Genomic DNA, 72,089 nt, shown 5'->3' on the forward strand with positions numbered 1-72,089 from the left:
CAATCACAAATCCATTTCCCAAGCTAATGCAATGTCTCATTACTGTTTAGTGAAGGATTTTTGGTACTAATCATATTAGTTCTATTATTTCATATTTGAAATGTTTGCTTAAAAGACCATGACAACTGGATCTCTGGGTTTAATTACAATACTTGTTTGTTCCCTGCAGAGTTCGAAGATAATCCTCACCTTTATGTATTGAAGCCAATGAAATATGTAGGCATTGAAGTTTGGAAAGTAAGACTCTTGACTCTCTATTATTAAAGTATTGTTATTTCTTCTAATTGGGTCTATGATCTTGCACTTTCTGATTCAAGCTGAGTCTGTGAACCTCTGTTCTTATGAAGTAAAAAGGTTGCAATGCTTCATTGTCAGTTTCAGGACTTTGGTCAATTTTATTGATTTTTTAATTTTTTTTGAAAAAGTTTATCTTGTCATCGGTCTGAAACCCCATTTTTCTTTTCTTTTTTTCCAAAATGGAAGAAGAAAATGCTGACCCTATTTGTTTTGAACTTTTCTAATCTCGAGTGTGTTAATCTTTACCCATTATGTTGTTGTGAAATGTATCAAAGAAACATTTTTGCATAATTTAGCAAAGCAACATTTTTCCATTTTTGCATGATTGGAAGGAAGTTAAAAAAGAACAGTGTAGCCCTTGATATTGTTAATTTTGGTGAAGAAGATAAGGGGAAAGCAGAAAAGCTAGAAGCCCTTCTTGCTGCTGTAAACAATAATGACAGCAGTCACATTGTTCATGTTCCTACTGGTCCAAATGCTCTCTCTAATGTTCTGATAAGGTTGCTTGTCACTCTTTCATCTATGTTTGCTTTGCATTGATATCAAACTTAATTCACATTAGAGCTCCCTGCTACAACGAAGTCTTCGATTGTCGTCATTGTCACAATGAATCCACGGTATTATGATCAAATTACTCTATCCCCTGCTACCCTTTGTCAGGTAACTCTCTCTTCCTTCAAATTTTTCCTTCTGATCTTTGCTTTATACATAAACAACACATACAAATAATGGTAAAAACTCACAGTATGTATCAGTTGGCAAAACCACTGGGCTTTGAATGAAGCAATTATATAGATGTTTCCATTCCTTATCACTACTTTCATAATGCGCAGAATTTCTTCCTCGTGGAGAGCATTTTCATAATTTATTTGAGCAGTGGGATAGCAAAATTGTTATTTAAAAAAAAAAGAAGAGAAATATACAATTGGAGGTGTGCAATTACAACATGAAGCATTTACTTTATTTTTAATCTATTAACCTTAGGACGCTACATTGTTATTTTTATGAATTATTATGCAGGTTGTAAGAGGTGGTAGGAGAGAAAATATTTCAATATATGACATTGTTGTTGGTGATGTTATACCTCTTAAGATTGGTGATCAGGAGAGTGTAGCATATTTAAGTGGGTTTGATTTGTCGGACATACAAATTTGTTTTTATGAATCCACTATTGCAACTGTAGCTATTACTGCTTATGAACACGAGAAAAAATAGGTTGTTACCTTTCCATTTTTCCCAGGTCCCAGCAGATGGAATCATAATTTCTGGTCATTCTCTTGCCATCGATGAATCTAGCATGACTGGGGAAAGCAAGATTGTAAGTTATTTAGATCTTGTTATGAAATATATGTAAGACTATGTTGGTAAAGTACCATTTTTGCTGAAACTATGCTGGTAAAGTACCTACGCATGTAATTTTCCTGATGTGTGCAATATTGGACCTCTGTTGTTATTTATTTTGTCTTATTAATTTCCAGTTGGTCATGTCTTATTGTTGAATGAACATCCTATTCATGCATTTGCAGAATCTGGAAATTAACTCTCTATTTCCCTCTCTTGCTCTCTCTATATATACTTTTATGTCAAAAGAACGTATTTTATACCCTAATTTTCGGTCTTGGAATAATTTCCTATGCTTTTTCATAATATAATCAATTTTGGTTATGCTTTCATCATGAATATAATAAACTCTTTTGCTGTCTGAAGGTAACTGGTGTTGGAATCAACAAAGAATGGGGATTGTTGATGGCAAGTATCTCGGAAGTATTTGAGCATTTAGTTTTTTATGTGATTTATTTAAATTAATTCACCATCAAAAAAATATATAAATGTGTATGTATCATATTTATAATCACCTAATTTCAAATTCAACCCAGTGGGATTCATTTTATGTCTTTACTCATTTTAGCTGTGCTCTAGCAACAATGAATTGTACTCTCCTTCACAAGCTCTGGTCAGGACCCATATGGTGTGGAAGAAGGACAAGAAGAGAATCAGGAGAGTGAGGTGCACCTGCTATTTCCCTTCCCACTGCAGGCATGTTGGTTCTTTCTGCTTCCTTCTTTGTCTCCACATGGGTATGTTTTTGTTCTTTCTCATACTGCTCTGATTAGAACAGAGTAAAAGACATGAAATTGCTACAGCATGAATTAATACAGCATCTCACTTTCTCATTATATGTAAGAGAAATGTTAAAACCCACAATTTAGATTGCTAAATTCACCCATAATGATGTGGGAAGGGAGTGGAGCCTTACATAGTTGAATTTGTTACAAATAAAAAATTGACACCTAGCATGCCATGTCATTGTAGGTCAAATTAGCAGAGAAATCAAGGGGTTGAATCCAGGAATACATAACTGCCAGAATAGATACAAGGAATGTACAATCAAAGCCCATGTTTGTTGAATAAAATTGCTAATTAGGGGCTGTCTTCAAGCATATGCAGCTGTATCTCTAACACGCTCCTTCAAGTTTGGACCGTGAATTTTATCCCAGACAACATGACAATCAATTTTAATGTGTTTGGTATGTTGAGGGAAGAGATGTCCAAATAGGCCCTAAGTTGTTGATATTTCATACTGCTTGCAATCTATAATACTCTTCCTCCTAAAGTTCAGTTTTTTAGGTGGCTTGCTTGGAAGAATAAGGTCAAAACTGTAGTGTTCTTGCAGAGAATTGGAGTCCTTAATGGCAATGCATCTACACTTTGTGGTTTGTCCAAGAATGAGGAGGAATCATCACTTCACGTGCTACAGCATTGTCCCTTTGTTTGGAGGGTGTGTCTGCCATTTTGAGTTGGTGAGGTTCACAATGGGCTATCCGTAGTGTGTGTGTGTTGGGTGGGGGGAGCCATCCTAACAATAACTCTTTGGTCCTTGTGGAACCTCAGAAACGAATGTATATTTAAGAATGTAGCACCAGAATTGTATATTTTACACTCCAATTTTATTTACTAATTTTAGGATTGATTATCAGGTTGATATTTTGTATTACATATGTCGAATGGAGGGAATATATTTTGTATTACATATTTTGTATTACTAAATTATTAAGGTTGGAATAGACTTGGGTCGTATGGAATTTGTATTACATATGTGGAATGGAATGGAATTGGATGTCGAATGGAATTTTTGGCATGCACATTGTTGATGGTTGATAATATATATTTAGTATTGATGGATTTTATTGTTTATACATTGTATAGGTTGTACTAATAATGGATACAGGTGGTTCAGAAATTAAAAAAAAAAAAAAAAATTTCTAATATAGCATTTGGCTACTAACTATTTTGGTAGCCAAAAATTATTTTCAAATGTTTTGGCCACTAATAATGTAGTAGCAAAATGAATAAAAGTTGGCAACCTTTGGTGACTAAATGCCATGGTCGGCAAATAGTTCAATTAGCGACTAAAACTTTAGTCTCTAAATAGTTCAAATTAGTTTTGTTATAACTTTCGGTGACTAATATTTTGGTCGCCAAAAATATCACTTTTGCCGACTAACCCAACTTTAGTAGCCAAACGTTGACGTTTGGCGACCAATGATTTAGTAGCTAAAAATTACCTTTTCAGCGACTATTTTTTTAGTCGCCAAAGGGTAACATTTGCCGACTACACAGATTAGTAGCCAAATGTTGCATTTTCAGCGACCAAACTCGTGTTTAGTCGCTAAAACATTCGCCGACAGGGTTTAGGCGACTAAGTTGGCGACAAAAAAATTTAGTCGCTAATTGGTTTTGGCGACTAAAAAGGTGACCTTTGGCGACTAAGATTTTGGTCGGCGAAAGTCTAATTTCTTGTAGTGATTGAAGCCGGCTTCTCAGTTTCGAAACCGTTTATTATTTGACTTTTGGCACCGAAATCTGGTTTCGAAGCCAAATACTATACTTCGAAGCTGGCCTCAACATCGGGGTGTGTTTTTCCCTCCAAAAGTATCAATATTAAAGGAAGCTCTTCGTATTTGTACTTTTAATACTTAACGAATTACGCGATACATTTTTCAGACACAATGGTTTTGTTAAAACCCTTTTATTTCGTGTTTGAAATCACTCACTCGTCAAACACACAAACCCTTTATCTCTACTAACTCTCTACTCCTTTTCCCAACTTCATCCTCTGAGAAAGCTTTCAATCAATGACTTCTTCTTCATTGAAAGTACCAGTTGTAGAGCGCGCGAGCTCGTCCGTAACCCTAAAAAAGATCATTGAGGCAGAATGTGAAAAGTACAAGGCCGGTGAGAAAAGCGCCATCGATGGACGTATCTTCATCCCTCAACGTCATGAGTAACAAGGCTATGTGCTTCGGCCCATCTTCAAGGAGATTCTTACTGAGCTTCCAGCATTATATCCACGTCTAGAAGACCACTGCCTTTTTTACAAAGGTGGTCTTGACTAGGGTACCTGGAGGATGAACTGTCCCTACCGATGCTGGCCCACGGTGAGACCGGAGTGGCAAGAATGGTACAATCGGATTGTCCCCGCTAGGACTTTGGACCTTTAAGAGCTCTGCCTTCTCGATGCCCTTCGACTATCCAGGTTTACCATCTCAGAGGACCCTTTCCTAATTCCTGTTGCCCTTTGCTTCTGGAATTCTGTTTTTAATTTTTTTCAATTCAGATGTGGGATGATGGCTCCTACTGTTCTTGATATTTGCCATCTACTAGGACTATCTCCCATTGGTACCCCCATTGGACCAGATTATCCTGACTCACCAGTCCTCTTTTCCCTCCTCTCCTGTAACTCATCTTACAGTGACTTTGTCAAGGCCGAGAATAGAAGAGAGGGCCCTATAACATATAGGGAATTCTTTTCTTTCATATTATATTGGCTTTGCAAATTTCTTTTTTGCACTTCTTCTCAAAGAATTATACCTGAATTTGCCCCTCTTGCCAAAGCTCTTGTCCTACAAAAAAAAGGTGGCCTTAGCCCCATATGTTCTAGGTCATATATATAGAGCTTGTTCTCTTTTTTGTGAGAAACCCTTAGATACCAATCAAGGAGATCTATTTTGGATACTTCAGCTTTGGCTTTTTGCTTATTTTGTTGAGCTACAGTCTAAATGCCTTAAATTTTTTGAGCCAAACCCTCCTACTCATGGCATGAGGCTAGCCAATGCTTCACTTTATCCTTCTACCTTTGCTTTTTACTTCTCTTTCTTCCACCAACTTCAAGCTTCCCTTCATTCTTACAGCTTTCGTCCCTTCGAACCCATTACTATTGGCCCATCTTGGTTGAAGAATTTTCTAAGTGATAGGCTCTGTGCTTCGCCTCCTCATAAAGATATGTGGGCTTCTATTCTGATCCCCAGAGAGCTATTTATTGGGACTATGAACCCCAGAGCCTACAAATGCATTGTTGAGCCTTATTGTCCTGCTCAATTTGCTAGACAATTTGGCTTCTCACAAGGGGTCCCAATATCTCTCTGCAGTAACACCAATCTGAGTCTTACTAGCAGGGATTAAAAGGTTCGAAGGTCCAGACTAGAAGAGGCAACTTCTAAGTTTATATAGGATTTGATCGATTTTGAATACATCCCTTTCATCCCTCAAGGTAACCCATTGAAGAGGTACCAAAACTGGTGAGTGACCAACATGGAAGTATACTTGGCCATTGCTCCTCAAGACTTATTAATGGTGCTAGATGTGCCCCAATCCAAACCCAAAGGAGCTGGAGTTGCCACTTCTTCCACTGCCCTTACCACTTCAATTCCTATGCCTGCCACCACACAGTCTACTCCTGCTGCTTCCACTCCTCCTAGAATTACTCGGGCTGCTTCTAAGAAAGGTAGATACCCTTGTTTCTTCTCCTTTTGTCTTTTTTTTGTAATGCTTCTTAGCCTTATCCTTTGTTCTTCTTTTGTGAAGGTGGTGCGAGTGCTTCACAAGGAGATTCTCCTCAGAAGACCCAGGCTTTACATCTCCTCAGGAGCAAACAGCAAAGGAAGAAAAGGAAACTCTTGCCTGATCCTGTCAAGGAAGCACCTGAAGTTCAATTGGCAGAAGAAAAATAAGAAGAAACTCAAGAGCAAGAGACATTCTTACAAAGAAGAAAGAGAGTAACTGTCTCTTTTTCTGATTTGGCTCAAGATTCTACTTATGAGACAACTGCTAGAGTAGTAGCAGAGAAACTCACTTCTGAGGAATCTGAATCCCAGATTGAAGAAAGAGAAATTGAAAAGGAACAGGCAGCACCAATACAGAGTAAAAAGAGAAGAAAGATGACTGTCTCCCCTTTTGATTTGGTCGAAGAGCTTATTCATGAGGCAGCTGCCAAGGCAGTGGAGCAGGAACATTCTAAGGCCATAATTGTTTTTGAGAGAGCTGAGAAGAGACAGCAGCAGCAATTCTTAAGAGATGAAGCTGCTGCTGCTGATGCAATCCAAAAGAAAACTGCAAGAAGGCAATATATTGCTGAGCACTATTCCCTTCGTAGCTCTCCTATTGTTGTTATCACTTCTGAAACAAGTAACTTCTTTCAAGCCTCTACTATTTTTCCCTTGTCAGATTTTAGGTACTAAGGCTTAACATTACTTTGTACTTATTCTTTTGCAGCAACAACTACTGAGCATGTTCTTCCAATAAGAACTACCTCAGTTTCAGTTGAAGTGGAACAAACTCAAGATGTAGAGAACATTCAAATAATTCTGCCACTTCCAGGCCCTATATTTTATATACCCTTCCTAAGGCCAAGTATTCCTGCATCACTTTCTTTTGGCTTAACTCCATATCTTTCTTACTTATCTTTTGACCTATCTCAATTTAATTCTCTTTCGAGCCTTGTTTTTCCTTCTCCTCCTAAGGAAGCTCCAGCTATTACTTTCTCTTCGATAGTAGCTGATTCTCCTAAAGAGGGTGCTGACAGCTCTCCAACTCGTAGTTTATTACTTTTGCCTAGGTCCAGCCCTTCTTTCCTTGATTTATTGGTGGCTAGAACCATAGAGACTACTGAAAATGCTCCACTCATTTCTCCTATCTCTATGCAGTCCTTTGGGCCTTCCACCAAAGCCGTTTCTGCCCCCTTCATGTCCACAGATAAGGTAGACATTTTTTAAGCAAGATTAGCTAGTCTCTTCGACCTGCCTTCTGTCTCTCCAATGGCTAGTGATGAGATTGAGCCGTTAGTTTTGGCTGATTCTTTACTAGAAATTTTTTAGAGCTCTTCCTCCAGTAGTAAGCCTTCTTTACCTTTGATAGACTTGGATAACTGCTTGGAGCTATTGACATCTTTTTCGAAGATTCCCTTCAAGGCCTTAGAGAGATCTATAATAAGAAATGGCTTCCTTTAGTGCTGCAAGATTGTTGAGCAATCTGGCATGACCGTCTTAAGTCATTTATCTCAGGCAGCAGCCACTATTGACTTTTATATCAACATTTGCCATGCTGCCAAAGCTGCAGAGGAGAAATTGGTTGAAGATCAGAGTTTTGTTTCCATAGTGCATACTGAGGTATCAGAATTAAAGGAACAACATTCTTTTGTCTCCCACTTTCGAACTCAACTACTAGTAGGGGTGTGCGCGGTGCGGGTCGGTGCGGTTTGAGAGAAAAATAGAAACCGTATGGCGGGTGGCGGATTGATAAAAGTGTCACTAGAATTTGTCATTTTCCTTATCAAAAACCGGCGGTTCGGTTGGCAAATAATGACAGATTTGCCTTGGCGGTTCGGGCGGATTGGCGGTTTATAAAAAATATAATTCAAATTACAAAACTTAAATCAAAGAGTAAAAAAAAGACGAGAGATACCGTGATGTTAAGCATCTTGCGAAGCTTTTTTCTGATGCAGCACGTGTAGCAACAACATGATAATATCAACGACTATGCCATCAATTCATTACAAGCATCTGTGGAAGCTACAATGATCAAATACAATACATAAAATTAATATCATTCAGGGTTTACAATATATTGAAAATGTTTACTGTTGAAAAGTATTTAGATTGAAAAGTGAGTTGATGCAAGTTTGCAACATTGCCAGAAAAAAAAAAGATTGAAAAGTGAATTGGAATCTAACTTTATTTTGGATTACTGACATCTTGAATTCCCCTCGAGCAGTAATGTAATACTATATTCTAAGGTATAGAACAACAAGCAAACTTAAGTAAAAAAGAATTTTTAGAATATTATAAAACATGATTTAATAGCGGTGCGGGTCGGTGCGGTTTGGAAGAAAAATAGAAACCGGCGGATTGATAAAAGTGTCACTAGAATTTGCCATTTTTCTTACCAAAAACCGGTGGTTCGATTGGCAAATAATAACGAATTTGCCTTGGCGGTGCGGTTCGGTGCGGTTTTGGCGGTTTCAGCGGTTTCGGCGGTATTATGCACACCCCTAACTACTAGAGAGGAAAGCTCAACTTGAGGAAGAGTTATCTGCAGTGAACCAGGCCTTAATCCAAACTGACACCAAACTGCAAATCACCAACCAAGGACTGGCTGACCGAAAGCAGGAAATGACCACAGCCATCCAGTTGTTCTCATCTTTTAAGAATAGAACATCCATTGTAAAAGAACAACTGAGACATTGTAATGATTTCTAGGCCAATTTATGGCAGAATGTATTCAACTCTTTATGAAGAACAAATTCTTATTTATCATTTGAGTATTCTCGTGTTCTTGTACTTAATGTTTACTTTATTCCTTGTGTTTTCCAAATGGTTGGAAAATAAGGCTTCAAATATCTGCCATTAATCTTTTTGGGATGTATGTATCCATTTAAATTTCTCAAATGGTATGCTCCGAATGGCAAGACTCTATGAATTTGATATGGTCCTTTCCAATTAAGTGACCATTTGCCAAACTTATAGCTTTTAATCGCTATTGGGAGTATTGTCTTCCATACCAAATCACCTTCATCAAAGCCAATGTATTTGACTTTTTTATTATAGTTTTTGGCTACTTTCTTCTTTTGAAAAAGAATGCTATTTAATGCCAGAATTCTAGCTTCATCTATGCTTTCTAATTCCAAGCACTTACTCTGATGGTATTGCTCAAGATCTAACTGGTCTTGGCATCTTACCTTTAATGACTTAACATTAATTTCCACAAGTAACACTGCATTATGCCCATATACTGAGGCATAAGGAGTGACTCTTGTGCCTGACCTTGGGGAAGTCCTTTAAGCCCATAACACATCCAACAATAAATTATGCTAATCCCTAGGATTGTCTTCCACAACCTTTTGTATTCTTTTTTTCAAGGATTTATTGGGTGATTCAGCTTGACCATTGGCTTGTGCATAATAAGGGGTGGACTTAACAAGGCTACTTCCAAATTCTTCCACAAAAGACTTCACCATTTTCCCATTGAATACCGTCCCATTATCAACAGTTATAGTCTGTGGGATACCAAATCTATAGATTAAATCCTTAATGAATCCAATCACCTCAGTTTGGTCTACAGTTTTGTATGGCTTAGCTTTGATCCACATAGTGAAGTAATCAGTGGTCACCAAAATGAAACAATGATGCTTCGAAGAAGGTGGGTGTATTTTCTCCATCATGTCCATGGCCCATCCTCTAAATAGCCAAGGCTTTACTACTGCATGCAGGTCAATTATGGGCACATGCCTTATTGTGCCATGTTTTTGACATGTCTGGCAACCTTTTACATATTCTATGCAGTCTTTAAGGATAGTTGGCCAATAGTAGGAATGCCTTCGAAGCAACCATCTCATTTTCACCCCAGGCTGATGAACACCATAGATGCCTTCATGAACCTCAGCCATAACTATTAATGCTTCTTTTGGGCCTAAACATTCCAGCAATAAACCATCTCCCCCTATTTTGTAGAGAGCATTACCATACATTACGTATTGCATAGATTGCAATTTTATTTTTCTACTAGCCTTCGAAGATAGGCCAGCCAAGTACTGCATTATTGGATGCCTCCAATCTTGTTCTTGTAAGTCATTCTGGTTGACTTCCAGGACCACATTCTTTTTACCTAAGGGTGGTATTAATTTCTGATATGTTGTTTGGCTTATGTCCCTTTAAGCATTATCCCTTCTCTTGAAATTCGAAACTTTCTGAGCCACATCATTAGCTCTATTATTCAAGAATCTTGGGACATGAGTTACATTTGCTATTTGAAATTGAGAAAGCAGATGTAATGCACCAACATAGTATGGCAACATTCTTGTACTTTGACATTTGAAAATTCCTTTTATTTGGTTAACCACCAATTGAGAATTTCCAAATATGTCAACTGCATGAACTTGTAATCCAATAAGAATTTCCAGTCCCACTATTAAGGCTTCATACTCAACTTGATTATTAGAACAAGTAATTTCATCCACTCTGAAACCATGTGTGGTTTCTACTCTTTGTGGTGACTTAATCACTATACCAATTCCAGTTAGGCCATTGGTTTTTAATTCATCAAACCACATTTGCCATGGCTCAACACTAGCCATACCAAGTTCCATTATCTCTTGGCTTTTCTGTTTGAGATGGATGGTCTGCCAAAAAATTAGCTAAAACTTGTCCTTTTACTGTCTTTTGGGAAACATATTCTAAATGAAATTTTGATAAGGCTAGTATCCATTTGCCAATTCTTCCCCTCAACATAGGTCTAGATAACATATACTTAACCAAATCCGTGGTTGCAATTACAAAGACAGTTGTAGGTAAAAGAGAGTATCTTAATTTCATTGCAGCAAAATACAATGCAAGGCACAGCTTTTCTACAGCTAAGTATTTACATTCATAAGAATTTAAAAACCTACTAAGGTAATAAACAGCTTGCTCCTTGCATTCTTCATTGTCTTGGGCTAAGAAAGCTCCCAATGAATCCTCTGCTGCAGCTATGTATAACTTCAAGGGCTTCTCACCCTTTAGTGACATTAGCACTGGAGGGTTGGCCAAGTAGGCTTTAATTCCTTCGAAAGCAATTTGATACTCTACTGTCCACACAAATTCCTCTTCATCTCTTAACCTTAACAAGGAAGAAAATACTTTAGTTTTCCCTGCTGTGTTAGAAATGAATCTTCGAAGAAAATTAACCTGTCCAAGGAACTTTTGTAATTCCTTCTTACTTGATGGAGGTCTGGCTTCAATGATGGCTTTGGCTTTATTTTGGTAAATCTGTATTCCTTTTTTGTGTACTACATAGCCTAAGAAATTTCCAGATGATACGCCAAAAGCACACTTAAGAGGATTGAGTTTTAACTTGAACTTTCTCATTCTTTCAAAAGCTGCTTCTAAGTGAAACAGATGCTCCTCCATGGATTGGGATTTAACTACAATATCATCAATATAACACTCTAAATACCCTCTAATGAGGTCGTGAAAGATAGTGTTCATAACCCTCTGATATATAGCCCCAGCATTCTTCAGACCAAATGACATTTTAACCCAGTTGAAGGTGCCAATATTCCCTAGACATCTGAATGCTGTTTTATGAACATCCTCATCTGCAATGCAGATTTGGTTATAACCAGAGTGTCCATCCATCATTGATAAAATTTGATGCCCTACTGAACTGTCTACCAACAAATCTACTATAGGTATATGATACTCATCTTTTGGAGTTATTAGATTTAAGTTTCTGAAATCAATGCATACCTTCATTTTACCATTCTTCTTAACTACAGGAACAATATTAGATAGCCATTCAACATACCTGGCTGTCCTAATAAAGCCTACCTTGAGTAGTCTAAGAATTTCCTCCTTAACTTTCTGAATCACTTCTGGACTCATTCTTCTTGATTTTTGCTTGTATGGCTTGAAATTAGGCTTCATAGGGAGCCTATGTTCCACTAATGACCTATCTAATCCTGGTAGTTCATTATAAGACCATGTAAAACAATTTTTATATCTCCTTAGAATAACCAACAACTGGTTCCTGTCAAGAGCATTCAACCAAGCACTTATATAAATGGGCTGTTGTACAGAACTTTCCCCTAAATTTATTTCTTCCAAGGGGTCTTGTATCTGAGAACTTACTGAAGCTCCTTCTTTGATTCCTTCTGGCTTCGAAGCAATCTCCTTGCTGTGTTCTGCTCCCAAGTTCTTTGATTCAACATCTTTACCCTCCTCCTCATAGAAAAAGTCTGTCCACAAGGCTTCTTCTTCCTGTATCTTCTGGACTTTTGTTTCAATGTCTAATACACAGTATTTATCAAGGGCCAAAACTCTAGCCTGTTGCTACTCCTGCTCACAGCCAATTATCATGGCTTCTTTCTCTTACTCTTGCACTTTATGAACTATTGATTTTACATCCAATATTGAGAACTTAATTAGAGCCAAAGACTTGGCTTCTTGTGCTTCACCTCTTTGCCTACAACCAGGCATCATTGTCATCCTTAACGACAACCTCTTCATCAGCACTCTCCTGGACTAAATGCTTCATGTGTGTCACTTCCTCATCAGCCGTCACTTCGGCTGAGCCATCAGGTTTCCTCAGTATACTAAGTGGTGTCACTCCCTCAATATACAACTTGGCCTCTGCGAAGTCTGCGCAGGCTATGAAAGGTTGAGGATCTGCATCAATTTCTTCTATCTCTCCATTGCCCAAGGCCATCATTATTTTCTGATGCAAAGAGGAAGGCACACATTTGTTAGTGTGGATCCAATCTCTGCCAAGTAAAGCATTATACTTAGCATTACTGTCGATCACGAAGAATGCTGTCATGCAGTCCCTGGTTCCCATACTCAGGTTGATGGGCAGAATTCCCTGAGCCATCTGTTTGTCTCCAGCGAAACCAGCAATGGTTGTGCTGGTCGGGATTAACTTGGGATTCCTTTTCCCTAGTTTCTTCAAAGAAGATTTTGGTAGGAAGTTCACCGCTGCCCCATTATCCACCAAGACTTGGTTCAATTGTATCCCATCGAAGAAGGCCTTTATATACAAAGGCTTGACATGTTGTGTCATAGAATTCAAGGGATACTCAAAAGGATATGAGAGGTTAATACTCACTTCACATTCACTCTCATATTCAGTTTCCATTGGGGTAGCCATTTCGGAATTATCTTGCACCATACTCACTTGTGAGTCTTCGCTAGAGACTGGAATTGGGTCAATTTCTTGTCCCTCTTGGTTCTCATCTCCAGCTTGGAATTCATGCGGCAGTATGTATACCATATTCACTGACACTGAGCCAAATTGGATGGCTGGCTCTGGCTGTGTCTGTTTCTTCTCTTGGCCACCTTGTTCAGTTACTCCAGAAACATCCTCCATGTTGCATTCTGGTACTTCATTACTAACAAACTTCTTCGAATGGTCTTTCACGACTGGATTTTCAACCAAAAATGTTTGTTCAGCCATGAAGGCTTCGAACATTTCTTTCTCAACCATTTCTTTCTTTTGGCCTAAGCCAACTTCTTTCTCTGTCTCGCTATCACCCTCCATCAATGCCTTCTCCAATCCTGTTAAACTAGACCTCTCTGTGGCTTTTAGTTCAGAGTGAACTTTGGTCAACTGTTCTCTGCTGCAAACCGTTTTGCCTTGTAGAGTTGGTTTTGGAGTATGGTCTGACTTTGGATTCTTCTTTTTTTCTGTCTGGACCAATGAAGAAATCCCTCCGCTTTCTTTCAAGTCTTTCTGGTACTGAGTGTGCCTACGCTGAATCTTCCTCCTTTGTGATCTAGAAATCACGAGGACCATATCTGTTTCCTTTGTTTTTGGGTGTTTAAGCAATACCTAATTGTTTGGAGCCACCAAAGGAGGTTTGACCATCCTACCTTGGTTTCCAACAACATCTCTCTGGGTAGACACTTCCCTAGGTTTGTTTTGCATCACAAACCAGTCTGGAACTCCAGGTATCCACGAACCTACTGATCCAGCTGTTGAACTGCTTCTTTCTTCCTTCAAATCTATCTTCAAATGTGGCTGTGAAGGCCACTGCTTAGGCCTAACTCAGGCCTTTGATGAAGGTGTCCACTTTATGTCTTACGTGAGGTTGGTCTAAGAGGCCAATCTCTGGCTTTGATCCCATAAACTGAATCTCTCTCCAGTCTCCTCTCAGAATGATTGCTCTCAATTATGTGATAATTAGGTGGTCTGGACTCATATAAAAGTCTCTTGCCTTTGGAATGCATTCTATCTGCTGCTGGTTCAACCATCAATGGCTGCTGCCTAACAATCAATGGCTACTGCCTAACACTAGATGGATATGCCCTTTTATTGAAAGCATTGGTTGGTTTAGGACGCCTTTGCACGTCCTTGTAATATTGCTTCCCATCAATTGGAAGCCCTTTCAACCATTTGTAGCTCAGTTTGCACTTGGGATACATCCTTTGCATTACAACTGCCTCTAAAGAATCGTCATCCAGTGCTTTTTCATCAGAGTCTTCCCCCTGGTGTGAGAAACCTTGTCCAATAGCTGGTAGATTTCCAGTGTCCTTCTTGATAGTTGTCTGGTTGGCAACATGCATCTGCACATTGACTTCTCCCAATTCTTTCAAGGACAAGCTTCGAAAGTCTAGTATTATGATATTGGCTGCCACCTCTTCAATTTCTGGAAATGGATTACTGTCGATCCCCATGGCCTTTTCTGCTTTGGCTGGGAATTTCAAACTTCTTTTCCGAATTTGTTCTTGGATCCTGTCTCGAAAAACAATACAGTTCTTAGTCAAGTGAGACCAAGAATTATGCCATTTACAATATACTTTTTCTTTAAGTTCATCTGGAGATGGAATTTTAACTCTTTTTGGTAACTTAAGGAAGTTGGCCGCAAGCAAATGATAAAAAATGTCATCTACCTTAGTTAAATCGAAAGAGTATTTCCTGTGAAGGTCTTTCTTTTTAAACTGCTGGTCAATTATTGTATCCTTATGAATTAATGCTTCACAGATCACAGGTTCTTTCCTCACAATCTCTGCTACATCAATCTCATAATTAGGATCTCTATAATATGTCTTGTACGATGCATTATTTCGATCTTGTCTTGTTCCTCCTCTGGTAATGCTTCGTACCTAAACACCTTATAAGTCAGTTCCACTAAGTCTTTGAACTCAGTTGAGTCAAACTTCTTTCGACGCCTAAACTCTAAACCATTTTGAGCCAATCTTACGAATTTTGGCTCTGGTAGGATGACCCTACATTTGTTTCGAGCCCTTTTAAATCTGGCAATAAACTGGGTAGCCTTCTCATCAGGCCTTTGACTCAATCTTGCCAAGTCTGCCATGGAAACCTCTGGCTCCGATTGGAAGAATTGGGCATGAAATGCTTCTTCCATTTGTTGCCACGTTTGGATAGAGCTAGGTGTAAGGTTAATATACCATACAAATGCTCCCCCAGTCAAGGAATTTGGGAATAACCTTAACTTCATATAATCATTATTAGTAAATTCACCGCATTGAGCAGCAAACCTAGCAATATGCTCCACTGTTGATTGGTTTCCATTCCCATAAAAAAGGGCAAAATCTGGTATCCTGAAACCTCTTGGATATTCATGTACCCTATCTACCCATTTTGGGTATGGTTTCCTGTATATAGGAGTCTGGACCCCCCGAGCCATCGGTCCACACATCTCTCTAACAATGTCAGCAATTTGGTCACTAGGGACCATATTTTGTGCTTGCTGAACCACTATTGGAGGGACAAACACAGGATTTGGTGGACAACCTTGTACTTGTGGTCCTCTTGGTCCATAAGGTGGTATATTTGGGATTGGTTATCCTTGTGGTACAGGTTGCTGTTGGGGGTGTGGGTAACCCCTTTGAGCATGTCCTGCGAAAGGACCTGCGAAAGGTGCTGGAACAGGTGTTGTGTCCCTTCCATTTGTAGGAAAACCTTCCAACCCCCGGGTATAAATTCGAATAAGGGATTACTGCACCCCCTCGTGCCAGGTATGGCTTCGAACATGGGATTTGGAATCATTCTTATACCATTTTCTTGTATTGGGCCAGATCCACCAATTTGCATGGCTTCACTGTTAAGTACTGAGGCATTTTGACCTGCCATAGGCCTCAAAATGGGCTCGTACCAAGACTGAGGTGATGGTCTTTCGTAGTTCTAATTATTAGTTTGACCATTAGAATGTCCATTAACTTGCATAGGCTGTTTATCTCTAGCCAATCTTTGTTGAAGGACAGCTAAAACTTCCTCCATGTGTCTTGCGTTTGTTGGTTGGTGGTTATTCATTCGATCCAAAAAAGATATTGCCCACCTTTCCATCGTGTTCATTAATTGCTGTCCCATGGCATCTACTAGGTCACCCCATGGATTTATTGGCTAAGTATATGGAACAGTGGATGGTCCAATTCCTTGGTTTCGTCCAATATTATGAACATGTGGTACTTGCTCTGAAGTGCTGGTCTATTCGACCATAGGTTCTGATAAAATGGGAGTTTCCACAGGATGTGTTATCACATTATCCTCTGGATTAGGTATCTCTACCTCTCCTTCCACGCCTTCTTCCAAGCGTTCAATTTCTCATTGTCTCCTACGTCTAGCCATTTCAATTAGTCCCACCGGGCGTGCCAAAAATATATGTTGACTTTTTTGGATTTCGAAGGTTATTTTTGTAATTGCGAGCGTGCCAGTAAGAATCAATCAGTCCTTACAAAAAATTAATTGCCAACCAATTATCAGACGATTGTGTTTTAGTTCGTTCAGCCTCAATGAAGAGGACTTTTACTGGTGACTTGATTTAGGAGAATTAAACAAGATAACAATTAAATGAAGAACAACTTGAAGCATTTCATTAAAATGAAAAACTTACAATGATCCAGTAGAGGTTTACAGTAACAATCTACTACTTGAAACTACTTCTATGAATAGAGTGCAATGCAGGAATTTAAAGTACAGGAATGTAAAGAACAGGAAATATAAAGCTGGAAATATAAAACTGAAAAGGAAAATAAGTAGAATAAGACTGGTTTTTGGATCTGAGTCTGGGGGTCTTTTTGTGGGCTTTCTCTGCTATTTATACTTCTTAAGGATGACCATCGAACTGCATTTCTAACCGTCGAACTGCTCCTCCATGATCGCTGATCATGTTGCCTCATAATTAGCTCCACTATGCTATCACTTGCAGTTAGGCTTCCCCCTTAAATTTGAATTTAAATGTGAGTAACCGTTGAAGCTACATCACCTTGCATCTCTTTGTTGATCCACTATTATTCAAATCTCATACTAACCAATACTAACTGCCAGTGATAGCATAGTGGAGCTAATACTAACCAATACAGGAAGACTATTCAAATCTCTAGTCCTTTAAAAGAATTGGACCGTCTAGTTCAGGCATATAGGTTCATCATATGTCCCATTTCAATAAGAATAATGTTTGGTAGCTCGAGACTTTCCCCCCCCGAATCCCCCTAATGCCCAAAACGACGTCGTTTTGGGCATTAGGTTTTTTCTTTTTCTTTTTTTTCCTCCATTTTCAGTCTGAAACTGAAACGCAGGGAGAAGAGGGAGAGAAAGAGAGAAGAAGAAGGAAGAAGAGGGCTGCGAGCCTCGCCGCCCTCCGTCGTCACCTCACCGCCAGCTCATCGCATCAGCAGCAGCAGCTCCAGCTCCGACCGCCGTCTCCGTCTCCGCCTCCTCCTCCCCCGAATATTATGCCCCCTCCAGTCCCTCCTCCTCCCTCTTCCTCCATCTTCTTCCTGGTTCTGATCTGCAAAAAAAAAAAAAAAAAAAGAACCAAAAACGGCGCTGTTTTTGGTTCGGGGGATTCGGGGGAGGAGTTTCGAGCTACGTAACATCACTGTTTCAATAATTTAATTCATTAATGTTTTAGAGTTTTTCGTTTAAAAAAATAAAATAAAATTGATATGATATAATATAATCACACAATTTCATTACATTTGTAAGTGGATGATAAGTGTAATTTTTAAAAATAATTCATTCATTCATATTTTTTAGAACAACAAATATTTGATAAATTTAATATATATATTTTTTAATTTTTTGATAGATGATCTATACAAAGAGATCTAAAATATGAACAAATAGAATCATTAAAATAGGACCACTATGGGCCTACGGGCCCAAACTAGTTGGTCCAAATTGCTGGAGACAAACCCTCGTTTAAATTTATCAATTAAATATATACATTTTACATAGCAGAAATAAAATAAAGTGAATTATATTTGTTATATTATTAAAAATAAAATATTCCTTTATATTTGATGTGTTTATAAATCTTCTTGAATTGAGTTTAGATCTATTGAACCTCGACTAAATTACTGAATCAGCCTAAATATTGGGCACAAACTTGATTAGTTAACAAACGAGTTGAATTTGAGCGGTTCATGAATACTTCAATAGATTTGTAAGAGATATGTTACATTCCCTAATTAAAACTCTTAATTTTACTTTCAATAACATGACTAAGATTCATATAAAATGGTCTCACAATTTTCTGTTATTTTTCAGCTCCTAATTTTACATAATTGAAGATAAAATTGAAAAGTAGAATTAAAATTAAAAGAATGATCATTTTTCTATTTGTAGCCATCGAGTAATAAATGTTATTAATTTAGTATTTTATAGCTTGAACTCCAAGTGGAGGTGATTATGAATCCTATTTAACGGTTCTGACTGCTTACCTTGTACGCAACGCAACGGCAAAATATTTTTAATATATATATTTTAATTTTTTTACATAAAATATTGGGAATATTTGTCCGGCCCTAACTTTACTTTTAAGTGTTATTGGCCCATTGTTTTAAATATTAATGATATATATATATATATATAATTTTCATATAAAATAATATGATTTCATATAAGACTTTCATTTTTTTATTTATAAAAATAATATTATCACATTTTTTCTGTCCTTTATATATATATATATATATTAGTAGGTGACATGTGTGATATATGAAAATTTATTTTGAAATGAAAATTTAATTTTGTATCTTAATATTTTATGTGTAAAAAAAATTAATAATTAAAAGTCAAATACAAACTGATTCACTAATGGTTGGTATGTAAAATAGGCTCATAAAAATAATTTCTTTCAATTTTTTTAAAAAAAGAGGATATATTCTGAACTCGAAATCAAATTCTTATTTGTGTTAATTAAATTTATCAAAAATATGAATTTCACTTGTATCAAAATAATTTTATAATATACAAATTATGTCTTGGTTATAACTCATGGGGCGTGTTTGATTTGCCGGATTAGGAGGGGGACAATCCACTATTTGGATTGTAATCCATTGATAGCTCCTTATCTGCCGTTTGTTTTTTTTTTTAGTCCACCAGACATGGAGTCTGGCTAGACTCCTTATCTCCCATATGGGGGACTTTTGTGTCCTGGGGGTGTGGGACAATTTTTGGGGGAATATCCACTGTTGGGATTAGGTGGTAAAATGACCATTTTGACCCTCTACTATTTAATTATGTATTATATTTAATAAAATTCAATAAAATTTAAATGTCTCAATTTAAAAGTAAAATAATTTTATTTAATTTTTTATAGATATTTTATTGATATTTTATTTTAAAATTTTGTTTATATTTTATTTAATTTCATTATTTAAATTTAATAGATGTTTTATTTAATTTCATCGTTTAATTATTATTATTTTCAAAAACAAATTTATTTAAAATTTTAATTAAAAAAATAACATATATTTTTATTGATATTTTATTTTTTTAATTTTTAAAAAATAATTTTATTTAATTGTGTAAAAAATAAAATAAAATAAATTTTTATTTAATCTAGCTAAAAATAATTAAAATATTAAAGATATGTTTAATATTGCTATTACTTAGTAAACAATTGAAAAAGGGTAAAATAGTCTTTTGTTCATTTATCCTATCCAGTCCGTCTAACCAAACGTTGGATTCACTAAAAATAGTCATTTCTAGACATCTAATTCCATGAAAAAACAAACACAGGATACATATCCAATCCAACCAAATAGTTCAGGGGATTTACAGTCCTAGGACTCAAGTCCGTCTTAACTAATTTCTTATTTTTTTTGTTGTGTCTAAAGTGGTGCATCAAATCTTTAATTATGCTTCAAGTGATATTTGATGTATTATAATACTTTTATATGACAATATTTAAGTATTTTATTACACGAAAAATGTGTTTACGATGGGTTGACTCAAAAGTAGAATTTATGTTTATATCAGTAAGATCGTAAAAGTTATTTACATTGATATATAAAAAAATTACAAATTCAAATTATAAACAATGTCCTCAAAATGAATCAGGCACAAAATTTTTATAACCTTAATAATTTCAGTTCTTAAAGGGGTTCTAATTAATTATATGATACATCATAATAACTGCAAAATTTTTATTCCAGCTAAATTATTTTTGCATAGCTCTTCCAGCAGAGCTCATGAAGGAACATTACTATAAATTCAAAATTTTTATTTAAAAATTATTCAATAAATATTAATAGGTGCATTCAATATACATAATCATTTTCGATGAATCATTATTATTTAAAATAATACTCCACACTATTTATCAATTGACATTTGTCAAATTATCTTCTACAAAATTAACAAAAAAAAGTATTGAGTTCCATTATTTTAATCAATCAATATCAAATTGGACGTTACACGTATATGTAAATCACTTTTAAAAATATGATATTTGACATAAAATCACAATGGAGTTTACTTTAATTAATGTAATGATATTTTGTATTATAATGTTTTACAAAAGAATAATATTAATTTTAATTCAAAATAAAATTTTAATTTTAATTATTTGTTTTAATAATTTTAGCCTTATCATTATATAAAAATGTTAGTTGAATACTTTTATATAATATAATAAATTTAGTTAAATTATTTGTTTATTTTGATAATATTAGTGTTATTGTGCTATAAAAGTGTAATTATTATATAATAATTTTATATGATATATATTAAGGCCTCGTTTGGAAAGTGATTTTTTTGGTTAAAAAGTTACTAAAAAAATTAAAAAACCAACAACCTATACCAAAAATTCAAAAATTCTATTTTCTCTCTATTTTTTACACATCTTTTCGTAAAAAATTAAAAAGTCATCCCAAAATATTAGTTTTTTTTTACATCATATTTTAGTCAAAAAGTCAAAAAGTTACTAAAAAAGCATATTCCCAAACGAGGCCTAAATTGTAAGATAGTAAAATAAACAATCATTTTGATATTAAAAATAATAGTTAAATTAGAAAGAGAATTAGTAATATAAAATTAAGAGTGATTCTCATTATTTATTTTTATATTTATTTAGAAAATAAAAAAAATATGTAAAAATAGAACTACACACAATTTATTTAAAATATTAAATATAAATATGTTGTAATTGGATTAAGAAGAAAATATATAAATTAAAAATGTAGAGTATTGATTTTTTTTCTTTAATATTCTTTTGAATTATTCATATATATTGTATATATGTACATAAAATTTAAATTAAATATAAATATCTTGTAATAAATAATTTCGTATTAACTATAAAATTAATATTATGAAATCAATAAGATAGACAAAAAATAAAAAATAAAATTAATTTGACCCGTATAACACACATAATTAAACACATTTTGTCTTATTTATTTATTTATTTATTTGTACATCTAGATAATTTTATTTCAAATATCATAATAATTAAATTAAAATATCAACCATATAGAAGAAAATCTGATAACGACAAAACTAAATACACAATAAAAAATATATAGAAAATAAGTATTTATCAAATAGAATCTATATAAAATTGATTATTATAATTGAAATTGAGTTTTTGTAAAACTTTATAAGTAAATGGAAAAAACATGTTGATGTCGCTTTTTTAGAAAGAAAAAAAATAAAAATAAATCTTTAGAATGTGCCACTTAAGTAAAAGAAAAACACTACTTTTAAGTTTTAATAATATATATATATATATATTTATATTAAAAGATTTTTCTTTGTTGAAAACCAAACAATCAAGGAATGCAACCACAATATTCCACTACCATATTTATGATTTTAGAATAACATATTTCATTTGTTTGGCATAAAATATATTTTGAATTTTTTTTATTGCACATATTTTAACAAAGGATTTTTTCAGCAATATTTTTTTAGGAGAAATTACTTGACAGTGAAACATAAAATAAAAATTAACAAAATATGAGAAGTGCAACTCATTTTGTATTGAGGTATAACTTAAAATATTTGTGTAATTTTTTTTATTCTACTGTCAAATATTTTTTCTATTTTTACAATTTATGATCGAAAAATAATGTGTACCATATGCATTTTATTATGTATTTTTACGGTGTATGTTTTGAATTTTTTGATAAATGTTACATAATTCTATTATAGAGTTACGACAATTTGTAATTCAAAAATTAAATTACGTATTTTGTAATAATGTTAGATATTTTTTTATTCAAACATTTATAACAAAAAATGAATAATATTGTCATAAAAAATACATAACATTATCATAAAATACATAATTTCATTTTTGAATCATAAATAATCATAACTCTATTAGCAAAAATATATAATATTTATCACAAAAATAATAATATATATCATAAAAATAAATCACATGTGTACATATATTTTTTAACAATACTGATAGGTGGTCCGAAAAATCATGATTCGAATGGCTAGAAATACCTAAAATAACGTCGTTTTGAATATAAAACGACATTGTTTTGACACATTTGAGTCACAAAAATTCGGGCCACCAAGCATTTTTCATTTTTTAATTTTAATATTAAAAAATAAAATACATTTTGATTTGATATGACATTAATGCCCCTGAGTACCGGGGGGATACATCCGCGGTGCCGCTAGATGTTGGCGCGAATGGTGTGGGACCAGACCAACTGTCACTTCTCTTTTCCATCCCTGAATTTCATTTCCCATACAACATTTCCCTTATTTTTTTATTAAAAAATTAAAATTAAAAATTACCAACTCGTTTGGTACAGTTTTTTTATAAATTAAAATTTTATAATTAGATATTAAAAATTAAAAGCATAAATTATCCTAATTTTTAACAATTAATTTTTTTTTAAAAATATTTAAATTATTTCTATCTAACTAACTGTAATTAAAATTATATTAAATACTGTGACACATATTTTTATAATAAAAAAAATTATAAACAATCTCATAAATCAACATATTTGCCATGCATCTAAACAAGTTGACTTCTTTAGTATAAGATCAACATATCCTCACCTTAACCTTTTCTATAAAACTAAAAAGGGCAATTATCTTTTTGCAAATATTTTTTCTGCACCATAATAATATGTAATTCTCCCAAACTAAAATAAGGATAAAATAAAAATCTTAAGACAAAACGTGAAAATATCACATTACACTTTCATATAAAAAAGTCACAAAAATAAATAAAAATTACAAACACATTACTTTGCCATTTTTTTGTATGTTTGGAAATTTTTTTAATTTTGTCCTTATGTATTTATTTATTTATTTTTTGAGAAACAACATGCAGATGGGAGAAGAAGAAAAAAAATTACTAACACTTGAGTGTTTAAAGTGCGTATGTGATGAAGTGCAAATGAAAGAGTATGGGAGGTGCAAGTGTCACTTGTACCCCTCATGTGTTGATAATTTTTTTTTTTTATTTCTTCTACCTGTATGTAGGAATGGCAACGGGGCGGGGCGGGGCCGGGGATCACACTCCCCGTCCCCGATCCCCGATGGTAAAATTTTTCCCATCCCCGGCCCCGATCCCCGACGGGGACTTATCGCCGTCCCCCGTCCCCGCCCCCCAACGGGGATCGGGTTTCCCCGACCCCGAAATTCCCCGGACCCAAAAAAAAAAAAAAAACAAAAAAACCAACAACAACAAACAAACAGAGGGAGAGATCTGATATACAACATCATCATCAACAACATCACAAACAACATCAAACAATATCATCAACATCAGGGCAGATCTAATGCTATTTTTTTTTTTTAAGTCGATCTGATCTGATCTGAGAGAGAGAGAGAGAGGGAGTAGAGATCTGATCTGAGTCGATCTGCTCGTCGCCCGTCGTCCTTCCATCTCTCTGTTGCTCGTCGTCGTCAGAGGTGGCACTCGTGACTCGTCGTCGTCGTCCGAGTCGGAGGTGGCGTCGTCGGAGACGGACCGTCGTCGTAGTTGGATGTAGCGTTTCAGACGGAGAGGAAGAGAGAGAGAGGAAGCAAAGGGAAGAGAGAGAGGAGCATCAATGAAATGAAACAAAAAAATAGAAATGAGAGAGGGCTGGAGAGACGGAAACAAATAATAAAAAAATATATTATATATATATATAGACCAGTTCGGGGACGTACGGGGCCGGGCCGGGCCGGGGCCGGGGATTGGGCACTTATCACCGTCCCCGGCCCGAAATTAATCGGGGATTGGTTTTTGAATACCATCCCCGTCCCGTCGGGGGTATTTTTCGGGGAAAACCCATTCAAATCGGGGTCGGGGGATCGGGTCCCCGTCGGGCCGGTTTCAAATTGCCATCCCTACCTGTATGTAATTCTCCCATTTTTTTTGTCTTACTTTAACCTTTCATGTTTTATCTAAAAACTAACTTATATCCAAAATTAGACAAAACATGACAGATTGATAGCCATGTGGCATAATTTTTTTATTATAAATAATTCATACATCTAACACAAACTCAAATTTTAATATAATAATATATTTTTATGTCATGTGACAATTAATGTGACATTTTTGTCTAATTTTGAATAAAAGTTAGATTCATGAGTAAATTAAGAAAAATTTAAAATATGAATAATCAAAGTGAGAAAAAAAAAACTACAATGATCAAAGTGAGAAACATAAGTAATTGGGCTAACCTTCTATACAATCTATTGTTGGGTCAATGGGGGCTCACCACGGATCCTTTTTTGATAATTCAAACCGTTCAATATGTTGTAAAAATCACGTTAATCGGATATCGATAGCAATTTGATCAAATTATGTTTCCGTCAATAGTAAATATAAATTTTAAAATAAATTAATGACAAAAATATGATCCGATTAAAAAATTATCGATATCCAATCAATGTAATTTTTTATATGAACAAAAGAGCTCTACACATTAAACAATTTAAATTATCAAAACAGAAATCATAATGAACACACATGAACTAAAGAGAATCTATTTCCTAAGTAATTTACTCATTTTTTTTAACTTCTTAAAAAAATTAGACAGTCATTAAAAATTTTCTACCCAAAAAAACATAGGTCGAGCTTGTCTAAAGTTGAGATCAAGATTGGACCCGTCCAGTTCGGTTCATGGGGTCTATTTTTTGGGTCCATTTTGATAATCCGAACCGTGAATATGTAGAACTCGTCGAGTACTACATGCTTGTGAAAAATCATGTTGATCGGATATCAATAGCTATGTGATCAAATCAATTTTGTATAAAAAAATGGACGGTGAAATAATTAACGGTTGATAAAAAATTGTTTTGTTCACATAGCTATTGATATCCGATTAATGTGATTTTTTACAGGCATATAGTCCTCGACGAATTTTACATATTAAATAATTTATATTATCAAAACAAGACCCATAATAAACCCTCACAAATTTATCTACACGATCCAATTCAATCTTGGAATGTACCAATGTCACTGCTAAAAAAACAAGTTATTGGACAGTTGGTCATTTTAATCATTTTAAAAGAGTCTAAAAAATCTCTCTCTCTCTCTCTCTCTCTCTCTCTCTCTCTCTCTCTCACTCAGTCACTTTCTCTATTTTATTTTTTATTTTTTATTTTAGTGTTAATTGCAGTTGCCAGTCAGTCTTTAGCTAGGAAAGGGCTAAAAAATGCTCTGTTCACAGTCCTCTCATTCATTCTTCCTCAAACAACTTCTTCTTCTTCTTCTTCTTCTTCTTCTGTACTTGAAACCCTCTTGTTTCCTTCTTCATCATCTTCCTCCTCCTCTTCCTTCCCCCAATTTCATCCAACTCCTCAAATTCACTCTAAATTCAGCAATTTCTCTATCATATCATATTCCACCAAAAACCTGGTTCCCAACTTCACTGATTTTCTCTATTTCACTCTATTTTGCTCATTTTACAAAGATTTAATCTTTCCACAATGAATCTTACAGGAAAATCTTTCTGGGTTTCTCTGTTCTTTCTTCTCCAGTCACACTTACTCTGTTTTTCATACCCTACTCCATTGAACTGTTCAGACACAACTCGCTTATGCACATCGTTTTTAGCCTTCAAGCCCAATTCAAACGAAACCCTAGCGGTGATTCAGAGCATGTTCGACGTGTTGCCCGAAGACTTGACATTCGAAGGCAACGGCCGAGACTATGTGTTTATTCGGAAGAATTGTTCTTGTTTTCGGAGTATTAAGAAGTACTTGACTAACACTACATACACTGTGACAGAAAATAGTGGATCTGTGTATGATGTGGTGGTTCAAGCCTATGATGGGTTGGCTTTTTTCCCCAATAATACGAAGGCGGCGCGTGCTCGGGCGGTGGTGCCTCTGCGGTTGTTCTGTGGGTGCTCCAGTGGGTTGTGGAATTACTTGATGAGTTATGTGATGAAAGATGGGGATAGTATCGACTCCTTGGCGAGTCGGTTTGGGGTTAGTATGGGTAGTATTGAGACTTTGAATGGGATTGATAATCCTGATAATGTCTCTGTTGGTGCACTTTATTATGTGCCATTGAATTCAGGTATGGGTGTTTCTTCTTTTGGATTTTTCGTTGGTTTTTAAATTATATTTGGTTAGTTGATTCAGATGTGATTGTTGGTGATGTGAATGGAGTTTGATTTTGAGTTGGTGAAGTAGTTTTTTGGAATGTGATTGTAGGAAAGGCATGTAATTGAATACATTTTGAATCAGGGTTTTCTTGATACGTCTTCAAGTAAGATGACAGTGATCAGATGTACAGAAATGAGAAACCTTTTTTATAAGGACCACTATGTATGTATTATATACCTGTCAATCCGTAAGAGCCAATTTATAATATGAGAAGAATTACATCGAACTGGACAATTATAGTCCAACAACAAATAGTTAGAAACCCAACACTACGCTAAGAAAGTTCATAATGGGAAGAAATAAACAACTCAATACAGCCCTATAATGGGGGAGAAATAGTCGTCCATTGCATAAACAACTTAATCTTTGGCAAAGATTGACCCTCTTACTGTTAGCTCCAGCCCACATGGAGGAGTTAATGAAGGTTGGCTCCAAGTCAAGAAGTAGGAGGGAGGAGGGAAGAGGGCAGGTGGCAGACCAATTTCAATAATTCTTTTTTCCTTGGCTTTGTTGCCCTCTCTCCGTGTATATATATATATATAGATGTTGAGAGGAAGAGAAAGATGAGGCAACACAGAGTGTGTATGTAATCTATGAGTGAGAGAGTTCTATAGAGGGCTGTGAGGTGTGAGTTCTGTAATCTCCCTCCGGGATAATTCTGTAGTGGAAATCTCTCTCCGTGGATGTAGGCAATTGCCGAATCACGTAAAATCTCTTGTGTCTCATTTTTCTGTGTGCGTGATTGATTTCTGAGTGTGCCTAATCCTAACACTTACCTCCCAGATAAGAGTGTGCAAGAGTAGCCAACCGAGCTAGTCCAGTTGGTTTGATCATTTTATAGATCGAGGCATGTAATTCTGTTGAACATGCTTAATTGCTGGTACTTGTGTACAAATGCAGGTATGGACAGAGTCTGTCCCAGAAGAGGTAGTATTGTGAGGATGTATGAACTTGAATTGGGTATATAATCAAAGCTGGTCTAGGGGCGAAATTATTTTTTGCCGAGTAATAGCTACTCTTTTGTAATACAATGAAAATTGAATAATACCCTTGAAGAATTTTGGTGAAAGCTTGAAAACTTAAGCAACAGTTATCTTGTGGATAAAAGACAATAGAAGGTGCATAATGAAAGCCCATAAATAAAACTATGAAGGCAACAGTTTGAGCCAAGGAAAAATCATGATGCGTCATAGCTTGGGTGTTTGAATTTCTTTAAATATCCCATTCATTTGATTGATTGAATGAAAAATACAGGAGATCAGTTTGCTGGATTCAAATTCTAATGTTATCTTGTGGAATTTACTTTGTTCGTATCATTTGGATATGTATGCTAGACTTAATATTTTGTATTGGTTTATATGTCTACTTTTTGTAGTTCCGGGTGAGACATATCCTACAAAGAATGATATCCCTCCAGCTCCTGTTCCAGTACCAAGTGTTGCAGGTAGGGGTAGTTACTGCATTTTCTATTCAATGGTAAACTATTCTGTTGAAAACTATTAACTATTTGGCTTTTACCTGCTTCCTTAATGATTGCAATTTTATTTGGAAATGAAAAGTACTTCTTTGGGGGTGTATGTAAGTTTTGTTTATTGGCAGTAGCTGATTGATAATGAAGATGAATACTGCTTGACATTTCATAATAACCACTATGTTGTTGATAGATCAATAATAAACTAAAATTTTCAAGATCTTCAAGTATCAGCTTGCCTATCTGACTGCCAAAGAAAGTTACACACCTTATGTGCAAATCTGGAAAAAGACAAATCATTTTTGCATTTCTTGTTGTAGTTCCCTGTGAAGTGAAGTTGCACCTTGTGAATAGACAACGAGAATCAAGTATAATTTGTGACAAAAAAAAAGTAAATTGGGGAAGACCCTTGTGTTAGACACAGCTGAGACAACTATGACCGCCTAATAGTTTCTTTAATATTGAATTTCTCAAATGAAACGAAACCAAACCAAACAAAGTGTTGTATCCCAACTAGTTCGGGTAGACTACACGATTCTCTAAAGGGTTATATACTTAGTTAAGTTAAATTAAATTAATTTTTTTTTAGTACCTCATCCTATGTCAGTTTGGGTTCCTTACTCCTAACATTTTGATTTACACCAATCTTATCGCCTTCCTTACTGTTAATCTAACTGTGTCTTTGTTGTACATAACCAAACCATCTTAGTTTTCTCAACTTCTGTTCAATTGATGCAACTATTATTTCACGAATATATTTATTTCTAATTCTTTCTTTCCTAATCTATCTAATGAAGTCCGAACACCTCTCTGGAGGTCAAATACTGGTGTCCGACATGTGTTGGACGTGTTAGACACACTGGGACACTTGGGACACGTTGCAGACATGTTGGGACATGCTAAGGATACACTAAAGACACACTATTGACCATTTTTAATAAATTTATTGAAATAGCATACCCAAGTTTGATGAATTTGATGAAATTAAATATTTGAGATAAAATAAATATATAATGCTAAAAAGTTTGACATATAATAAATATACAAAATTATAAGTTTTGCACATGTCTCCAACGTGTCGTGTCCTACATTTTTTAAAAATTTGCGTGTTCACGTGTCTATGTCGTGTCACGTGTCCATGACCATGCTTCTTAACATCTATCTAAACATCCTCATCTTAGCCATAATTATTTTTTGAAGTGTTATTTCATAGTTGCCTCAACAATTTGTCTCATAAAGCCTTGCTGACCTTATAATTGTTCTATATGTTTTTTTTTTTTTTTTTCCTTAATATTATTTGTGTTGCAGTAAATCAGGAGAATCATAATGCTCACATGCCATATGTGTGGATTGTCGGGAGTTTGGGGGTTGCTCTGGTTCTGCTCATTCTAGTTGTAGTTATTTTTGTTTCTTTGAGATCATCAGGCTGCTTTTCTGAAACTGAAGGAAGTGGTGAAAAAAATCTTGATGGGAAGATTTCTCATAAGTTCCATAATCTTCGAAACACAAGCTTCTGTTGTGCTTCTGGGAGGTACATCTGCTGCAAATCTGGGGATTGGAAGCGAACTAGTGGAGAATCTAGTGACCACCAGAAAAACATTTCAAAAGGTTTATATTTTGGATCCCACTAGAGTCTAGTGTATTTATTTTAGATATGACCTGAAACTGACTTTCACAATCTGCTGCAAATCATATTGTTTAATTATCAAATCAAACATTATAATTCAAAGGTTACATTTTCCATTAGTCCTGTATGGGAAGGAAACTAGAATGATTTGTTTCTTGAAATAACATGTCCAATTTGCTATTGTCACTTCAGAATTTTCCAGGCATGCTCTGCTTTTGTTTCTTAAAATCATTCCTCTTTTCTTTGTACTTTCTTCTTTTTTCTTTCTTTTTTTTTTTTCCAAACCTTTTTTATTTATCAACTACTTACAGTTCTCAGCCCACTGTATAAACTCACCTTAGGTTCTAAACACTGAAAGCATGTGAGGAAAACTACGGAAAGACACAAATGGAAGCTGAACACAATATCACAGATAGAAAGTCAATTAGGATTAAAAGAATACAATATGTAGTAAATGTAATTCACATAAGTCTTATCCCAACTTGATTTCATCTCTTATGTGGACCAGGAGTTCATTTAGATACATAACTACAGAAGCAAGAGATTTTGATTTCATAGCTTCTTGTTGTTTCAATGCTCTCTCTCTCTCTCTCTCTCTCTCTCTCTCTCTCTCATATAGAGAACATAATGGTCCGTTGGTAATATTGAGACTTAACCATTTTGCTGCAGCCATAGGGGCTGATCTTTTTGACGTGGAGAAGCCTCTGGTTTTCTCATATGAAGAAATTCTATCTTCTACTGATGGTTTCTCTGATTCAAATCTTCTTGGGCACGGAACTTATGGCTCTGTGTATTATGGCCTCCTCCGTGACCAAGTAAGCAACTATCACTTCACGACTTGTGATAATTTTACTTTTTACAAATTGATTTACCCCAGTCAAACCACGAATTATGTAAGGTTGATTCCTTGTAGGAAGTTGCGATCAAAAGAATGACTGCTACAAAAACTACGGAATTTAGGGCAGAAATAAAAGTGCTTTGCAAGGTTCATCATACAAATTTGGTAATGTACATTGTATTTTAATTGAAACCTTCTGATTCTTTTTTGTTCTTAAGCTCGTTTTCACAATCTTCAGATTTTGACTCCATTTTGGCTTCACTTTGTCAAGGTAGAATTGATTGGTTATGCGACAAGTGAGGATGACCTTTTCCTCATTTATGAATATGCCCAGAAGGGTTCAGTTGGAAGCCATTTGCATGATCCTCAAAGCAAGGGTAAGATGACACCTTTATGTAGTATTACAGAAAAAGATCCAACACTACCGATATCCAGCTGGGTGCAATTCTTTTAGTATATGTAAATTTTGATCATCAATTATGTCGAACTACAAGTTGTTGGTAAACTCTATGATTTCATACATGTCCTTTATTGCATCAATATATCTTTTTTCTCTAACACCCACCATACTATATCCGTTGACACCCTATCATTAGCTTTTTTCTAAATCTATAAAAACAATATGAGATCTCACTTCTTCTCTATGTACTTTTCCATTAGTCTGCTTTGTAAGTATATTGCTTTCATAATTGATCTACCAAAGCATAAATCCAAACTGATTCTCTGTCATTGTTGTTGCAACTTTTAAGTGATACTCAATCTCTCCCACAATTTCATTGTATGACTCATTAATTTGGTGCTTCTATAGTTGTAATTTGGGATTTTATTTTTTTCTAATATATCGATATTATCATACATTTTCTCCACTTCTCAAACATTTGCCTAGTCATTATTATCTTATTAAACGATTTTGTTAACCTTTCCCTCACCTTAAGCATTTCCAATCTTCAATAGGTATATCATCTAGTCCACAGCCTTACCCCCTTCTGATCTAGCGTAGATATGTACTTCTCGCTTATGTGTTTAACACTGGGCTACTTCTCTTTTCAGTGGTGAAGGCATGAGCCCAGAATTAGGACCTTATAAATGCTCGGTGTAACCATGCATGTGCTAGCCATGACTTGCATATTTGCGCTAAGATTTCTCAATGGTTGCTATTCAGGTCATACCTCGCTTTCTTGGATCATGAGGCTTCAGATTGTACTTGACGCTGCTAGAGGTCTGGAGTACATCCATGAACATACTAAACCTCATTATGTGCATCGAGATATCAAGACAAGCAACATCTTACTTGATGGAGCCTTTCGGGCAAAGGTGTTTGCCTATTTTACCTCATTGGTTCTGTTTCTGCAACCCTACTATTAAAAAAGTGTAACTGATTGGTTTTGTCCCCTGCATTTAGATTTCAGATTTTGGTCTGGCAAAACTTGTTGGAAAAACTACTGATGGTGAAGCTTCAGTAACAAGAGTTGTTGGAACTTATGGTTATTTAGCTCCAGAGTAAATACATAATCATACTGTCAACTACAAATGCAGACAGCTACAAGTTTCTGAATTAAACTTTGATCGCCTCCTCTTATGATTCTTTACAGATACTTGCAGAGAGGCCTAGCAACAATGAAAAGTGATGTTTATGCATTTGGTGTTGTTCTTTTTGAGATAATATCAGGAAAGGAAGCTGTCATACGAACAAAAGGCATTGCAATGGAAAATCCTGAAAGACGTTCATTGGTTTCTATTGTAAGTGCTGTTGCAAACCCAATTAAGTCATTTTTTTAATGCAATGTTAGTTAGATATGATTACACATAAAATTGTTTTCAATATGATAAAAAGTAAATGTTGATTTGATTAGAATTGACACAACCTTGCATGCATGAAAACTCAGATTACAAATTATAGTGAATAAGAGACCTAAGCAGCCCTGTACTGCTTCTAAGATACATATTCATGTCAACTCAATAGATATAAATGAATTCCGCATGTTATCAACTGATCAATAAGCAACAAGAGTGAAGAATCCAAGAGGCTCTGGGCCACGGCATTAAAACAAAAAGTAGTTGAGCTATCATTTCCCAAAGAGATGATTATGTAGAAGTTTGAATTTTGGGAGTTTCAAAATTTGTAGAAGCTTGAACATGCTTTTCGTGTCATATGCTGATGTTTCTGGATGTTGCACGTGCTTTTGTTCTTCGTATTAAATGATGATATCCAAAAAAGTTTTTGCCTAATTGGTCGATGTTATAGATGGAACCCAGTGAAATTCACAGACCTCGTCACAGGGAGCAGCCCTTTCCAAAAGATACTCGACTCCAAACTCGAATGTAATAGTTATATTATATTTTAATAGGCAGATTCTTTGTGTTGTCGTGCATGTCCTTTGATGTTTGATCTTGTTTCCATTCGTTCAAATGCTTCAATTGTCAGGATTTGCGACGGTTATGAATTTTCTGCACCTAATTTCTCTCTGCTTTTGTTTGCTGTATTGACTCATAGAAGATTGTGTTTGATATTTCTTACTGCTTCTGCTTGATGCTTGTTAAATTGCAGATGCTAGCAGCTCTTAAGAACTCACCTGACTCCATGACTATGTCAAGCATGAAAGATCACATCGACCCTAATTTGATGGAACTGTACCCCCAAGACTCTGTTTTTAAGGTAAAAGTGTGTTTCTATTTCCTGGTCAGACATTGGCATAATATATTGGGGACTTGCGTGTAAGTCTTAATAGGTGGACTTATTGTCCAATAGATATAATTAATGATGTTTTTCATCAAACACTATTAAAAAACGTTACTAATTGTTAATTTTCAGCGATAGTTTGAAATTTTGTCACAAATTTTTTTACTAATTATAAGTTTTAGCAATAATTTAAAAAAATTGTCACAAAAAAAACGTAAACTTTCAGCGACAGTTTGAAAAATTCACCACAAAAAAACGTCATTAATTGTAAGTTTTAGCGACAATTTATAAAAATCATGTCAAAAAAAAGTCACATTGTCAATTTTTGGTAACGTATGCAAAAAAATCATCATAAAAAATTATTTTAGTGACGATTTTATTAGAACTTATTTTCAATAAGACTTTATGGAAATTAAGTCCAATTATTAGGATTTATTGGTAGTTTACCCTTAATATTATTGGGGATTCAGTTGATAGATCTGATCATTTTTGCCTGGGGAACTAGAGTGTAGCTGTGGCCTTCAAGAGGTATATGCTAACAACAATTGAAAACTAAATAATATGAGGCCAAACTTGCACTAATCGCCAAATGCCAGGGGATAACTGCACATGAAATAAACCACAGGAGATTAAAGTGAGTATTGCCTCTTAAAAAATGATGAAAATGTCCGTGATTTGTACAATGATGAAAATGCCTGTTAACAAGCATGATGGTGCATTTTAGTCCACAAACTACAGCGGCTTGATGTCATTCTACTCTTTGAAATGATGCCAAGGATACCTGGCAGTTAATCTGACTTGACATACCAGGATGCTGCAAAGACACAACCACTTGTAGTGGTGACGGCTTTCAATTTTCTAGTTGTGATATGGTTATTGACGACTTCATTCTATTTGTTGATGTAGGTGGCAATGTTGGCGAGGCAATGTGTAGATGAAGATCCCATTTTGCGGCCAGACATGAAGCAAGTCACGATTTCCTTGTCACAGATCCTTTTGTCCTCTGTAGAGTGGGAAGCAACTCTTGCCGGGAACAGCCAAATATTCAGCGACCTTGTTAAAGGAAGATAAGTATGGGGCTCATTCCTCATGAATCCTCCTACTTTTGACATCGTCCTTTTCATGTTTATCTCAACTATTGTCTCTCCTATACCTGTGTAGTTGCGTGTGTATAATTGCATAGAGCTTCAACTGTTGATATATATTGTTTTATTCATAGGTGTAGTTTATCCACTATATTTTCTTTCCCTTTCATGATGTATTCTTTTAAAATTTCCTTGGTGAGAATTTTTGTTGTAATGTGAGATGTAATGATCGGAGTTAGACCACAAAATTTATTATTATGAGTTGCGATTAGCTTGTTGAGTTTGTAAGTGCTTTTTCTCTCTCCTTTTTCATGTTCTTTTGACCTTTCATTCTTGAAAGATACTCTCTGACAATCTTGAATTCTTCTTCTTGTGATGGAAAATAGACCCCAAATTTATTTATTTTGAATGGAGGACTTTGAACTACTGTTTAATCAGGATCTATGAGCATGCTGCATGATAATATCTTGTTCTATGACTGCCTTGAATGGAGGTTTTGTAAAACTTAGATGATTTTAGGACTTCGAGGATTTGTAAAACTAAGATGATTTTGAAATATATGCGTTGCTGATATCTGTAATATTTGCAAAATGTGTATGTCATTGATGTGTACAGCATGTGGAGGGGAGAGGGATTGAATTTTGAGAGGGTAAGCTTTAGTGTCCAGAATTATGTAAGACGTTCCACAAAATATTAACATCACATCATTTTATTTCACTCAATAGACAATACTAGTGTGATTCATGAAACTATTTGCTCAAATCTCTTTCCTGAAGCTTCCCTAAAATGCTAGAATTAAGCAATATACAGAGATCGACAAGTAAAGCCGCATTGTTTACTTGCACAGCGAAGCAAGCACACACCGAGGCAGGTTGAATGGCCTTCGAGAATGAAGGACAGCCCAGTTATCCAACAGTATAACATCACCCTTTTGCCATGGAATGGCAACACTTTCCTCATCGAGAATGTTAAGACAGTCATAGATGATATCAGCCGGCAATGGCTTCCCATCCCCAAATGTGACAGCTTTTACAGGATCGTTCCGAGCATCTTCCCAACCTGTGTAAGCAGCCACCATGCTGTTGAACCATATCTTGCGTTGTCGGCTCTTGTCCACTTTGATTGCCGGTATCGGCCCCATTACTGTCTTCACTCCTCCATCTTCCATCCATTCCAGCTTCATACCCAGTTTGGCAGCCCTGTCATATGTTTTTGTGATAAAAAAAATTCAGTATTTATTCCAACACACAAAGAATTTCACCGGATGGGACACAGATATGACCCAAGGTGTTTGCATTATCACATTTAAAAAATTACACTTACACATTTGAAAAATTATACTTACTATCCTATCAAATTAAAATGACGTATTTGTCTCTTAGCTTTCATACATATAAAATAATGCAAACATTTTATTCATGTCATTTCAACAGAAATAACAATCTTCTTCTTTGATTTAACTTACACAAAAAATTGAGTTTTTTTTTTTTTTTTTTTCGTTTTTTTTTTTTATTTTTACTAATTTTTTTTAATATTTTAAGTATTTTTTTTAAGATACAACTAATTTAGATATACTTAATAAGTATAATATTTTGTGTTTTTTTTTTAAATTCACTAAATACACAATATATATATATATATATATATATATATATATATATTTATATACATATAAAAATACAAAAATTCAATACATTATCTTATTTTGTTGTATTCAATGAATTTTTTTTTAAAAAAAAATTATACAAATTTTATAATTTTTAAATATATCTAGATTAAATTGATCTAATCTAAATATAATGATAAAAATAAAAATGAAAAATTATATTCATATTCATATATAAAAATTTATACAAGAAAAAAAACTATAAAAATGTTGTGATAGTGATATTGCAGTAAATATAAATCATGTTTATGAGTGTTTTGTTTTAAAGTGAAAGGTCACCATTAAGCTATTTCATTGTATTTGAAAATTTTATATAACATTTATATTTGTATATGAAATCAATAAGAATATGTTCAGATAAAATTTACTGATAGAAAGTTATAAAATATAATCATGATAATATAAAGAAGAAATGGTAGGACAAACGGTAAGATTATCATTTAGAAAATTTCAAAGCATGGCATCAACAATTCAAAAGACAATTTATAATGAAATTACAAACCTCATTGAGGGAAAAGTAATTTTTCAAATGTGAGGGGATCTGTAATTAAACAGAAATCTCGAAGTGCCAATGTATTTTACCCATTATTTACCACAAAATCTGATAGTAGTCGGGTTAAAAAAGGCAAAACCTACTTGTCCACAATGCTCTTCTTGGCATGATGCACATTATTACTCTTATTTAAATTTGTAATTGTGTAGTATTAATAATGTATAATGTTTGTGATATTAGAAACCTAATCAATTCTAATTGCCAAGAGCCAAAAACATTTGAGTCAAAATAAGGCCTCGTTTGACATGCGAGTTTTTTAGCTTAAAAGTAAAAAAATTACTAAAAAAATTAAAAAACTTATAACCTATATCAAAAAGTCAAAAATTCTATTTTTTCTTTAGTTTTTGCATATTCTTTCGTAAAAAATAAAAATATATATATTAATTTTTTTTACCTCATATTTTACCTAAAAAGTTAAAAAATTATTAAAATAACATGTTCTCTAAGTTAATTTTTGTGCAGCAGTTATAAGTTGAGATATTTTTCAATCATAATTTTGTCTTTATTAATTTATTTTTTTCCAACTTTGAGTCCAAATATGTGATTTTTTTGTCCATCTAGAGTAGATGATTCTTAATTTTAATTTTTATTTTTAAATTGAAGAAAATTTAGTGAAGACAAAAATAAGCAATTTTTTTATAGGCTTTTTTACTAGGTAATTGAAAACAGGGGAAGTCAAGCCTGAGTTTCACAAGCTTGAACAAAAACAAGAAATCAACAATTTCTAACACTAGAGAATGGATCCAACAACAAACCTTTCCTCTGCAACACTCTTGTCTTTGGTCAAGAAGGTAGACTTCCAACCACGGCCAATTGGCGATGTAGGATCATCGTCTTCCCCCAACACTCTCGTATAGATCAGTCCATGCTCTTCCAATCGTTCCACAAATTCTGGGTACTTCTCTTTCATCCTCTCGTACACGATGTTGCTAAGAACAATAGGGGTTTCTCCCCCTTTTCCTGGTTCTACTTCACAGAAGAAAAACAGCTTGGCCGGGAACTTAGGAACCTGTTAACAACAGGTTAGTGAGTGACAATCTGAAGCATTGGGCATGCCTAGATAGTGAAATTTCACAAGCATGGATTTTCTCCAGTTCGGTATCCAATTGGAGTGGTGTTGTTGAGTGGATTTCAGTGATCTAAACTATTCATCTTGTAAAATTTGTTGAGTAGAGCATCTACACAAAAAAATCAAGATGTTCGGATCACTTTGTCTTATAATACGAGTTTATTATCAAAATCATACTTGCAATCAAATTTTCTTTTTTTAGAGAAATGTAATCCGACCATATAACTAAAGATATTTGATAGACTTGATTACTCTATATGAATGATTTGCTCAATTGGTCATACAAGATGAAAGTTTCTTATTACTAAAATTGACCCATCGAACCCAATAGCATCTCTCCAGTGGGATGTGCAACCGTAGAGAATCCATTACCTAAAAAACAAGAACAATACAAAAACTCCAAAGAGTTAAAAACAAAGGGACTAATTTAGGAACAAATTGAGCAGCATCTGTTTGGTAAACAAAAAAACAAAAACAAAAACCAAAAAAAAATTAACAATGATGAGTAAATATCAACAAATTGGTTCAAAACTAGAAAGTGTACTGATGATAGTAATCACCATTAACAAGTGCATAATCATATTCATCTGATGAAAAATAATTTATATAAAAAAAAACAGAGGATAACTCAAAAATAATAATTTAATAAAAGACTCCCTTATAATAAAATTTTAATGCGTTAAGAACAAACGCAAAAAAAATTCTTGAAAAATCTAACACATACTGCTATTATTAAAATATTAAAATTTAAAATAATATAACTTTTTATCTAGATGTCGATTTTTAATAAAAAATAATATTTTTAAAATCTTCTACTCAAAATCTATCAAATAAAATTCAGGTTGACTATGAAATTCTTTAAACACAAATTATTACCATTAAAATTGATCCTATTCTAATTCACAATAACATGTTATTTCTAGCAATATTGTTTAAGAAAAAAATTATATTTTATTTTATTTTACAATAAATTACAATAAATTAGACGGTCATTTCTAATTCACAATAAATTTATTCTAATTCACAATAAATTAGACGATCATTTCTACCAAACAATGGTCTTAAGATCCAATGGAGCTGTTTTGGCTAAATTTTCCTAAAAGAAGGGGGAAAGAAAGATAAACGGATTATTGTGTAAAAAGGAACCTGATCGCCATTAACAAGTACATAATTATATTATAAAAAAAAAACGATACACCAATAAATCTCAAATTAATAATTTATACACTGTTTATTCCTAAAAGTTTTCTTATAGACTGAAAGGTCCATTACAATGTTTCAAACATCAGATTAATGTTTCGAACATTAGATTTCAAACATCTAATGTTCATCAGATTTCAATAATTTTGAAATTATAGGATGAATGTTTCAAACATTAGATTTCACACATCTAATGTTCATCAGATTTCAATAAATTTTGAAATTATAGAATGAAACATCAGATTCATTTACATCATGAACATCATGATGATGTATAAATGGGACTAAATGGAGCATAACAAAACTTTTAAGACTAAATGGTTCAACTTTTCAGAAACGGGTAAATTTTCTTAAATTAAAAAAGTAATAGATTTACAAATTTAAAAGATAAATAGAGGATAACCCAAAAGAATATAAATAAATAAACAGAAAAAATTACATTCAGATTACTTTCAAAAAAAAAAAAAAAATACTAAATCATTGAAAATTTTATAACTTTAATTATTAATATTGTTGATAAAGTTTTTCACTGATCTGTGTAATAATTTTAACAAAAATTCACCTGAGCCATTTCATGGTGAAAAGGGATTTTCTGATCGGGAGGAGACTCGTTGGAGGTGAAAACCCGGCCGACGACGTTGGTCCGGGGAGCAGCGCCGCCGACGTAGGGAAGCTCTTCAAAGCCGAAGGCTTCAACGACGTCGTTGAAGTCATCGGCTGTTGTTACAGGGAATCCCCTGAAGAGAACAGCCCCGGCTTTGTGGATTAGCGACTCGAGCCACGGCTTGTGAGCTTTGATGGCTTCTGTGAGAACAGTGACGTCAGAGGCGACTGAATTGGTGTTTGGCTTTGGTGATAGAACCGCAGGGAAGAGATCTCCATCGTAGGGTTTCTGATGAGGTATTTTGATCTCTGTGAATATGCTTTCTGGCATGTTTAATCTCTCTCTCTCTCTCTCAAACTGTAGTTTTTTTTTTTTTTTTTATCCACCCAATCTATAGTTATGTTTGTATATTATATAGTGAGCGTTTGAAAAGTGGTTATTTTTTAGATTTTTTTTTTGATTATTTTAATAGGTTATTTTAATTTTGTGTGTTTCAAAAGATATGATGAATTTTTATTTGGATTGTGTATTAAAAAATATGTTTGAGGTTGAAATGACAAATTTGTCCTTAACTTTATTTTTTTCCAAAATAAATTTGAAAGGGTAAAATTATCATTTACTCTTTGAAATGATTGAGCTGTCAATCTTTGTGCCTACACCATCATGTTGACAGTGTCGGGTGTGTCCTATATTTTATTTATTTATTTATTTAAATCAATAAATTTTAGGTGCTAAAAGATTTTTTTTTTACAATTGAGGCTAAAATAGCCCATTGCCAAGCTTCCCAAACACCGCCATAGTAGGTGAAAGGGGTTTAGCATATTTTCTTTTATTTTTTACAACATTTTCCATTGCCAATTCACCGGGAGTGTAGTCACACTAGATTACAAATGAACTGAATTGATCACGAGTTCAACTCTTTAAGGCCTGGTTTGGCCTAGTCTGAAAAATTTAAAAAGTCAAAAAGTCATTATCCTATTTAGGCCAAGTTTGGAAAGTCTCAAAAAAGTTAAAAAGTCAAAAAGTTACTCAAAAAGTTAAAAAGTTATTATTATTTATCAAAAGTCAACAATTACGGCTGCACAACTCTCAATACTAATTTTTCCCTATACATTAATTTATACAATTTTTTAATACATATTTTTCCATAAAAAGTCAAAAAGTTAACCCAAACATTCATATTTTCAACCTCAACTTTTTAATCTAAAAAGAAAAAAAGTGCACTTATTTAGGACACCTCAAACAACCCCTTAATTCACATCATCTTATTTAAATCACATCATCTCTCTACCACATCACTTCAAACCCAATCCATATTTCATAAAAAATCAAAAAGTACACTTACTCCCTCCGTCCCAAAATAATAGTCCCTTTTGGAGAATCTAACTTTTTTTGGTAGTACAATTATTGCATTTGAAAAAAGTTGATTTTTCAAAATTACCCTTTAATAGTACATTTTTTGGGAATATCAATGTCATAATTGTACTTTTTATATTGTTTATTAATTTAAAAGAAGGGCAAAATAGAAAATTTACATTATTTTTGTACTTGATTTTTGAAGAGGGACTAATATTTTGGGACAATGAAAAATGGAATAAGGGACTAATATTTTGGGACGGAGGGAGTATTTAGAACATTCTAAACAACCCCTAAGAGTTCGATTCAACTCAATTCGTTAAGTGAATAAATAAATCAAAATTTTAAACTCATTTAATAAATTAGTCGACCTTGAGTTTCAAACTTCGTCAAGATCGATTCATTTATTTTTATTTAAATTATAATATAAATATATTATTTATACATTAAATAATATAAAATATGTATAAATAATAGTATAAAAATATTATTTGTATTTAAAATAATATTTTTATTTAAAAAATTTATTAAAAAATTTATAAATATATTATTTATATATTTAAATAATATAAATTTTAATTAAAAAAAACATTATCAAGTTTCGAACTAAGTTCAAGCTCAATAACGTTCAACTCGGTTCGATTCGTTTACAACTCTGATCACACATTATTATAGTATGATCTCAATAAAAAAATATATAAAAAAAGATATCTTTATAAAAAATTTATACATTATTGGCCATAAAAATAATGTGATAGTTTTATTTATATAATAATTAATAGTCAACTTATGTGCCATAATATCATTATGTACAAGTTTTTTATAGTATTTTTTTTTTTTTTTTTGATCTCTCCGTTTCTTTTTACCTATAATAATAAAACATTTAATTTAATAACTTAAAATTTGGGTTTTTTAAAATCACATATTTTAAAATAATGTCAGTTTATTTCAATATAAAATTTATATATTATTGAATTAAATGATTATATAAAAAATTATGATGGGATAAATCCATATGTATGATCCAATAAGAGAAACTAGGAACCACCCGGCAGGGTGGTGACGTGGCGGACTGTGGATAATGTACGGCTGTTCAGGTGCATTGGGAAGGTTTACTCCCTATACAACATTCGCATCCAGGTTCATTCTGAAATGGATGTATCATGTGCTATGTTCATCCCTAAACGATAGAATTGTCCCAGTCAGCCTTTATTTGTCCATGTGATTATTATATTGTCCTTGGAATATTATTTGAGCAAATAAAGACGGACAGGACTAGACGACAAGACGGACAGGACTTTAAAATTGGATAATTATCCGTTTTAATTATATTAGCGATTGATACATGTAATATATGTGTAATTTAAGGTTAAGCTTGACTTCTCTTCACCAAAAAAAAAAAAAAAAAAAAATTAAAAAATTAAAAAATTTCTATTTTATTTAAATCATATTATCTTATTTAAGTCACATCACCTCTTTATCACGTCACTTTAAACTCAACTTATATTTCATAAAAAGTTAAAAAGTATACTTATTTAGAATATCCTAAACAACTCCTAAAAATAAGATAAAATATTTATGCCTTGTTTGTTATAACCTAAAAAAGTAAAAAAAAAGTTAAAAAGTCACTATCTTATTTAAGTCGTATCATCTTATTTAAATCACATCACCTCTCTATCACATCACTTCAAACCTAACTTATACCCAACTCATATTTCATAAAAAATCAAAAAGTACAGTTATTTAGATCATCCCAAATTATCCCTTATCATATATATTGTGTTTGATTCAAGTAGTAAGGGTCTTTTTCATTGTATTATTTATTCCTATCCACAATTCAAATCTCCCGTCCATTATTTGTTTAATGGGTTTTTTTGTAATAACAAAATAAACACTTGGTATTAAAGTTGAGGATGGTTTAGGATACCGGCTAAAATGTTCCTTTTATTAATAGTATAGATAGATAGATAGATAAGTCACTTATTTTGCTAAATATTTTGTTTATTTTATTGAGATTTTTATTGATAAATCTCATTTAGAAGTGTTTTAATCCAAGAAGTCCATGAAATTTTTTTTTAACCCATTTAGTCCCATGTATGTATAGTTTTATTCTATAAAGTCATTTTTCTTGATTTACACTATTTTCTTGGACACTTATGCCCTTATATTTAATTTTGATACCCTTATAAATATTTTTTGAACGGTTTGCAATTTTATGATGTGAATATTTATATTTTAAAATTCACATTGGTAGGAATGTAAAATTGGCTCGTGGGCAGCCCTAAACCCGCCCGCGAGCCGGGGCAGTCCCGACCCGACCCGTTGACAATGTGAATATTCACATAGACATGTTAACATTCACATTAATAGGAGTGTAAAATTGGCCTGCAATCCGTGGCGGCGCGAAACTCGCCCGCGGCTCATGGGCGGCCCGGGGCAGGCCCGGCCCGGCCCGTTGACAATGTGAATATTCACATTGACATGCTAATATTCACATTGATAGGAGTGTAAAATTAGCCCACGCCTCGTGGCCGCCCGAAACCCGCCCACGGCCCGTGGGCGACCCGGGGCGAGCCCGGCCCGGCCTGTTGACAATGTGAATAGTCATATTGACATGTTAACATTCACATTGATAAGAGTATAAAATTGACCAGCGGCTCAGGGCGGGCCCAACCCGGCCCGTTGACAATGTGAATATTCACATTAACATGTCAACATTCACATTGATAAGAGTGTAAAATTGGCCCGCAGCCCGTGGGCGGCCTGAAGCCCGACCGCAGCACGAGGCGGGCTTGGCCCAACCCGTGACAATGTGAATATTCACATTGACATGTTAACATTAACATTGATAGGAGTGTAAAATTTACCCGCTGCTCGAAGCTTGCCCGTGGCCCAGGGTAGGCCCGGCCTGGCCCATTGACAATGTGAATATTCACGTTGACATGTTAACATGCACATTGATAGGAATGTAGAATTGGCCCGCAGCCCGCGGACTGCCCGAAGCCCGCTCACGGCTCGGGGCAGGCTCGTTTGAGTCCGGGCCCGAGCATGTCCGAGATCCTAGGTTAGGGCCTAGGCCATCACTTTGAAGCCCGGCCCGGTCCATTGGCCTGCTTAAGGCCCATTCAAGGCTCGGTCCGAGGCTCAATGTATTTTTTTGTAAAAAATAATAAAATTTTGGTAGAAAAAATTAAAAACAATTAAAAAAAAACGGCCAGGCCCGCCCAAGTCCGTCCTAAGCTCGAGGCTAGGCCCAGGCCCACTGGCCCGACCCGAGGCTCGATCCATCAGCCCGTCCAAAGCCCGAATACCCTTGTGCCACGGCTAGGGCCAGGGCCTAATTTTTTGGCCCGTGGGTCGGCCCGGCCCGGCCCGGCCAGGGAAAGGCTCGTTTGGGCCCAGGCTCGAGCCTAGTTCGAGATGCTAGGCTAAGGCCTGGGCCATCACTTTGAAGTCCGGCCTGGCCCAAACAAGGCTCAGTCTGAGGCCCGGCCCGCGCCAAGGCCTAGTGTCTTTTTTTGTGAAAAATAATAAAATTTTGGTAGAAAAAATTAAAAAGAATTAAAAAAAAAATAGCTAGGCCCGCCCCGAGCCGCCCACGGGCCGTGGGCGAGTTTCGGACAACCACGAGGCGCGGGCTAATTTTACACTCCTATCAATGTGAATGTGAATATTCACATTGTCAATGGGCCGGGCCCGCCCCGGGCCGCGAGGGAGCTTTTGGCAGCCCATGGGCCGCAGTCCAATTTTATACTCTTATCAATGTGAATATTAACATGTCAAATGTGAATATTCACATTGTCAACGGGCCGGGTCGGGCCCGTCCTAGGCCGCTGGCCAATTTTATACTCTTATCAATGTGAATGTTAACATGTCAATGTGAATATTCACATTGTCACCAGGCCGGGCCGGGCTTGCCCCGGGCCGCCCACGGGCCGTGGGCGGGTTTCGGGCAGCCACGAGGCACGGGCTAATTTTACACTCCTATCAATGTGAATGTTAACATGTCAATGTGAATATTCACATTGTCAGCGGGTCGAGCTAGGCCCGCCTCGGGCCGCGGGCCAATTTTATACTCTTATCAATGTGAATGGTAACATGTCAATATGAATATTCACATTGTCAACGAGCCGGACCAGGCCCACCCCGGGCTGCTCATGGGCCACGGGCGGGTTTCGCCCCGCCACGGGGCGCGGGCCAATTTTACACTTCTATTAATGTGAATGGTAACATGTCAATGTGAATATTCACATTGTCAACGGGTCAGGCCCGCCCCGGCCTGACTCGAATTTTTCCGGGCACCCACGAGGATCGACATGGGCCGGGCCCTTACACATTGACGATATGAACATTCACATTGACGGTGTGAACATTCACATAAGGGGTATTTTGGTAATTATGTCACCCATAGGACTTATTGAAACATAAGAAAATAATGTGAACTAAATGGAACATAAGTAGATGAAAAAGGTATTTTGATCTTCTTATCTCAAATAGGACCTAATGGAATAGTCAAAAAGAATATGGGTTGGATGGAATAAAGCTCTTAGAAAGTGAATTTATCAAAAAAACTCCCTATTTTATTCATAAAGAAAGATAAATTGATCTGATAATTGTAATTGATCAAATTTATCATATTTGTCACAAAAAAATTTATACATTTTAGTGATAAATGCAATAAATTGAATAAATTATAATTATCAGATTGATTTTTTTTTATAGATAAAATGCACAAAATATTTGACAAAATAAATTATTCAGATTACCAAAACAAATATGTGGTGGATTTCACAAACTCAAACAATGTCCTGCAATATAGATTATAGACGGGAGAGAATGCTGCTCCTTCAACAAAATACAAAAAAAATTAAGAATAAATTACACTCACCTCCATTAAGATTTTAAAAATATATATAATTAATTCTATACTTTTAACATAATTACACTAAATTTGACATAATTACACTAACTTCTTTTTTTAATATGTTGTTGGCTTTTTGGCTTTCGAAGGTTAGTATTGTAATTTTAAGCACGCCAGCAAGGATCAATCAGTCTTTACAGAAGATTAGTTGTCAACCAATTATCAGACGATTGTGTTTTAGTTCTTTCAGCCTCAATGAAGAGGACTTTTACTGATGGCTTGTTTAGGAGAATTTAGTAAACAACAATTAAATGAAGAACAATTGTAGCATTTCATTTAGTAAAAATGAAAACTTACAATGATCTGACCCAGCCTCGTAGAGGTTTACAGCAACAAGCTATTCAAAACTATTCCTATGAATAAAGTGCAATACAGGAATTTGAAGTACAGAAATGTAAAGAACAAGAAATGTAAAAACTTGAAGGAAAATAAAGTAGATAAAAACTAGTTTCTAGATCTAAGTCCGAGGGCTCTTTCGGGGCCTTGTCTGCTATTTATATTTCCCAATGATAACCGTCGAAATGGGCTTCTAACCGTCAAAATATCCCTCCATAATCACTGATCATGCTCTCTCACAGTTAGCCCCACTATGCCATGTCTGCAGTTAGGCTTCCCTCCTGATTTTGAATTTGAACTTTATGAGTAACTGTTAGGCCACATCACCTTATATTCTAGTGCTACGCAGACCCATTATTACCAATATGGGTTGACACGTGTCTGACTATGGTTGGCGATTTATATTACCTTCCTAAATTGCCCTTCTCATACCACGTGTTAAATCATGATTGGCTTATACAATTTATACAGCCAACATTACCCCCCGCACTAATATACTCAATACTTGGTGATATTAGTGGATCAAAACACTTCACCTACGTCCTAGAACGTGTATGGGTTTCACATTTTCTTAGAACTGCAACTGCCTGCATTAAATTCTTTTCTACACCTTGAACATTTCCCATTATCTGAGCATTCGAAAAGACTGATACAGCTCGCATGGTCAAACAAACTTTCTTTGGCATAAATCAAGCATACGAGGAGTTATCAGATAATAATGTTTTCCCATGAAAGAATTTTCATGCATTTATTAGCCACTCCTATCCATCTCCCTACATTCAAGTCATGGAAGCTTTTGCAAACTATCGACCTTTGGACTACGAACCTATTGTTCATAATTCTCTAGCCCAAAACTTTGCAAACATGGATATTGGAAGCTCTTCTTCTAATCAAGAACCTTCTGCGTGGGATGAGGCTGCAACTTCTTCTTCTTCTTCTAAGACTTCTGGCTGGGGAGGTTGGCCAGAACCTAAGGAATCCAAGCTGAGAGAGCGCATTAATCATTACTTTGTCGAATTCGCTGATCTTCCATCTTTCCCTCCTTTCGTTCGGAGCTCGGTGGTTTACCCATATGTATCAATCAATCGCCGATGCAGTTTAGAAGACAACTTACTCATAGCATGGTACTCATAGCATAGCAGTTTAGAAGACAACTTACTATGCCCACAAAGATTGTGCAAGCCACTCGTCGTCTAGAGGAACACAAGGGTACAAAGGGCAAAATTTTGCTCTTCTGACTGGCTTGAATGCGTAAACAACCCCCAGTTCCCTCTTTCTTTCGAGATGGATCCTCCTGCACCTCCTCTTCCGCAAAACCCTCATTGGGTGGAAGAACTGAGACTTACTCTTTTGGAGAATCAGTTTATTCCTTCCTATGAACCTCCAACTTCCCTCACTATATTTGAGCGATATCAAGCTCAGTTTCTGCTTGCGGCCTTTTCTCACTTGCCCTTCAATGTTCTTGAGGGTGATGTTCATCTTAAGAACTTTTGATGGGCTTGTGACGCTATGACTCGAAGTCATGTCCTTAATCCTATTGCCCAAGCAGAGCTTCAGAAGTTTTTGGATCAACTCCCACTGCTTCTTCATTGGCACCAAACTTCTGTGGCCACCACTCAATCTTTAGACAACATCTCAGCCTGCCGAATTCACACCCAGTATGAAGCAAAGAATCTTATCGATGAATATAATGACTTCAAGAATAAAGACTCTGCATACTGGGATGACTTGGATATGGATGAGATAGAACAAGGATTGAAGGAAAGAGAGTTCGAAATAAAAGCCGAACAACTTTTTCATCAAATAAGAGCATATCAGCTTCAGCAACCTAGCTTCGAGAAGATAGAAAACAGAATAAAAAAGGAACAGAAATTCATTGACCACCGTTGGAACAAGTTCCATGACCTTGTCATTTTCTTTATTTCTTATTTTTATGAAATTAAATATGTAGTCAAAAAGGCTTTTTGATGTAATTACTTTCACCTTAATAAAGCTAGGCTTTCATTTCTTTATTCGGCATGGTCTGATTTCATTCTATTTATCCAAAATAAACAAATCAGAGCTTTGAATTCACCAATTTTGTCCTTTGAAACCTGATTTAAACATATCCAATGGAATACTGGAGACCTAATTTGAACTTTACCAACATATGGAGTGTAATTGACAATCTCTACCTTGGGTCTTCTTTTCCCAATCATATGGTTAACACAATCAACAGTTTCGAATCAACTATTTTTGCTTCGAACAAACAGGCTACATTTTCCAAAGTATGGAAACTCTCTTTAAGGATTGCACCGTTTTATTCTAAAAAAATGATTCCCTTTGTATTCTTTACTACTTAACCAAATATTGGTTTTACGTCACTTCGAAGTCTAGAACAAACAAATTCTAACCGCAGAGTATTTCAAACTTTACTTCGAAGGGTTTTACTTTCAACAAGAAACCTAAAAGCAGGTCTTTAATCCTCTTGAAGTAAACAAATACATGGGCCCTCCTATACTCTTAGGTGTGAAATGTGCTTCGAAGTCAACTTCTTGCTTTCGAAGCTCTAGCTGAATGTTTGTCACCTGATTTTGGCACCAAAGCTTGGCTTCGAAGCCAAACATTTGCTTTCGAAGCTCTGGTTGAATGTTTGTCACCTGATTTTGGCACCAAAGCTTGGCTTCGAAGCCAAACATTTGCTTTCGAAGCTCTGGTTGAATGTTTGTCACTTGATTTTGGCGCCAAAGCTTGGCTTCGAAGCCAAACAGTTGATTTTGAAGTCAATATTAGTATTTGAGATGCGTTCCCTTCCCAAATTATTAACATTGGAATAAACTTTTCGCATCCGTACCTTTAGTACTTCTTTACGAATTCTACCCACTTAAAACGATTGGGTATTTTTCAGACAAAAAGGTTTAAAGACCCTTTTATTTCGTGCTTCTAATTCATTTGTTCGCCTAACACACAAACCCTCAATCTCTATTGACTTCTCCTTTTCCTTACCCTCTTTCTTAACTTCGTCTTCTGAAAAAACTCTTGTCAATGGCTTCTTCCTCCTTGAAAATACCGGTTGTGGAGCGTGTGAGTCCATCCGTAGCCTTAAAAAGGATCATTGCTGAAGAGTGTGAGAAATACAAGGCTGGTAAGAAAAGTGCTATCGACGGGCGCATCTTCATTCCCCGTCGCCATGAACAACAAGAATACGTGCTTGGGCCCATTTTTAAGGAGATTCCCACTAAGCTTCCAGCTCTGTATTCACGTTTGGAGTATCATTGCCTCCTTTATGAAGGCGGTCTTGATTGGGAAAGTTGGAGGATGAACCGACCCCATCGCTGCTAGCCCACAGTAAGACCAGAATGGAAGAAATGGTATGATCGGGTCGTCCCTGCTAGGACACTGGATTTTCAGGAGCTTTGCCTCTTCGACGCCCTTCAATTATTAGGTTCACCATTTCAGAGGACCCATTTTTAATACCTGCTGCTCTTTGTTTTTAGAATTCTACTTTCAATTTCTTCCAGTTTAGATGTGGGACGATGGCTCCTACTGTCCTTGACATCTGTCACCTGTTAGGATTATCCCCTATTGGTACCCCCATCGGACCAGACTATCCTGACCTCAAAACCCCTTTTTCTCTCCCCCCTCTGAACTCATCCTATAGTGACTTTGTCAAGATTGAGAACAAAAGATAAGGCCCTATGACTGATAGGGAACTTTTCTCTTTTTTATTGTATTGGTTTTGCAAATTCCTCTTCTGTACTTCTTCTCAGAGAATCATGCCTGAGTTTGCCCCTCTTGCCAAAGTCTTTGTTTTACAAAGAAAGGTGACCTTAGCTCCATATGTTTTGGGTCATGTTTATAGAGCTTGTTCCCTATTTTTTTGTGAAAAACCCATGGATACCAATCAATGAGGCTTATTTTGGATACTCCAACTTTGACTTTTTGCATACTTCACTGATTTGAAGTCTAAATGCTTAAAGTTCTTGGAGCCAAACCCTACCACTCATGGTATGAAGTTAGCCAATATTTCACTTTATCCTTCCAACTTCGCCTTCTACTTTTCTTTCTTTCACCAACTCCCAGCTTTCCCTTCTTCTCACACCTTCTGCCCCTCCGAAGCCACCAATATTAGCCTAGCCTGGCTAAGGACCTTTTTGAGTGATAGGTCCTGTTCTATGCCTCAGCACAAAAATATGTGGGCTTCAATTTTGATCCCTAGGGAACTATTCATTGGTACTATGAACCCTAGAGCTTATAAGTGCATCTCTGAGTCCTATTGTCCTGCCCAATTTGTTAGGCAATTTGGACTTTCACAAGGGGTCTCTATCCCTCTCTGCAATCAGTCCAATTTAAACCTTGCCAACAGAGATTTGAAGGTTCCAAGATCCAGGTTGGAAGAAACAACTTTCAAATTTATCCAAGATCTAATTGACTTTGACTACCTACCTTTCATGCCTTAAAGCAATACACTAAAAAGGTACCAAAGCTGGTGGATGTCCAATATGGAGGTGCACTTGGCCATTTCTCCTCAAGATCTATTAATGGTACTAGAGGTGCCTCAAGCCAAGTCTAAATGGACTGGAGTGGTTACTTCCTCCACTACTCATGCTACCTCAATTCTCACCTCTGCTACTACAGAGTCTGCTCCTGCTGCCTCACCTTTTCCTAGAGTTACTCGAGCTGCTTCGAAGAAGAGTATGCACTGCTGCTTCTTTTCTTTTTTTCTTTTTAAATAATGCTTTTGCCTTTTACTTATAGTCCATTCTCTGGTGTAGGTGGCATAAGCGCCTCACAGGGAGACTCTCCTCAAAGAGCTCAAACTTTAAATCTCTTAAGAGTAAGCAGAAGCAGCAAAGGAAAAGAAAGCTCTTGCTTGATCTTGAAGAGAAGGTACCTGAGGCTCACGTAAAGGAGAAGGAAGCAGAAAAAGAGCAAGGGACACCATTAAAAAGGAAGAAGAAAATGATAGTCTCTCTCTCTTTGATTTCACTGAGGACCCCATTCACGAAGTATCTATTAAAGCAGTAGAAGCGGAACACTCTACAGAAATCATTGTGTTCCAAAGAGCTGAGAAGAGGAGACAACAACAAATGCTTAGGGATGAAGCTGCTGCTGCTAATGAACTCCAAAGAGAAACTGCAAGGAAACAACAAACAACTGAACATTATACCTTTCGCAGCTCTCCAACCATTGCTACCACTTCTGAACTTAGTAATTTCCTTTTGTATCTCTAATTTCCTTTCTCAAGTTTTTGATACTGACTCCAATTTCTCTTATCAAGTTCTTGATACTGAAACTTAACATTACTTCGTATTTATTCTTTTGCAGCAACAACTACTCTGCCTTCTCCTTCAATAAGGACTTCTTCAATTTCATTTGAAGTTGAAAGACTATCAGAAGCAATACCTCGAAGTGTGGAGCCTATCCAAGCCATACTACCACTCCCTGGTTCTACATTTTTCATACCCTTTTTGAGGCAAAGCATTCCTGTATCCTTATCCTTTGGCTTAACTCTATACCTCCATTTTCTATCCTTTAACTCAACCCAATTTATCCTTCCTTCAAATCTAGCTGCTCCTTCCCCTCCTGAGGAAATCCCGGTTATTACTTCATCTCCAGTGATAACTGATTCCCTTAGAGCAGACACTGGTAACTCACCAGTTCCTTGTCCACTATCCCTATCTGGCTCCAGTCCCTCTTCTCTTGATCTGCTGGTAACCAGGACCATGGAAACTGCTAGGGACACTTCATCTTCCTCCCCTATCCCTGTGCAGTCATCTCTTCCTTCTACCAGAGCCCTTTCTGCACCAACCATGCCAACAGAAGAGGTGGACATTTTCGAAGCTAGACTAGCTAGCTTTTTTGACATGCCTTCTACCATTCAAATAGCTAGCAATGAAACTGAGCCACTGGTTCTAGCTGATTCTCTTTTGGAAATTTTTGAGAGCTCTTCCATCACTGGTAGGACTTCCTCGCCTTCATTAGATTTGGACAGCTATTTGGAGTTGCTGACATTCTTCTCGAGGATCCCATTCGAAGCCTTGCAAAGACCTATTATCAAAAATGGTTTCCTCCAGTGCTGCAAGGTTATTGAGCAATCCAGCATGACTATTTCAAGTCATTTATCTCAGGTAGCAGCTACCATTGACTTTTATATCAATATCTGTTATGTTGCCAAAGCTGCAGAGGAGAAATTGTTGAGAGACCAGAAATTTGTTTCTCAGATACACGCTGAAGTGTTTGAATTGAAAGAACAACATTCCTTTGTCTCCCAATTTCGAGCCCAATTCTTGGAGAAGAAAGCTCAGCTAGAAGAAGAGTTATCAGCAGTCAACTTGGCTTTGGATCAAACTACCACCAAGTTGCAAATCACCAACCAAGGACTGGCTGATCGGAAGCAGGAGATGACTATGGCCATTTAGTTGTTCCTATCTCTTAAGAGTAGAGAGTCTATTGTAAAGGAACAACTGAAACATTGTACTAACTTTTGGGCTAATCTATGGCTGCATGCATTCAACTCCTTATGAAATAAAAATCTTTATTTATTATTTGAGTGTTTTCATGCTTCTTTTTGTTTAGCATTTACTATACTCCTTATGTTTCCCACATAGCTGGATAATAAGGCTTCGAATACCTGCCATTAATTTTCTTAGGGTGTACATATCCATTCAAATTTCTCAAATAATATGCTTCCCAAAGCAAAACTCTATGAACTTGATATGATCATTCCCAATTAGGTGACAATTTACCAAACGTATGGCTTTTAATACTTATTGGGAGTATTGTCTTCTATACCAAATCCCCTTTATCAAAGCTAATGTGCTTGACTTTCTTATTATAGTTTTTGGTTGCTTTCTTCTTTTGAAAAAGAATGCTATTTAATGCCAAAATTCTAGCTTCATCCACATTCTCTAATTCCAAGCACATACTCTAATGGTACTACTCAGGGACTAACTGATCCTGGCATCTCACCCTCAAGGACTTGATGTTAATTTCTACAGGTAACACTGCATCATGTCCATATACTAAGGCATAAGGAGTAACTCATGTACTTGATCTTGGAGAAGTCCTGTAAGCCCATAATACATCCAATAGTAAGTTATGCCAATCCTTGAGATTGTCTTCCACAACTCTCTATATTCTTTTTTTCAAGGATTTATTGGATGATTCTGCCTAACCATTTGCCTGTGCATAATAGGGGGTAGAATTAACAAGGCTAACTCTAAACTCTGACACAAAAGACTTTACCATCTTCCCATCAAATACAGTCCCATTATCAACAATTATAGTCTGTGGGATGCCAAATCTGTGGATCAGATCTTTAATGAATCCCATAACTTCAATCTAGTCTATAGCCTTATATGGTTTAGCTTTGACCCATTTAGTGAAAAAATCTGTGGCCATTAAGATGAAATAATGATGCTTCGAAGAGGGTGGATATATTTTTCCTATCATATCCATAGCCCATACTCTAAACGGCCAAGGCTTCACAACTGCATGCAAATCAGTTATTAGTACATGTCTCATCGTGCCATGCTTTTGGCATGCCTGGCAACCCTCTAGCATATTCTATACAATCTTTAAGGATGGTTGGCCAATAATAGGAATGTCTTCGAAGTAGCCATCTCATTTTCACACCAGGCTGATGAGCACCACAGATGCCTTTATGAACTTCAGCCATGGCTGTTAATGCCTCATTTGGCCCTAAACATTCTAATAATAACCCATCTACTCCCCTTTTGTAAAAAACATTACTATACACTATGTATTGCATAAATTGTAATTTGATTTTTCTGCTGGCTTTCGAAGATAGGCCAATTAGGTACTGCATTATTGGATACCTCCAATCTTGTTATTGTAAGTCATTATGATTGACCTTTAACACCACATTCCTTTTAGTTAATGGTGGTATTACTTTTTGATATGTTGCTTGACTCATGTTCATTTGAGTGTTATCTCTTCTCCTGAAATTTGAAGCTTTCTGAGCCACATCATTGGCTTTGTTATTCATGAATCTTGGGACAAAAGTCACATTTGCTATTTGGAATTGAGAAAGCAAATGTAATGCAACAACATAGTATGGCAACATACTTGCACTTTGACATTTGAAAATTCCTCTCACTTAGTTAACCACCAATTGAGAATCTCCAAATATATCAACTACATGAGCTTGTAATCCAATAAGCATTTCCAGTCCCATTATTAAAGCTTCATATTTAGCTTGATTATTGGAACAAGTAATTCCATCCACTCTGAAACCATGTGTGGTTTCTACCCCATGTGGTGACTTAATCACCACACCAATTCCAGTTAGATCGTTGGCTTTTGATCCATCAAACCACATTTGTCATGGTTCAATATTAATCATACCAAGATCCATTATGTCTTGGCTTTCTGTCTGACATGAATGATCTGCCAAGAAATTAGCTAAAACTTGTCCTTTTACTACTTTTTGAGGGACATATTCTAGATGAAATTCTAATAGAGCTAATATCCATTTGCCAATTCTTCCTCTCAACATAGGTCTAGACAACATATACTTAACCAAATCTGTGGTTGCAATTACCAAGACAATTGTAAGCAAAAGGTAGTATCTTAGTTTCATTGCAGCAAAATACAATGCAAGGCACAGCTTTTCCACAGCTGAATATTTACATTCACAAGAATTTAAGAACCTACTGAGGTAATAAACTGCTCGCTCTTTGCCTTCTTCATTATTCTGGGCTAAGAAAACTCCTAGTGAATCTTCTGCTGCAGCAATGTACAACTTCAAGGGCTTATCACTCTTTGGTGACATCAGTACTGGAGGCTTAGCCAAGTAGGCTTTGATTCCTTCAAAAGCAATTGATGCTCTGCTGTCCACACAAACTCCTCTTTATCTTTTAACCTTAATAAAGAAGAAAATACTTTAGTTTTCCCTGCAGTGTTAGAAATAAATCTTCAAAGAAAATTAACCTGCCCAAGGAACTTTTGTACTTCTTTCTTACTTGATTGAGGCTTGGCTTCAATGATGGATTTGGCTTTATTTTGATCAATCTGTATTCCCTTCTTTTGTACTACATAGCCCAAGAAGTTTTCAGCTGATACACCAAAAGCACATTTGAGAGGATTAAGCTTCAACCTAAACTTTCTCATTCTTTCGAAAGCTGCTTCTAAGTGAAACATATGTTCCTCCATGGATTGGGACTTCACTACAATGTCATCAATGTAATACTCTAAATATCCTCCAATGAGATCATGAAAGATAGTGTTCATAGCCCTTTGATATGTAGACCCAGCATTCTTTAGGCCAAATGGCATTTTAACCCATTCAAATGTGCCAATGTTCCCAGGACATCTGAATGCTGTCTTATGGATATCCTCTTCTGCAATGCAGATTTAGTTATAACCAGAGTGCCCATCCATAATTGATAAAATCTTGTGTCCTGCTGAACTATCCACCAATAAATCTACTATAGGCATGGGGTACTCATCTTCGGAGTTGCTAAATTTAGGTTTCTAAAATCGAAGCATACCCTCATTTTACCATTCTTTTTAACTATAGGCACAATATTAGATAGCCATTCAACATATCTGGTTGTTCTAATAAAGCTTGCCTTAAGGAGCCTAAGAATTTCCTCTTTGACCTTCTGGATCACCTCAGAACTCATCCTTCTTGGCTTTTGCTTGTATGGCTTGAAATTAGGCTTCATAGAGAGCCTATGTTCCACCAATGTCCTATCCAACCTATCCAATCCTGACAGTTCATTATAAGACCATGCAAAACAATTTTTATATCTCTTTAAAATTGCCAACAACTGGTCCATGTCAAGAGCACTTAACCAAGCACTGATATATGTGGTTGCTGTGTAGAACCCTTCCCTAAATTAACCTCTTCCAAGGGGTCTTGTATCTGAGAACTCACTATTGCTTCTTTTTTGATTTCTTCTGTCTTCGAAGCAATTTCTTTACTTTGTTCTGCTCCCATTTTCTCTGATTCCACATCTTTGCCTTCCTCCTCATAGACAAGGTCTGTCCATAAGGCTTCTTCCTCCTGTATTTCCTAGACTTTTGTTTCGATGTGCAAAGCACAGTATTTATCAAAGGTCAAAGGTCTGACTTGTTGTTGTTTATGATTACAGCAAACTACCATGGCTTCCTTTTCTTGTTCTTGAACCTTTTGGATTATTACTTTTAAGTCCAATACTGTGAACTTGACTAAAGCCAAAGGTCTGGCTTCTTGGGTTTCATCTTCTTGCCTATAACCAGGCATCATTATCATCTTTGATGACAAATTCTTCATTAGCACTCTCCTGTACCAAGTGCTTCAGGTGTGCTACTTCATCATCAACCGTCACTTCGGCTGAACCATCAGGTTTTCTCAATATACTGAGTGGTGTCACTCATTCAGTATACAACTTAGCCTCTGCAAAGTCAGCACAAGCGACAAAGGGTTGAGGATCTGCATTGATCTCCTCTGTCTCTCCATCGCATAAGGCCGTCATTATCTTTTGATGTGGAAAGGAAGACACACATTTGTTGGTGTGAATCCAATCCCTACCAAGTAGAACATTATACTTAGCATTACTGTCAATAACAAAGAATGCAGTCATGTAATCTCTAGTTCCTACACTCAGGTTGATAGGCAAAATACCCTGAGCCATCTGTTTATCTCTAGCAAAACCAGCAATGGTTGTGATAGTTGGGATTAATCTGGGGTTCCTTTTCCCTAACTTCTTCAAAAAAGATTTTGGAAGTAGGTTCACCGCTGCTCCATTGTCCACCAATACCCTATTCATCTATATCCCATCGAAAAAAGTCTTGATATATAAGGACTTGACATGCTGTGTCATGGATGTTGTCGGATACTCAAAAGGATATGAGAGATTAAGACTCACATCTTTCTCACTCTCATTCTCAGTTACCATTGGTGTGGCCACTTCGGATTCATCTTGAAACATACTAACCTATGAATCTTCACTAGAAACTGGAATAGGGTCAATATCCTGACCTTCTTGGTTTCCATCTTCAGCCTGAAACTCCTGCGGCAGTATGTGCACCATGTTTACTGATACTGGAGGAAATGAGCCAAACTGAACCTGTGGCTCCACTTGTTGCTTTTCCAAACTAACTTGTTCAGTTACTTTGGAAACATCTTCCATGCTGCACTTTGGCACCTCAGTACTGGTGACTTCCTTCGAGTGTTCCACACCTGCTGGTTTTTTGACCAAAAAAGTCTGTTCAACCATGAAAGCTTCAAACATTTCATCTTCAGCCATTTCTTTACTTTGGCTTACTTGTACTTCTCCTTCTGTCTCAGTGTCGCTTTCTATCAAGGCCTTTTCAAGACCTGATAAGGTGGATCTTTCCTTGGCTTTCAATTCAGTGTGAACTGTAGCCAACTGCTTCCTGCTGGCACTTCTTTTGTTTTAAGGAGCCAATTTTGGGCCTTCTTTTCCTTCTACCTGGCCCTTTGATTGAGCCAAGGAAAAACTTTCTCTACTTTCTTTTTGGTCCCTCTGGAACTGGGTATACCTTTGTTGGATCTTCCTTCTTTAAGACCTGGAGATCACTGGAACCATATTTGGTTCCTTTGTTTTTGGGTGTTTTAGCAATACCCAATTGTTTGGAACCGTCAGAGGAGGTTTAATCATTCTACCCTGGTCTCCAAGAGCATTTTTTTGGGTAGGTATTTCCTTTGGTTTATTCTGCATGACAAACCAATTTGGAACCCCAGGGACCCATGAACCTACTAGTTCAGTTACTGAATTAGCTCATTCTGTCCTTGAAGCTAGCTTCGAAGCTTCCTGTGGAGGCCACTGCTTGACCCTGATTCCTTGTCTTGGGCCTAATTCAAGCTTTCTGTCAGGGTAATTACCTTGCATTTTGCTTGAGGCTGACCTTGGGAGCCAATCTTTGGCTTTGGTTCCATGACTTAATCCCACTTCGAGCCTCCTCTTACGATAGCTGCCTTATATTCTATAATAGTTGGGTGGCCTGACCTTATGCATAGGTCTTTTACCCTTAGAATGCGCTTTAGTAGCTGATGGTTCAATCAAGAATGGCTGTTGTCTGGGACCAGTTGGGTATGGCCTCTTGTTGTAAGCATCGGTTGGTTTGAGGCATCTCTGCACATCCCTGTAGTATTGTTTCCCATCTGTTGGGAGGCCCTTCAGCCATTTATAACTTAATCTACATCTAGGACACATCCTTTGTATGACAGCCGCCTCGAGCGAATCATCATCCAGTGCCTCTTCACTAGAGTCCTCCTTTTGATCCGCAAAGCTCTGTCCATTTGTTGGTGAACTTCTGGTATCTTTCTTAACAGCAGTCTGGTTAGCAACGTGCATCTACACATTTACCTCCTCCAATTCTTTCAGGGATAGGTTTTGGAAGTCAGGCATTCTAACATTGGCTACAGCTTCGCCAATCTCTGGAAATGGGTTAGTGTCAATCCCATAGCCTTTTCTGTTTTGGTTGGGAACTTCAAACTCCCCTTTCGAATCTGTTCTTGGATCCTGTCTCAAAAAACAATACAGTTTTAGTTGAATGAGACCAATAATTATGTCATTTATAATACATATTTCCTTTAAATTATTCTATGGAAGGAATTTTAACCCCCTTTGGTAACTTTAGGAAATTCGCAACAAGCAAATGATCAAAAATGTCATCTGCCTTTATTAAATCAAAAGAATATTTCCTATGAAGGTCTTTCTTTTTAAACTGTTGGTCTATTGTAGTGTCCTTATGAATTAATGCCTCACAGATCATAGGCTCTTTCCTTACGATTTCTGCTGCATCAATTTCATAGTTAGGATCTCTATAATAAGTCTTGTATGATGTATTACTTCGATCTTGTTCTTCTTCAAGTAACGATTCACACCTAGACATCATATAGGTTAATTCTACTATAAGTCTCGAAACTCAGTTGAATCAAATTTCTTTCGAAGCCTAAACTCTAAGCCATTTTGAGCCAACCTCACAAATTCAAGCTCTGGTAGAATGACTCTACACTTGTTTCGTGCTCTTTTAAATCTGGCAATAAATTGAACAGCATTCTCATCAAGCCTTTGGCTCAACCTTGCCAAGTTTACCATGGAAACTTCTGGTTCCGTTTGGAAGAATTGGGCATAAAATGCCTCCTCTATTTGTTGCCAAGTTTGGATAGAGCCTGGTGTAAGGTTAATATACCATACAAAAGCTGCCCCGATTAGAGAATTTGGAAAAAGTCTTAACTTCATGTAATCATTATTGGTAAACTCACCACGTTGGGCAGCGAACCTAGCAATGTGTTCTACTGTCGACTAGTTTCCATTCCAATAAAAAAGAGCAAAGTCTGGTATTCTAAATCCTCTTGGGTATTCATGTACCTTATCTACCCATTCGGGGTATGGTTTCCTATATACAGGAATTTGAACCCCCTGAGCCATAGGGCCACGCATTTCTCTGACAATATCAGCAATTTGGTCCCTATGAACCATATTTTGTGCTTGTTGGACTACCACTAGAGAAACAAATACAGGATTTGGTGGAAAACCTTGTGCCTGTGGTCCTCTTAGTCCATAACGGGGTATATTTAGGACTGGCTGTCCTTGTGGTATTGGCTGCTGTTGAGGGTATGGTTGACCTCTCTAAGCCTGTTCTGCGAAAAGACCTGCAAAAGGTGCTGGAATAGGTGTTGTGTCTCTTCCAGCCGTAAGAAACCCTTCCAACCCCCTGGGTACAAATTCGAACAAAGGATTAGTGAACCCCCTTGTGCTAGGTATGGCTTTGAACATGGGATTTGGAAACACCCTTATGCCATTTTCTTGTGCTGGCCCAGATCAACCAATTTGCATTGCTTCACTATTAAGTAACGAGGCATTTCGATTTATCATAGGCCTCGAAAGAGGCTCATACTAAGATTGAGGCGATGGTGTGACGCCCTGAATCTACACTATTGGTTGCAGTCAAGGGAGAGTCACTAATGAGTCCTATGGTCAATAACCAAGTAAGATCCCAGTTCATCGGAAGAGTCAAATTAGCCTCCCTTCTAAGTCCGGCTTTCTTAGGCAGCGCAGTACCCTTTTGACAGATCTTAAAAGGCATTGACACAAGGTCTCATAAGCAACGATAAGGTTCAAACATATACGAAGAATATAAAAACATAACAACCACGAATATCCTTAATTCAAAAGCTTGTTCCGTTACATTACATCCCAAGAAAATTTAAATCTTCACATGAGTCTTACAAAACAACAAAAGGAAATTTCTAACTTTACTAAGATAGCCAAAAGTCTTTGAAGTTTCAGGCTCTTCGTCTCCAGCTATAAGTTCCTTTTCGTCACCTGGCATGATACGCCGTGAGCTTTGAATGCCTAGTAAACACACACACACCCCGTCCTTTTTTTCCGGTTCAATACACAATCTCAAATATAACAACAAGTAGTAAAGCATGATACTCAAAATAGATAAACAAAGGGTTACAAGTTAGATGTTAGTAAACTAGAAATCCCCCAAAGAGATTTCGTCCTCCCAACCACAAGCATCGGACGTGGATTATTCGGTATGCCCCCTCTTTTGCTGCTTTGTTGCAGAACTAATCTTGGATGCCTACCAACGGTTATATACCACATAGTGCCAACCGCAGGACCTCAAAAGAGACGGTAATATTGGGCCTTGCCCAAATCCCTCCTCACACCAAACCACCTGGGGTCCGAATACAACCGCTCCGTTCAAGAGTTCCGAAAACCACTTACGCAAGACTTTAACTTCCAAGTAGGGAATGTATCCCAACAATGCACACATCACACATTATCATCATTACTCAAGTGATCAAAAATCCAATATCATCCCAATTAAGTTTCCCGTTGAGTTAAATGTTTTAAAACAAGTTTAGACCAACTTAATAAGATAATAATATCCACAAAAGCATGCATCATTGAGATGAAGAAGATAAAGAACATAACCATAACACATATAATATCATGCCAAGATATGATCATAAGCTAATAAGCATCATTGTGAATACTAGAGCATAAAACATCCATGCACAACAGAATTTCCAAATTCAATATCACATAAGGATTAGAATGAAAAGGGCTATTCTAGAATTTTTACCGGACTCAGCCTCCCTATGGTTTGTGGAGAATTTAATCTAGTTTCCAGAACATATTTCGAAAATGGGATAGCTTTTCTAAATTTTAAGTTATTTAGAAAACACTCCAGCACTGTCCAGATTCATCGACCGTTACGAAAATTTGATTTTCTTGCAAACTGTTCACTTTTTTTCAATGAAACCAATTTTAGTTGAAAGCTAACTCCTTAAGGAAGATTTTTACATAAAATAGAGGTCCAGAATAATTTTCTACATTTTTCTAGAAATTTTGAAAGTTGGCTGTGAAAACAGATTTTAAGGCACAATACCCAAAACAAGAAGATTTGTGAGAAAAGAGATCCACTAAGGAAAATTTTCATCTCTTTTATGACGAAAACATGATAACTAGCATATATCAATGACACATCTGAAAAAAATATTTAGAACCCTTAAGAACATGTATTTGAAAAAGGAAAATGAAAGAGAAGGTTGTGTTGTGGCTTACTTGCTAAGCTTTGAACAAAATGGCTCTCTTTTCCCTTCCTCTTCCTCTCAAGACTTCTCTCTTGCTCTCCTTCCTGTCCTCTAGCCGAAAGTGTGTGTGTGGGTGTGATGCTTGTGTTTGCCAAGCTAGGGAGTGGTGATATTTATAGGCAAATTTGGCATAAAATGACATAGAAACCCACTAGTTGGAATTGAATGGACAAACTAGGATTTACTTGGAGTTCAATGAATTAGGAGTGCTTAGGGAGCTTAACCTTGGGAAGTTCAATGAATTAGGAGTGCTTAGGGAGCTTAACCTTGGGAAGTTCAATGAATATATTTATATAGATCTCAATTAATTGATGGTACTTATAGTATAAGGTACATGTACTAATTTTGGAGAAATTTTGAATTTAAATAAAGAAGTGAGGGCTTGAAGTTAAATTCATGTATTGGAACCTTACTTATGTAAATTAGGCTAAGGAACCTAATCCAGCTAGGATATTCTGGTTTTGAGAAAAAAAAAATGTAACTGACAAGATTCAAAATAATTCAAGTAACTAAGGGCTTTAAGAAAATAATTTAAACACTAGGGTTTTTAAAGAGAAAACATTTTTCAGGGGCTTCACAACATATCCCCCTTAAAACAATTTCGTCCCCGAAATTCAATTACATACTGCCTTCGAAAAGTTCGGGGTAGTTTGCCTTTACCCAATCCTGGCGTTCCCAAGTAGATTCCTCAATTCCCCGATGATGCCATAGCACTTTTACCAAGTGAACCGTTTTGCCTCTAAGGTTCTTCTCTAGGCTATCCTGTATTGCTACCAGTCCTTCTTTAAATGTAACATCTTTGTCAAGACTGATTCCTTCCCATTTGGGGACGTGTGATGAGTCGACGATGTATTTTCTCAACATAGATACATGGAAGACGTCGTGTATCCCTGCTAACTGCGGAGGTAGAGCTAGTCTATATGCTACTTCGACCACTCTTTCCAATACCTCAAAAGGCCCAATATATAGTGGTGACAGCTTTCCCTTTTTCCCGAAACGTACGACTCCACACCTAGGTTGAACCTTTAGGAACACGTGGCTGCCTACTTCAAACATCAATGGCCTTCTTCTCCTATCTGCATAATTCTTTTGACGGTCTTAAGTAGTCTTTAACCGTTGTCGAATCAATTTGACCTTCTCAGTAGTTTCTAGAACAAGTTCGGGTCCTATCAGATTTGCATCACCCACTTCTGCCCAACAAATCGGCGATCTACAAGGTCGTCCATATAATGCGTCAAAGGGCACCATATCGATGCTAGCTTGAAAGCTATTGTTATAGGCGAATTCAATTAGGGGTAGGTGTCGTTCCCAACTTTCTTGAAAATCCATTGCGCAAGCTCTCAACATATCTTCGAGTGTCTGGATGGTGCGTTCAGATTGTCCATCTGTTTGCGGGTGAAAAATGGTGCTAAAATATAACTTAGTACCAAGAGCTTCTTGCAGACTTCCCCAAAATCGGGAGGTGAACCGTGGATCACGATCGGACACAATAGATACCGGAATTCCATGTAGTCGAATGATCTCCCCAATGTAGAGCCTGTACATAGACTCTAAAGTGTCGGTTATCTTATAGGGAAAGAAATATGTTGACTTGGTGAGGCGATACACTATTACCCATATAGCATCGCGCCCTCTAGGTATCTTAGGAAACCCTGTCACAAGGTCCATCGTCATGTACTTCCACTTCCGTTCGGCTATTGGTAGAGGTTGCAACATTCCACCTGGTTTTTGATGTTCTGCCTTCACTTGTTGGCATGTTAGACATTTTGCTACAAATTTAGCCACCTCCTTCTTCATTTCATTCCATCAATACTGCCTCTTGAAATCTTGGTACATTTTAGTCCCTCATGGATGTACTGCAAATGCAGAATAATGACATTCCTTAAGTACCTTTTCTCTAAGCAACCCGTCACTTGGTACAAACAATCTACCTTGGTATCTTAAACTCCCATTGGGGTGAATTACCAAATCGAGCATTGGTTCTCCTGATTCCAGACATCCCTTGATATAGGCTACTTCTTGATCGTGCTTCTGGGCCTCCATGATCTTACTCATCAACTTAGGCATCACCTTCTGTGCACTAAGATATGCTTTTGTATCTTGAGATTCTACTTGGATCCTGAATTCACTGAGTGTCTTAACCATATCCCATTCTTTGACGAAGATCTTAGCCATCATTCCCCTGCTCTTGCGAGAGAGAGCATCTGCTACTACATTGGCTTTACCGGGATGATATGAGAGAGTGAATTGGAAATCCTCAAGATACTCCATCCATCGTCTCTGTCTCAAGTTGAGGTCCTTCTATGTAAATAGATACTTCAAACTCTTGTAATCTGTGAAAATCCCAAATTGTTCTCCATATAGGTAATGTCGCCATTGCTTTAGGGCAAAAGCTACGGCCACTAACTTCAAGTCATGTGTTGGGTAGTTACGCTCATGAGGTTACTACTGTCTGGATCCATATTCGACTACTTCTCCATTTTGCATAAGCACTGTCACGAACCAAACCCGCCCCTATGGGTTTAGCCTCGCAACCGGCTAGTAATCCGTGATTACCGAAGGCCTGCTTAACAGTAGTGACAGTATTACAGAGTAAAGGGGTTGGCGGAAGCCAAAACAGTAAATAAAAGATGTCCAATGAGCTGTGACAATCTGGATGCAAAAAGATTTTTTATAAACATGTCACATTGACAACCAAAACATATGTATATGCAACATATACACAAACATCCATGTCAGGGACCAAATCCCTAACTATAACTGTACAGTCAAGTCTTGTTCAACTATTACAAGACAGAAACAAAAGGGTGAATCTGAACACCCCAAAACAGCCATGGCTTGGACGGACTTGGAACCTCGAGGCAAGGCACATAGGTTGGCTTGACAAAACAAGAGCTAACCCGACGCTCCTAGCTCCGGCCCGGTGCTTGGACACCTACATATATATATATATATAAACAGTGAGCTAAAGCCCAGTGAATAACGAATACGTAAAGGGGTTAAGAATGAATGTCCTTTCATTAATTAAACACTCATATCAGTCACTTAGAAACCATAACAGTCATATGTGATGCATCCCCTAGCAAAACAGTACAGTAGGTCTTAACAGACCGAACAGTCAGTTGATGGCTATCATAACAGTAACAATAGTGGTCCCAAACATGGGAACCGATAGAGATCTTTGTGACAGTAGCAGTAACAGTACAGTAACAGTAAATTGCTATGGATGCCACAGATACAGTTTACAAATCAGACAAACATTCATTCATTAAACAATAACGTTTTAGTAAGTAGAACAGTTGATCATTCAGAAAATAATCATAATTGAACATATCTTTACAACATTGTTACTCACATAGCACTGGGCTATAGACAAGCTAGCGAGCGTCCTCGGATGCCAAACCTACAGTTGCAGAACGAACACACACTCGGGATTAATAACTTAGCCCCTAACTATACATGGTGTGGTTCTATAACATTATCCTCATTAAGATGCCTTAAACTTGGCCTAGGAATGCCTACGATGGAATGAGGATGCAAAAATACACTTTAAAACACTTTTTAAAATTTGCTGAAACAGGGGTCCACACTCAAGCGTGGCTTTCTACGCTCGAGCAGGCATACAGACAATGAAGCTCCACTCGAGCGTGGCTTTTCCCGCTCGAGCGGACTGCAAACTCATGAAAAGTACTAAATGCACGATTTTCACGCTCGACGGATGCTCGACCTCTGCTCGAGCGTGAGACTCAGATCCTTGCTCGAGCGTGAATTCTCTCGCTCGAGCGGCCTGCAAAACATATGAACTTCTGGGCATATGAATTTTACGCTCAAGCGTGACTTTCTACGCTCAAGCTGAAGTGCATGTACTCAGAGTGTACGCTCAAGCGTGAAGTCCTCCGCTCGAGCGTGGATCCAAAATCTAGAATTTCCAGATTGATCCTCAAGCAGAAAATATAACTCCTAAAGCTTCACACTCGATTCTTTTGGGCTAATTTCCTGGAAAACACTTGAAGACTCATAGTACAACATGTTTCAAAGATCAATTTATGAAATCAAGCTCAAAAGTAAGCCAATTGAACACAATTTCAAAGAACTTCAAGAATGATGCAAGAACTTAACATACATGAGTTCACATGAATTCCAATGCTCTAAAACATGACTAAATGTAAGATTGAGCTCAAAATCATGGTGAAGTCATGGACTATAACAAAAACATGAACATGCATGTAGTAATTTTTTTAACAATTTAACAATTTAGGATACCTTTTCATCATATCGTCTTCCCTTTCCCAAGTGGCATAAATGCCACCATAGTTTTACCACTCCACTTTCACTAATGGAATTTCTTTGTTCCTCAACTTCTTGATTCGTCGGTTTACAATCTGAATAGGCCGTTCTTCATAAGTGTAGTCATCACTTAGCACTACACGGGTAGGCTCAATAACATGGAAGGGATCCCGAAGATAATCCCTCAACATTGAAATATGGAAGACATTATGCATATGCTCCATTTCAGGAGGAAGCGCTACTTGATACGCCACTGGGTTAATCTTTTCAATGATCTCATACGGTTCGACATATCTCGGTGTTAGCTTACCCTTGACTCCAAAGGGAGTCTGCCCTTTCATTGGTGTCACCTTAACAAAAACATGATCACCCACTTTATATTCCCTATCTTGCCTTCGGACATCCGCATAACTTTTCTGTCGACTTTGTGCGATTTTCAATCTTTGCTGAATTAGTTTCACTTTTTCAGTGGTTTTTTGTACAATCTCGGGCCCAAGCAAAGGCCAATCTCCAGCTTCTGCCCAGCAGATAGGAGATCGACATTTTCTGCCATATAAAGCCTCAAAAGGCGCCATACCAATGCTCGAGTGAAAGCTGTGGTTGTAGACGAATTCAGCTAAAGGTAAATGGCTTTCCCAATTTCCTTAGAAATCAAGAACACATATACGCAGTAGATCCTCCAGAGTCTGGATGGTCCTTTCTGACTGGCCATCTGTCTGAGGATGGTATGCACTACTCAGTCTCAGTTCAGTACCCAATGCAGTTTGCAGACTTTGCCAAAATCTCGATGTGAACTTCGAATCCCTGTCAGAAACAATAGATACAGGCACTCCGTGCAATCTAACAATCTCATCAATATAAATTGTAGCCAATTTGTCCACATTATAGATTGTTTTGACAGGTAAAAAGTGAGCAGATTTAGTCAATCTATCAACAATAACCCAAATTGAGTCCATACCTTTACTGGAGCGAGGTAAACCGACAATGAAATCCATAGTAATATGTTCCCATTTCCACTCCGGTATTGGTAAGGGTTGCAGTAAGCCGGCGGGTCGTTGATGTTTGGCTTTGACTTGTTGGCAATATAGACATTTCGATACAAACTCGACAATTTCCTTCTTCATTCCCGGCCACCAGAAATTCAGTTTCAAGTCTTGATACATTTTTGTATTTCCTGGATGGATGGAAAGTTTTGAGTTGTGGCCTCTTTGCAAAATTCGTCTTTTCAGTTCGGAATCATTCAGTACACACAACCTTTCCTGAAACTTCAACACATTGTTTTCAAATTTGAAGTTCAGTCCTGGTTTGGATTCCCGTTCATCAATGATCTTTTTCAGATAGTCATCTTGGTGTTGTTTCTCTTTAATCTCCTCAATAAGTGTCGGTTGAGTAGAAATAGTAGCCAATGTTCCATCTTGTTCACGCAAAACAGTCTCAACTTCAAATTTTTCAAGGTCATATAGCAATTCTTTCTGTCCAGTGAGTAAACAAGCTAAATTCCTAATTGATTTCCGACTCAATGCATCAGCAACGGTGTTGGCTTTCCCCGGATAGTACAAAATTTGCAAGTCATAGTCTTTTATCAGTTCTAACCATCTCCCCTGCCTCATGTTCAACTCTTTCTGTGTAAAGAAATATTTTAAGCTCTTGTGATCGGTGTACACCTCACATGTAGCCCCATATAGGTAGTGGCGCCAAATTTTCAATGCAAAAACCACTGCGGCAAGTTCTAAATCATGAGTAGGGTAATTCTTTTCATACGGTCTCAGTTGTCGGGAAGCACACGCAATAACTTTACCATTTTGCATTAAAACACATCCCAAACCCTTATAAGAAGCATCATTGAAAATAGTAAATCCATCCGTACCTGAGGGTAGGGTAAGAATCGGTGCAGTCACAAGTTGAGTCTTTAATTCTTGAAAAGCTGATTCCCTTTGATCGGTCCAGTCAAATGATATACCCTTTTGAGTCAACTGTGTCAATGGTAAAGCTATTTTGGAGAAATCTTTCACAAATCTTCTGTAATATCCGGCTAAGCCTAAGAAACTTCGGACTTCAGTAACATTAGTCGGCCTAGGCCAATTCACTACTGCTTCAATCTTCTGTGGGTCAACTAAGATGCTATCCTTACTAATTACATGTCCCAAAAACATAACATTGTCAAGCCAAAATTCGCACTTTGTCAGTTTAGCATATAGTTTCTGTTCCCTTAAGGTCTGTAAGGCAATATTCAAATGACGTTCATGTTCTTCCTTACTCTTGGAATAAATCAGAATGTCATCCATGAAAACAACTACAAATTCATCGAGGAACGGTTTAAAAATTCGGTTCATAAGGTCCATAAATGCAGCAGGCTCATTAGTAACTCCGAAAGGCATAACAAGAAATTCATAATGTCCATACCTCGTTCGAAAGGCAGTTTTTTCAATGTCCTCTGGTTTGACTTTCAACTGGTGGTATCCAGATCTAAGGTCAATTTTGGAGAAAACCTGGACACCTTGTAACTGGTCAAACAAATCATCAATACGAGGCAATGGATATTTATTTTTCACTGTTACCTTGTTCAGTTCACGGTAATCAATGCAGAGTCTTAGGGAGCCGTCATTCTTTTTCACAAAAAGAACGGGTGCACCCCACGGTGAAGTACTGGGCCTGATGAACTTTTTATCTAACAATTCTTGCAACTGAACCTTCAATTCTTTCAATTCAGTAAGTGCCATCCTGTACGGAGCTTTAGAAACTGGCTGTGTACCCCGTAACACTTTAACAGTGAACTCGATCTCTCTATCAATCAAATCCCCTGGCAGATCATCTGGAAAAACATCTGGGAATTCTCTGACTATAGGAATACTGTCCACATCAGTTTGAGTATCAGTAGGTACAGTCAATATACAACATAGGTACCCTTTACACCCCTTTTTAATCAATTTGAATGCTTTCATAGATGAAATCAGGTATGGGGGAAGTACTACTCCAACTCCGTTAAACATAAATTCAGGTAAACCAGGTGGACAGAAAATAACTTATTTCGTTACACAGTCTATGGTAGCATGATATTTCGTTAACCAGTCCATTCCCAATATTATGTCGAAATGGTCAATGTTCAAAGGCAGTAAATCAATATATAAATGCACATCCCCAATAACAATTTCACATGCAGGATACACATAAGCACAAGTCATGGATCCCCTAGCAGGTGAAGATACAACTAACAAATAGTTCATGGGTTCCAGTGGTCTATTCAATTTTCATGAAAAAGCATGCGAAACAAACGAATGCGTAGACCCCGAATCTATCAAAATGTATGCATTTTGAGCACAAATAAAGAGTGTACCTGACACAACTATCTCGGTATTCTGCACATCTCCCGGCACGAGTGCGAACACTCGGCCTTGCCTTAAAGGCTCTTTTCCAGTAGCTTTGGGGTTGGGTTTTAGTGTGACAGTTGATGCTGCGGCGCTAGCTGCAGCTTTACTGTTGCCTTGGGAAGTGGAAGGGCAATCTTTGACCATGTGGCCTACCTTGCCACACATGTAACAAGCACCAGAGATTTTATAGCAAAATCCTTTATGCCTTTTTCCACATTCGGAGCAGGGTGGTATGGAGTTGTTTCCTTGAGTAGAGCTGGTCGTTGACCCTATATATTGCTTCTTGTTCGATGGGTTATTTCGGCCTTTCTTAAACTTGAAGCCCTGTCTCTTACCGCGCCACTCAGACACTGGTGTTTCAGTCTGTTTCAATGCCTCGATGTTCAACTTAGCTATTATTGCTTGATCAAGAACATCCACATATTTCAGTAACTTCAGAACATTAATTCGGTCAAGTATCTCGACATTGAGCCTGCCTTCAAACTTCCAGGCCTTTTTATAATCAGTGTCCACCATGTGTGGTGCATATCTGGCAAGTTTGGTGAACTTTGATTCGTATTCGGCTACGGACATGGTACCTTGTTTCAACTGTTCAAACTTAGTCACTTTGCGGTCTCGGACACACTTGGGAAAGTATTTTTCAAAGAAGGACTCCTTAAACTAAGCCCAAGTCATAACATTGTTGGTGTCACGGACGAGCATCCACCACCGTCTAGCCTCTTCTTATAGAGTGAAGGTAGCCAGTAACACCTTTTGTGCTTCAAAACACGGAAACACTTCGAACAATTTTTTGGTTTCAAGAACCCATGTTTCGGCCTTTAATGGTTCAAGGCCTCCTTGGAATGATGGTGGTTTCATTTTGCTGAACTTCTATGTCAGGGCAATTATATCATCATTAATATTTTGTTCTGGCTGTACTGGAGGAGGTGGGGGCTGTTGGTTTTGTTGTTGCCTTAGGGCTTCAGTCAACAATTCAACTGTTCTTTCTAACCTTGTCATTCTTGCCTCAGATGATTCAGATTCACCAGTAGTTCTTGCATTGTCCATTTCACTATAGGCAATATGGTAATAATAAACATAGGAAGTTACTGACTTAAGCATATTAGCACATTAGCACATATATTCATATCATAGCCACACACACTTTTATCAATGCTCATGCAATGCCCTAATCACTTTTCTAGGACGTCTTATAGCTCATTTGGACATGTGTGTGCGGTATAACTCGTGGTTTAGTATCGCTCTGATACCACTGTGTCACGACCCAAACCCGCCCCTATGGGTTTAGCCTCACAACCAGCCAGTAATCCGTGATTACCGAAGGCCTGCTTAACAGTAGTGACAGTATTACAGAGTAAAGGGGCTGGCGGAAGCCAAAACAGTAAATAAAATATGTCTAATGAGCTGTGACAATCTAGATGCAAAAAGACTTTTTATAAACATGTCACATTGACAACCAAAACATATATATATACAACATATACACAAACATCCATGTCAAGGACCAAATCCCTAACTATAACTGTACAGTCAAGTTTTGTTCAACTATTACAAAACAGAAACAAAAGGGTGAATCTGAACACCCCAAAACAGCCGTGGCTTGGACGGACTTGGAACCTTGAGGCGAGGCACATAGGTTGGCTTGACAAAACAAGAGCTAACCCGACGCTCCTAGCTCCGGCCCGGTGCCTGGACACCTACATATATATATATATAAACAGTGAGTTAAAGCCCAGTGAATAACGAATGCGTAAAGGGGTTAAGAATGAATGTCGTTTCATTAATTAAACAGTCATATCAGTCACTTAGAAACCATAACAGTCATATGTGATGCATATCCTAGCAAAACAGTACAATAGGTCTTAACAGACCGAACAGTCAGTTGATGGCCATCATAATAGTAACAGTAATGGTTCCAAACATGGGAACCAACAGAGATCTCTGTGATAGTAGCAGTAACAATACAGTAACAATAAATTGCTATAGATGCCACAGATACAGTTCACAAATCGGACAAACATTCATTCATTAAACAATAACGTTTCAGTAAGTAGAACAGTTGATCATTCAAAAAATAATCATAATTGAACATATCTTTACAACATTGTTACTCACAGAGCACTAGGCTATAGACAAGTTAACGAGCATCCTCGGATGCCAACTCTACAGTTGCAGAACGAACACACACTCGGGATTAATAACTTAGCCCCTAACTATACATGATGTGGTTCTATAACATTATCCTCATTAAGATGCCTTAAACTTGGCCTAGGAATGCCTAGGATGGAATGAGGATGCAAAAATGTACTTTAAAACACTTTTTAAAATTTGCTGAAACAGGGGTCCACGCTCGAGCGTGGCTTTCTACGCTCGAGCGGACATGCAGACAATGAAGCTCCGCTTGAGTGTGGCTTTCCCCGCTTGAGCGGACTGCAAACTCATGAAAAGTATTGAATGTACGCTTTTCACGCTCGACGAACGCTCGACCTCCGCTCGAGCGTGAGACTTAGATCCTCGCTC

At 36.6% G+C, this 72,089-nt stretch overlaps 2 protein-coding genes across 3 annotated transcripts; one reads left to right on the forward strand and one right to left on the reverse strand.

Moving 5' to 3' along the window:
• The first annotated feature begins 25,858 nt into the window (after positions 1-25,858).
• LOC114314240 (lysM domain receptor-like kinase 3) lies at positions 25,859-34,929 on the forward strand. 2 transcript variants are annotated; one of them, XM_028260695.2, is made up of 11 exons: positions 25,859-26,851; positions 28,316-28,384; positions 29,720-30,019; positions 30,708-30,853; positions 30,952-31,041; positions 31,148-31,253; positions 32,039-32,190; positions 32,279-32,376; positions 32,469-32,616; positions 33,425-33,532; positions 34,463-34,929. In XM_028260695.2, the coding sequence occupies exons 1-11, from the start codon at positions 26,257-26,259 to the stop codon at positions 34,625-34,627; spliced, it is 1,977 nt and encodes a 658-aa protein (XP_028116496.2). In that variant the 5' UTR covers positions 25,859-26,256; the 3' UTR covers positions 34,628-34,929. The 2 variants fall into 2 exon arrangements, with proteins under 2 accessions (XP_028116496.2, XP_028116497.2); XM_028260696.2 differs by having other exon boundaries at positions 25,869-26,851; positions 29,837-30,019.
• A 400-nt stretch (positions 34,930-35,329) lies between these two features.
• LOC114314241 (clavaminate synthase-like protein At3g21360) lies at positions 35,330-40,167 on the reverse strand. Its single transcript, XM_028260697.2, has 3 exons — positions 39,692-40,167; positions 37,616-37,869; positions 35,330-35,840 (listed from the first exon to the last, which is right to left on the reverse strand). The coding sequence occupies exons 1-3, from the start codon at positions 40,061-40,063 to the stop codon at positions 35,477-35,479; spliced, it is 990 nt and encodes a 329-aa protein (XP_028116498.2). The 5' UTR covers positions 40,064-40,167; the 3' UTR covers positions 35,330-35,476.
• Between the last annotated feature and the right edge of the window lie 31,922 nt (positions 40,168-72,089).

Source organism: Camellia sinensis, chromosome 15 (genome assembly GCF_055761805.1).
Source record: "Camellia sinensis isolate YWXY chromosome 15, ASM5576180v1, whole genome shotgun sequence".
NCBI classification, from domain to species: Eukaryota; Viridiplantae; Streptophyta; class Magnoliopsida; order Ericales; family Theaceae; genus Camellia; species Camellia sinensis.

What these genes read in the sequence shown, in the direction of transcription:
- LOC114314241 (XM_028260697.2), bottom strand. Translation starts at nt 40,063, where the DNA reads ATGCCAGAAAGCATATTCACAGAGATCAAAATACCTCATCAGAAACCC. An exon ending in TTCACCATGAAATGGCTCAG is followed by an intron (nt 37,870 to 39,691) that starts GTGAATTTTTGT and finishes TGTTGTTAACAG; the next exon opens with GTTCCTAAGTTCCCGGCCAA. An exon ending in AAGAGTGTTGCAGAGGAAAG is followed by an intron (nt 35,841 to 37,615) that starts GTTTGTTGTTGG and finishes AACATATGACAG; the next exon opens with GGCTGCCAAACTGGGTATGA.
- LOC114314240 (XM_028260695.2), top strand. Translation starts at nt 26,257, where the DNA reads ATGAATCTTACAGGAAAATCTTTCTGGGTTTCTCTGTTCTTTCTTCTC. An exon ending in CCAGAAAAACATTTCAAAAG is followed by an intron (nt 30,020 to 30,707) that starts GTTTATATTTTG and finishes ATTTTGCTGCAG; the next exon opens with CCATAGGGGCTGATCTTTTT. An exon ending in ATGGAGCCTTTCGGGCAAAG is followed by an intron (nt 32,191 to 32,278) that starts GTGTTTGCCTAT and finishes CCCTGCATTTAG; the next exon opens with ATTTCAGATTTTGGTCTGGC.